Source organism: Talpa occidentalis, unplaced genomic scaffold (assembly GCF_014898055.3).
Source record: "Talpa occidentalis isolate TD23 unplaced genomic scaffold, MPIMG_talOcc4v2.1 talOcc4.11, whole genome shotgun sequence".
Taxonomy (NCBI): Eukaryota; Metazoa; Chordata; class Mammalia; order Eulipotyphla; family Talpidae; genus Talpa; species Talpa occidentalis.
In genome coordinates, this window is record NW_023601104.1 from 30,387,079 (window position 1) to 30,459,167 (window position 72,089).

At 40.5% G+C, this 72,089-nt stretch overlaps 2 protein-coding genes and 1 long non-coding RNA gene across 4 annotated transcripts; 1 reads left to right on the forward strand and 2 right to left on the reverse strand.

Annotated features, from left to right (window-relative positions):
* Positions 1–2,121: 2,121 nt before the first annotated feature.
* Positions 2,122–39,359, reverse strand: CLPX (caseinolytic mitochondrial matrix peptidase chaperone subunit X). Of its 2 annotated transcripts, none has more exons than XM_037502728.1 (14): positions 39,098–39,359; positions 32,362–32,522; positions 30,027–30,144; positions 21,903–22,057; positions 20,155–20,314; positions 18,153–18,194; positions 12,773–12,949; positions 12,225–12,389; positions 11,337–11,425; positions 10,187–10,351; positions 7,303–7,602; positions 5,364–5,456; positions 3,797–3,903; positions 2,122–2,580 (listed from the first exon to the last, which is right to left on the reverse strand). In XM_037502728.1, exons 1-14 carry the CDS (start codon positions 39,174–39,176, stop codon positions 2,490–2,492), a joined length of 1,902 nt encoding a protein of 633 aa, XP_037358625.1. In that variant the 5' UTR covers positions 39,177–39,359; the 3' UTR covers positions 2,122–2,489. The 2 variants fall into 2 exon arrangements, with proteins under 2 accessions (XP_037358625.1, XP_037358624.1); XM_037502727.2 differs by lacking the exon at positions 39,098–39,359 and adding an exon at positions 38,726–39,017 and having other exon boundaries at positions 2,139–2,580.
* A 144-nt stretch (positions 39,360–39,503) lies between these two features.
* Positions 39,504–40,921, forward strand: LOC119238747 (uncharacterized). The gene is made up of 3 exons (XR_005123646.2): positions 39,504–39,706; positions 39,915–40,045; positions 40,466–40,921. It is a non-coding gene; the product is annotated as an uncharacterized LOC119238747 (long non-coding RNA).
* Positions 40,922–52,028: 11,107 nt separating this feature from the next.
* On the reverse strand, positions 52,029–65,645 carry CILP (cartilage intermediate layer protein). The gene is made up of 9 exons (XM_037502729.1): positions 65,366–65,645; positions 63,769–63,936; positions 61,763–61,855; positions 60,822–61,091; positions 59,327–59,506; positions 58,645–58,959; positions 57,770–57,878; positions 56,938–57,095; positions 52,029–54,867 (listed from the first exon to the last, which is right to left on the reverse strand). The coding sequence occupies exons 2-9, from the start codon at positions 63,824–63,826 to the stop codon at positions 52,499–52,501; spliced, it is 3,552 nt and encodes a 1,183-aa protein (XP_037358626.1). The 5' UTR covers positions 63,827–63,936; positions 65,366–65,645; the 3' UTR covers positions 52,029–52,498.
* Between the last annotated feature and the right edge of the window lie 6,444 nt (positions 65,646–72,089).

Sequence of the window (72,089 nt, forward strand, 5' to 3'; positions counted from 1 at the left end):
AACACCAAATATGTAGAGCACTGTAATGAGTGCTAGTTATATGTTATGTGGTCTTTGCCCTTGTAGAACTTATGGTGTAAGTGAAAAATAAGCTTGGGGTAGGTTGCCATAGCACAGGAAATACCAGGCAGTGTTTAAGACACTGCTGGGGATTTGGAAGGCGGGAGGGGACCAAAAATGTGGTAGAGATACTAACAAAATAACTAAAGGTCTTGAGAAATGAAGGGATGATGGATTACCTCATTATAATGTGGAGTGGTTGAGTTTACATGAGAGACACTTCAGCTATAGCTGGAGAGAAAGGTTGGGTGCTGAAGCAGGTAGGTTTATAGATTTGATAGTGGGAAGATGAATTCCATCTTCTGATAGTTTTTCAGTAAGAGGCAAAGTCTTTAGCAGGATGGAGAACAGAGAGACTATCAAAATGGTCATCTTAGAGCAATAACAAAGTCATACTGCCTATTTCTCAACTCCTAAAACCCCCTACTTGTGTCACATCTCTGAGATTTTTTAATCTCATTATTCCTTTCTGGCAAACCCCTACTTTTTCTCCCAGGTCTATTAGGATCACTAACTTTTGAGACCTCACACCAGTTACCTACCTCATTTCCATAATTATAATGCACCAAAGTTTGTGTTTGCTCCCCCTACTAAATAGCAAGTTTCTTGAAAACCTTGATCGGTGTTCCTCTTGTAGGACCCATTCAGGACATTTAAGTAAGGATTTTCAATAAATGTTCAACATAAACTTTAATAACACTTTCTGTCTGTGGAATCTATGACTAGAATTTATTGGAGGTATATAAAAGTGACAGGATTAACCAATCATTAGAATAAAGTAGCTCATGACATTTGTGTCCTTTTAAAAATGGCACTGCATTATGGACACACACCACACTGGTTTTCATTTATTCCTTTTGTTTTATTCAAATGGCAAAACAAGTTTCAAGATACAAATTGTAGTTATACTCAGTTGTGTTTGATTTAAAAACATCAATTATGCTTTGTTAATAACTTCCAAAACCAAATCTAAGTCGTCGTGACTATAATGTCTCCCAGTCCATTTCTGGAAGCTACACCAATTTTAGAAGCCACACCAATTTTCACTCTACAAAAAGGAAAATGATGCAATAAAAGATAATGAACAGTTACAAGTTCTTTCTGAGCAGAACTTTAACCATTATAAGGGAGACTAAGAAGAATACCTGTTTCTGTTCTATACTATTAGCAGCCAGCCTTAAACATTCTGCAAAAGTGCATTTCTGGTCCTACCTCAACCTTACAGAGATAGATATCGCAAGTCTCTTATGACATCATAGAAAGTCCAACTCTTCATTAATAGGATTTAGAATTTGCTAATACCTTCAGGTTCTTTTCCTAAGAACAAGGGAATAATAGGAAAACTCAATTTTGAAAACCAAAAAAGAAAAACAAATATCTGAATGTACTCTGATTTAAATAATTTCAAATAGGTTGAACTAAATAAATAATATAGACTGGTATCAACATTATAGAGGGAAATAAAATAACTTTAAAAGCACCCAAATACTTTAATATTTAAGAATCCAGTAATTTTTATTTTTACGTCCTCCAAATTTCTCCTACTGTTTGTTATATAATGACGGTTAGTAACTTTTAGTGTGAGTATATTAATTTTTGTGACGGCAAACAGATTTTTTTTAATGATCTATGAAGCCAAAGAAATATCCAGCATCAAACAAAACAAAACTAGCTAGGTACTTCAAGTAAGTGCACAGTAATAGGATTTTTATTTAGTTCAGCACATGGCTGTTCCATGACTGAAGGTGCATGCTACTTTTAGATGTATAGACTTTTCCTGAAGATTCAAGGCATACTTCAATTCCATCTGCTCATTTATGGTATAAAGATAGCAAATCAGACAGTCAACAAGATAATGACCTTTTGAACGTACCAATTGGGAAGTTAGTGTCATGCATTAGGCTTAAGAATACAGCTAAACAAATCAAAGTTTTTCCAGGGTACTTTTCCCATCAAAGTTTTAACTACTTGGAAACCACCTGTTCCACTTTTTAAGGTGAACAGAGTTCTCATGTTTTCAGGAAACAAATATGGGTAAAAAAGAGTTAAACTTAAGATTCCCAAACTTCAATTTAAAGAATTTATTTTCCCATTTGTAGAGTAACATTATTGTAAAATCCACAGTTATTGCAATACCTGCATTGCTTAAAAGAACTCCTAAGAATTTTGTTAAAGCATATTTTTTAAAAACAACCAAAATAATGTACATTGTTTTCTCTTAACATTCTGTCATTAAAGTCTACATAATGTCCTCTGTATAAATCAATGTGATGTTACATAATATACATGATCTGTTTTTATCCTAAAGGTTTCTGACCATGTATGATATCCAAAATAGATCCAATGCTTTTAATGTCAGACTGTAGAGACAGTTATGATCCTAAACAAAGGAAGGAAAAGCTTTATATACAGGACAGAAGTCTGACAGTTTAGCTGTTAGCAGCATCCGCTTGGCGAGGCCACCCTTCTTCTTCAACTCCAGAGTCATATTCCTCTTCAGATGATTCTTTCGTTGGAGCTCTATAATGAAAGCCAACCATGTTTATTTTGTTTAATTAGGGATAAGCATGATTTCTAGATGCAAAATAATAAATTAATCCACATAGTTAGAAAAACCACACACTTTTTAATAATTAAGATTGCTTAGGGGTGAAATATGGAAAAATTTTAGACCACACATTCAAGAGTTCCAAGTAATTTCCTTAACATTTTCCCTAACAGATTTACTACTGAAATAAAATGACAAGTCTTCAGTTGTGAAGGCTTAAAAAAATCAGTTTCTAAGGAATCTAATATTTCAACTCAAATGCTTCACATAACGTGTCTATGGTAAAGATGTTGACAGTTTCTGACTAATTCTAACCTGACTCAAATTCATCAAAATTATGATCAGAACCACAATTTCCTTTAAAGTCATATATGAATTTTATTAAACGATAAAAACAAAGTATGTCTTTTTGAATAACTAAAGTTATTCAGAATCAATCACTGCCTTCTAAGTTATATTAGAAGATAAGCAAACATAAAACAACATACTTTGTTATTTAGTTAAAACAGAAAGCTAATTTTTTGTAGGTTAACATTAATGTCAAGTACTGCATAATATTTGTTGAACAGATAAGAGGGCAGTAAACTATAGCCCGCAGACCAAATAAAAACGCAATCACCTATTTGTGAAATAAAGATTTACTGATACACAGACATGTTCATTCGTTAATGAATTGTCTATGGTTGCTTTTATGCTATGAACTCTGTACTGAGTAACCACAATATAGAGTCTATGACCCTAAATTATATATTCAGCCCTTAACAAGAATAAAGTTTGCTTGCCCCTGGAATAAAGCAGCAAAAGATGTGTCAAGTTTGTCAACTGATATGATACAACTGAGAAAAAATTATGTCAACAAAGTTCCAGTCTGGTGAAAGCCATGATTAGAGAATAAGTAGTTCATTTAAATCTTTTCATATGGATTACTTTCATGTCTCCTTTGATACTTCTTCCTTAGGGGAAAAAAGTGGAGGCTAACTCTGAATATCAGTTTTCAAAAAGGCTTATAAAATACGATTATTTTATAGATCAAAATTGGAAAATTTTCCTACAGAAATTAAGAGATTATTGTTTCCTTTATGAATATAAGGTTTTTTATATGTATATTTTATGATAGATTAATAAACCAAAGCAATCAAGAGCTGATCTTTAGTTTCAGACGTGTTCTAGCTTGACAATATACTTTACCGGATATATCCTGGTTCCTTTTTCCCTTCTACCACTTCTTTGTCAACCTCCACACAAACAATATCAGAATTAGGAACTTCAAACATTGGTTCTAATAACAGCTTTTCCTACAGAGATTAAAAGTAATTAGTTATAATGAAAATTGAGGATACATTCAAAATACTTGCATTCTATAGGCTACCAATCAAATTCATTAATTCAACAAATATTATTGAGTCCCTATGATGTAACCAGAACTAAATTTTGAAAAAAGTCAGCGTAAAACCTTTCATATTCTTCATATTAAAATAGCATCTAATTAAATTAAGAGAAAAGTCATTTATAACATTCCTGGCATATTCTATCACCAAGGAGGTAAACTGGTAATCCTTACTTTGAAATTAATGTAATCTTAAATTATCTGTACCAAATTCTTCAAATAAGCATTTCTCTTAAGTGCTACAGTAGATCTAAAGTTGTTCACTGAAGAAAACTAGTTTTGCATACATGCAGAGGCTGGATTATATCCCATCTAAAGGAAAATACTGGCTGAATACATCAAATTTCTTTTAAAATGTCAACTATCACCTATTCTTCTAGTTTGTATGTCTATAAATCTGCCATTAATCAGTAACAGCTGAAGTCAGGTCTTTATTAGAAAGAATATTTTCAAACTATCTGTAACAGATGTGTAGCTCTAATCTACAAGTCCTATTGAGATCAGAAGTAATATTTACCAGTAAAATCCTTAGAATAGAAAAATGTGCTGCTTCTTTTTTTAAGATTTATTTATTTATGCATATAAGAACTGGGGTACAGGCCAGAGGGGGGGTGAGAGGATTCACCAGAGACAGAGTGGGGAGCAGAACAGGCAGATTGACAGAAATACACTGCTGAGGGGAGCAGTGGACAAGTCAGGAGAGGTCTGCTGCGCCATGTGGGTCACCTCCCTGGCAGGGGATTGAACTCATGCTGCAGTGACTGTGGATAGCTTCATAGTGCTATGTCTTAACCCCTTGCGCCACCAGGGAGGCCCAAAAAATGTGCTTCCTTTGGGAACACATAGGAAAACAAAAACCCACTGTGCCGCCAGACCCGGTGGGGTTTGGGAGGAAAGGGGACAGGAAATCTCAGGAAGATAATAGGTAGTAGCTGAAAATAGGTTGAGTCTCTAGGATTTTCATGAAAATAAAAATAGTGAGTTTATACATATTGTAGAATTTAGGAGTAAAATGTCATAGTATCTCTAATTTCAAACAAACAAGCCAGAATGAAGATGTCAATGGTCTGAGAAGAGGCTCTGGGTTACTTAGTCAGATTAAGGCCCTTGTAGAATTTCCTGAAATTTTCCTTCACATGATAATTGATTTTCTCTATTTCATTAATTGTATTATGTACACATCATTTGTTACATCTTAATATTCCTTTTTTCGAAAGAAATAAAACACAATCTACAGTGACATTAAAAACCTATGAAATATTAAGCTCATCTTCTGGATTTATTTCCAAAACAAAAACAGGAAGGCTTGATAGTCTCAAAAGTCAGACACAACAATAATTTAGTTTTTATGTAATAATACCAACTTACCATTATTGACCGAAGGCCTCGTGCACCTGTTTTTCGTTCTAGTGCCAATCTGGCTATAGCTTTCAAAGCATCCTCAGTAACATTCAGTTCACACTACAAATAGATTTAAAAGAAATGAGAATTTAGGGTAATAATTGATGATATTTTCCTAATACAGCATTTGACCTATTAGCAATTACTGCCTAACACCATTAGTGGTCCAATGTCCTGACTTTACAGATAAAGAAATTTGTTCCACCAAAGGGTCAAGTATACTGATTAACTAATACTTAGAAACAGATCCTAACTGGTTAGAATATCACCTCCTTCCTAGAGAAATATCCACTGGGACCTATAATCCCATTTTAAAGAATGTTATTAACCCTCTCATCCTCTAGACCAAAGGCAAAACTTTAAACAAGTCTTTCTAAATTAGCACAAATTTCAAACTAGTGAAATTCAAATTATTGAGAACTTAATATACAAAAAATATCAAAATACTTTGGAACATCAGATTTTACAAGCTCTTGGTATTAACTCTAACGTCTACCTCTAGAAAAAATAAAATTCAAGTGAGGTAATTATTTCTCATGGTGCATTAGAATTTTGCCCTCAAGAAGCACTTCCAATCAACTAACCTATGAGAAACTATCAGTATTAAGAATCACAAATTTGTCCTTAGTCCTCAGAGATTTTCTAGATTAACATGGATTTTATATGTTAACTCAACATTTACTGAACCTTAAGTGTTTACATATTAAAGACTGAATGATGAGTTGATACCACCTTTGCCCTCGAGGGGTGGTGACAAATTAGCAAATCTGCATTTAGCACTGTGTATTCACAGTGCTAAGGGAGCATCAAAATGGGAGCATTTTAATAAGACTTGGGGACCACTGAAGGACTTTATGGAGGGAAGTAATAATTAGCTTTGTGTTTATTCATTCAATTAATACTTATTAAGAACTCAATATTTATTTGCTGGGCACTGTGCTCAGTAATTTATTTATTTATTTATTTATTTATTTTTTAATAGAGGCATGTTTTATTTATTTGTTTGTTTGTTTGTTTATACATGCACTGGGTACAGTCAGAAGCGCGGGAGGGTGAGAGAATTCAGCAGAGCCAGAGCGGGGAGCAGAGCAGGCAGAAGGACTGAAGTACACTGCTGAGGGGAGCAGCGGGCGGCAGGAGAGGTCTGCGCACCATGTGGGACCCTCCTCCGGTGGCCGGGGAGCAGCCGGGGATCGAACCAGCGCAGCAGAGGCCGCGGGCAGCTTCGCAACCCAGCGCTCAACCGCTGCGCCACCGGGGAAGCCCTGTGCTCAGTAATTTAAAAGAGATCCATTCTGGAAATGGAAGATAGATATTTTGGTACTGGTGATCAGAGTCAAACTTGAGACAGTCTGACTGAGAACCAATTCAGGGGTCAAAGTAAAGAATGATAGCAGTTTGACTTGATATAGCGGCAACAGAAATGAGACTATTGACAGAGACATTAAGTTCATATAACCCAAAACATTTGCTATCTGATTAACTGTATGGACTTGGGTGACCTCCAAGTGTCCAGCTGCAGAGCAGATATGGGAGCTAATAAAAGTTAAGCAAAAGTATATAAACATATACACAGTCTGTCACAACAAAGCATTTACAGTATCTTGGCTGAAAAGATAATCCTGTGTGTCTGGCTTGAGGAGCTGGGGACACATTGCTGGCATAATTTCTTTCTCTAGATCCTTGAGCTTTGTTGCTATGATGATCTCAATTAAGAAAAAAAAATAAATCTAAGTTTAAAGCAGGACAATGTTCCTTCCTTGATTCCTAGATCCACATTTAGCAAAGAATAGGCAGGTATTCCAGGTGAGCATTATTGCTTTTTAACTTGTTATGCTAATTTATACAATTACAATCACTAAAAAACCATCATAAATTAACTAAGGATGAAAAATTAAAATCTAACCTTGTCCATGCTGAATAAAGCCTGGTACTGAGGAATAACAGCATTACGTGGCTCAGTTAGTATTTGTACAAGTGTTTTTTCATCGAGGCTATGCAAAGGAACTACCACAGGCAACCGTCCCACAAACTCAGGAATCATGCCAAATTCAATGAGATCTCTAGCTTCCACGTGACGTAATAGTCGATCTTTTTCTTCAATATCTTGGTGAGTATTTGATTCTCCACTTCGATTGGCCAGGTCTGCAGCAGCTGCAGCCCTTCTGCCTTTTCCCAGATTAGATGGTGTTCCAAATCCAAGATACTGCCAAAGAAATGATTGATATTATAAATAATAGAATGAAGTAGCTTTGTACTAAGTACTTTTCATGCATGTCTCATGCGGTATTTGTAACAGAAGTGCTATCATTATTCACATTTTATAAATGAAGACATGGGCTTAGAGATGTTAAGTACCTGAACAAGCGCTCACTGCTGCAAGTGGTAAAGCCAGGATTTGGACTATCTGCTTTCAGAATGGATAACAACCACTATAAAAGGAGATTTTCCACAAGTATCTTAAACCACAGTTAAGCATTCTATTAAAGTATGGGGCTGCATACATCAAACTTTGTTAGAATAATTTAGATTTAATAAAGAATATACTAGTATGACATGAAACAAGAATGCTAACTTTGCTGCACAAGGCTGGGTTTTTAAGATGTATGGATCTTGCTTTAGCTAATATCAAGAAACATTTATTATATATAAGCATACACAGTAATAAATATATATATACACATTACATATATAAACATTCATTAAGCATTATTTCAGACACTGGGATACAAACGCTTATCCTAAAGGTGCTCATTTAGAGATTGAACACATGAAGACATTAAAGTATCAGGCTGTACAGGAAAACTGTGACAGCCAACAGGAAGAAAAAGGCATGTAATAGACAGGGAGGGTAGGAGATAGTCAGGAATGCCTTCACAGAAGAAATGCATGACCATTTGACAGACTGAGGCAACATGAACATGTATTTGCCAATTAGGTTGAGGTAGGAGAGGGCATGAGCAAAGACAAGAGAAATGAAACTGAGGATTGCAAGCAGTATTATACGTTTAGAATAGAGTAATACTATTAAATATCACACCCCTGATTTTCAGAAAGGGTTGACAATAACAATAACTACAAAGATGTGGTTAATCCTCTAGAAATCTCTGCCAATGACTCTCTTTTTATCTATCTTCTTTTCAGAAAGATCATTGTGACACTCTTTTAATCTCTATCTCCCCTGAAACCTTATACATTTCGTCTTTCAAGTAGTAAGAACTTTAACTCATGATTTCTCCCTATTTTTCATTAAGCAGTTCAAAGCTAATGAAGTGACTTAATTTCTAATTAAGAACTATGATGTAAACCTTCTTTCTACATGTTTCTGAGCTCTTTATTTTTAACTGTTCTTCCCTACATGTTTCTAGTTTAAAATTCTTTTTAGGTCTACTAGTTACAAATCAATATCAGATTATGACCTCTGCCTTAGATTACAGAATATGAAATATAAAGTCATATTCCTCTCTCATATACACAAGAAATTATTTCTTCTTTCTAATTTGTTAGGCTAATTATGTAGAATTTATGTAACAAAAACAAATTATAAAAAATAAAATCCTAACCTGACCCATGCTGAATAAGGTCTGGCACTAAGGGATAATAGCATTAAGTGGCTTGGTAGTTGCATAAGTATTTTTTTAATCTAGGCTATGCAAAAGAATTATCACAATCATCTCACTACCAATATCATTCTGTCTCTACTACTAACCTGCTACTTAAACTAGTATAAGACCAAGGAAACTTAAAGCAAAAATTTAGCAGAGGTGATATATGGTAGAGTCAGATAGGTAGGATATTATGTGTTTCATAAAAGTAATTGTTTATGGTTAGCTGTTATGTAAAACACAAACATGGAAAATACAGGTGTATTTTGGGATTCTTACCTCTACGTGACATTACATTTTATTATAATAAATAACAAATAGATAATGGGCAAGTATGTTGAGGCTATGAAGAAATAAGTTCCAATTAAAGTCATTGCTTTTATTTATTTTTTTTTAAGATTTATTTATTTATTGATTGATTGATTGGAGTTTTATCTTTATTTATTTATTTATGCAAGCCCTGGGTACAGTCAGAAGCGCAGGAGGGCGAGAGAATTCACCAGAGCCAGAGCGGGGAGCAGAGCAGGCAGAAGGACCGAAGCACACTGCTGAGGGGAGCAGCGGGCAGCAGGAGAAGTCTGCGCGCCGTGTGGGACCCTCCTCCGGTGGCCGGGGAGCAGCCGGGGATTGAACAGGTGCTGCAGATGCCGCGGGCAGCTTCGCAACCCAGAGCTCAACCGCTGCGCCACTGGGGAGGCCCTAAAGTCATTGCTTTTAAGAATGTTCAAGAAACACCTATAAAACTAGGTGGGATCAACAGCCCTTTTCTCAGTCTACAAACTGCTTCCCTCCATTTGTGAATGTCAGCAGTAATCTTACGAGAGACTCCATAGGCATGGGCCACAGACTTAAGCCTTTTATTTAGCTTCAGTAAACTGGGCAAGAAAAATGAATAGAAATGTTATAGATATAGCAGTTACCTCAAATAATAAAGTAACTTTTATATGAAATATAAAATTTAAATTATCAATTACATCAAAAAAATGCCTATATATAGATGATAATTAGAAATCTTCCAATTCACTACTTGAAATTTAGAAAATATTCAGGAATATATTTCTGGTATGACCTAAGAAAATCTAACTCAAAAATCCACAACTGACAACCAACAGATAATGATAATAAAACAGTCCATCCTCTAATGACAAATGCTCTCTATCCCAGTAACTTCTCAGAAAAACTTACCTTTTCATTTTTTCTCCTGCTGATGATTCTGTCTAAACCATTGAAAGCACCAGACGCAACAAACAGGATGTTTGTTGTATCAACTTGCACTGTTTCTCCACGTAGCTTGCGTGAATTCTTTTCTGGAACGTTGACTATTGTGCCTTCTAATAGTTTTAATAAGCCCTAAAGAATGAATCATTTACAGCATAATTATATAAGTGTATTATTTATTGTACTTTAGATAATGGTGTGGGGAAAATAATATGTGGGATGGTCAATGAGCACAACAAAGAAAAGGTCCACATCTCTACAACTAACAGGACAATGTAATGCACTGTCACATTAGTAGCTCATGAGTTCATGTGAAATTGCTACAGATCACCTAATGCATTCAGGGAACAGTCAACCTGAGGGGTTATTTTCAATGGCAAAAACATAATTCTGACATAAAAACAGAATTATGACTCTATAAGGCAGTACCCAACCATGATTGGAACACTCAAAATTTGAAAATACTTGGAAGATTTGCCTTTCATATAAATTAAAATTCTATTCTATTCCTAGTGTAGGCATTCTCAAAGTTCTCAAAGTTAAACTTTGAGAATACCTATATTTTGAGATGACTTTATAAAAAATTATCCAGCACCTAAGTGTGGATGTACCACTCTTTGTCTTGGTTAAAAAACTTAAGCAATTGTCCTTACCCTGTAGTTTATGTCATAATTAGTTACCAGTAAAATGTCAAGTTGGCCAATAGATCATTATGACTTCAATTATGATTCTACAAGGAATGAAACACTAGCTTATCTTTTTTATCCTATTTTCTTGGTGAAAAGAGTAAGAAACATGTACATTCCTTTATGTCTAGTTAGAAACAGAACTTTGTTTGAGAGTCTTCCAGAAATGCTTAACTGGGCCTTTGAGGAATAAAATAAAAAAATTAAATTTCCTTTTTTCTGTTCTTTAAAAAATATTTTTAATTTCCTAAGAAAGGTAATTTGGTATTTAAAATTACTAACAGCTGATCTACTTTAAAACGGTATGTGGAATTTGGGGTGGGAGAAATAAAACAGAATCTAATTGAATGTGAAACTAAACGTACAATATTTGGGAGGTAGATGTATTCCCTTCCTTTTAGTGGACTTGAACAAAATATTCAACTGCTTACTTGCTGAACGCCTTCTCCACCTACATCCCGTAACTGATGAATGCCTGGCACACTGCCAATCTTATCTACTTCATCCAGAAAGACAATTCCTATAATTTAAGGAGGATTCTATTTATAATATGAAAAAGATATACACAAGATAACCTCAACTTTTAAAGACTAGGTAGTTAGAGCAAGGTTATTCAATCTTTCACACTTAAACATATGCAATGGCTTAATATTATAAAGATATACTGTTAATCTCGCCCATTCATCATTTTGTGCAAATGTTTTATAATTTATTTTATAGGCTATCACTTGGGTATGATAACCAATTCTCTAACAAGAGTTATCTACCCCATTAATGTTTTCAGGTTTTTTAGGAAGCTGAGATAGTGTAGAAGCAGGAGGTATATGTAGTGTTGGTACAAGCAAATGTTAAGCTTCTCCTTTCCTACTTATATTCTTATTTAAAAGAATTTGGATAGGAAGCTATCAAGTTCTTCATGTAAACAAGGACAGATGATAGATGGGGAAAGAAAAATGTAGCATCTTTGACGTCCTATGATCAACATGCTAATTGGTTTCTAGATTCACCCTGCTCTTTCCCACCCTTGTCCTTGCTCCACCCACCACCACAGCTTTAGGAGTCTGCTGGAGAGTCAGAACAGGAAAAACAATTACTGTGTAGAGGATATAATGGGCTTGTAATTTGGTCTTTTTTCACCCTACTGCCCATTTTATGATAATAAGACACAGAAAACTTATGGCCTTTAATCAGTATGCTAGAAAATGTTTAACAGATAAAAATTACTCCTCGACTCAAAGTAAGAATTAAATTACTGCTTAATTTAACTGCTTCCCCAAAAGACTACATCTGGGGACAGAAAAGCAATGCTGAGAACATACCTTGTTGTGCTTTTTCTACATTATAATTGGCATCTTGGAGCAGTTTGGCAATCACAGATTCAATATCTTCACCTACATATCCAGCCTGAGTCAAAGTTGTACAGTCACAGATAGCAAATGGGACATCAAGGCATTTAGCTAGAGTTTGTGCCAGCAGAGTTTTACCTACAAACAGAAACAGTAGTAAAGAGTATACCAGTAATATGTTGGCAGGCCATTTATCTACAAAATGTAAAATAAACTATGAATAGTATATAATAAAAAATTACACTACACCTTTTCTCTACTATCACTCAGGTACTATCACTCAGGTACATTCTTTTTATTATTCCTGTAAAGCTGTTAGGGACTGACTTAAAGGTCAAGGTCAATGCTTCAAATTCACCTTGAAGCCTATGAAGAAACACTGATAATATACCCATAATTTTGACTTTAGATTTTTTTTTCCCTCAAGAGTCAGAATCCTCCAATCATAAGACATTGGTTATATAATCACTTATATTCTATTTTATGAAATACGTGGTAAATTATTCCAGGAAGTTATTTACCTGACCCAGTTGGTCCAAGCAGCAAAATATTACTCTTTTCAAGTTTTATATCATCATGGGAAGAATCCAATACTTCACCTCCTCGTTTTTCCTGAGGTATTTGTTGATTTATTTGTTGCTGCATTGATGCTCCTAAAGCATTACCATGTGGACTGATTCCAGCTATCTGAAGCAATTCTGAAAAATGCCAAAGGAATTATTAGAAGTTCATCTGATTTTACTTGACTAAATACCCAATAAAGCCCTGTATCTAAGATCAACCACGTATTTTTAAAATTTTAAGTAGCTTGACATACTGTCTTAAAGAGGAAGAAAACTTTAAATGTTCTCATGACAAATATACGATAGATAATGATTATTCAGGAAACCTCAAGCAATGGAAATGGACTCTTTTTACCATCCTTATTTATATAAATCTATATGAAGAATGCCCTTTCACCCAAAGGAAGACAATATAATGGAAGGAGAACGTTGTTATAAGACAAATTTTTAGTGTTCATCCATCTCTAAATAGATATATGATCTTGGACAAGTCATAAACTTTGTGTTTAAGTTTACAATAAGACATGTCATCAAAAAATATCGAATGGTTTCATTTATAGGAGGAATACAGGGGAACCAAATAAGGGACCAGGAAAAAAATAATAATAAATAAAAAGACAAAACTAGTAGGCAACTATAAATCAGAGACATTGTGCAGAGAGATTAAAACAGGGTGGGAAGAGCACAAGGGACAATGGTGATGGTTTACGGGTGACCTGGTGGTAGCAATTTTATGGGGACTACACCTGAGAGGAGAAATCAAACATTGTACAAAATGAACAATTATGTAAAAACACACACACACACAAACACACACATTTTTAAAAAAATATTTATATATCAAATTTCAAACACATGGTTGGAAGTTCTAAGAATAAATGAAAAGAAACAGGGCTTTTACCAAATACGGTTAAGACTCACTACCCCAGTGAAGGCAAAGATAAACAGCTGGGACTACATCAAATTAAAGAGCTTCTGCACAGCAAAAGAGACAATAACAAAAACAAAGAGAAACCCCACCAACTGGGAGAACACTTTTGCACACAACACTAATGATAAAGGACTGATCACAAAAATCTGCAAAGAGCTGATGAGACTCAACAGCAACAAAGAAAATAATCCAGTCAAAAAATGGGCAGAAGAGCTAAAAAGAAACTTCTCTGAAGAGGAAATGCAAATGGCCAACAGGCATATGAAAAAATGTTCAACATCACTTGTAATCAGGGAAATGCAAATCACAACTACCATGAGATACCATCTTACACCAGTGAGAATGGCACATATTAAAAAAACTAGCAACAACAAATGTTGGTGAGGGTGTGGAGAAAAAGGAACTCTTCTGCACTGTTGGTGGGAGTGCAAACTGGTCCAAGCACTATGGAGAGCTGTGTGGAGATTTCTGGACCTACTAAACATAGAGCTTCCATATGATCCAGCAATTCCACTCCTAGGTATTTACCCAAAGGACACAGAAACATCAATTCCAAAGAACACCTGCACCCCTATGTTTATAGCAGCACTATTTACAATAGCTAAGCTTTGGAAACAGCCCAAATGCCCAAAAATAGATGACTGGATCAAGAAGATGTGGTACATATATACCATGGAATATTACTCAGCATTCAAAAAAGATAAACACATGCAATTTGCAGCAACATGGATGGCGCTGGAAGGGATCATGCTCAGCGAAATAAGCCAGAAAGAAAAAGAAAAATACCGGATGGTCTCACTCATAGCAGGAATCTAGAAAACTTAAATAAGGGACCAGGAAAATGAATAACTATAAGAAAGTGAAAATCAAAATCAACAAAAATCTATGAACCAGAGACACTTTTGGGGGGGTGAGGGGTGGGAGGGGAGGGACTGGGGTCAAAATGGGGGGGTTGCAATTGTATGGGAAATATAAAAATAAAATTTATTATTTAAAAAAAAAAAAAGACTCACTATCCCTATATGAATCTCTGATTTTATAAGATCTCAACTAAATCTTTCTACTTCCTGTATTGAGGACAACTGGGTCCCTAAACACACACACACACACACACACACACACACACACACACACACATATCTTACATTCTCACTCTTTAGAAGGAAAGAATCCCAACAGGCTTTTCCATTACCCAGATTTGTATATATCCTCCTTTTCAGCAGGTATATGAAAATGGTATCTGTGCTTTTATCATACTAGTTTTTATTTTCTGATTTTAAGCTGTTTTTAATAAATGGATTAAGAATATCAGTACTTTCGATGCATTGTTATTATAAACAAACCAACAGACATAACTTTTTATGTTCCTAATCTATCTGGTGGCACTTTCAAGCTACCTTAGGTTCACACTAAAGGGTTATTATAATTCACCATAACTAACAGGTATTTAATAAACATTTGGATTTAATTAAGTTGTGCTATATTTGAGGGTTAATGACTAGTGAATAATTCACAATATGCTATGATTCATTACAATCCATATCAGGCAAGAAAATGCAATCTTAATACCAGTTCAGTTAGCTAGTTGTCCCTAATGTAATTGTGTTGTGTGTGTTTTTTTTTTTTTTTTAACTTCAGGAAATCTAGTTAGGGATTTTTGACAACATAGGAAGGGAGTTTGGTTCAAGTATAGGTCTGTCCAATGGAGGAAAAATTAATTAGGTTTAAACAAAACGGCAAGTACATAAATTATAGTGGAGTCACAAGGTACATGTATTTAACTTAATGATTTAAGAAAAAAAGGATGAATAACTTAAATAGTACAGAGTAGATGATGCTTGTCATTCCTGAAAATATACCCCATATAAATTGTCCTTTCAATTACTCTGTGTTCCCACATATCTCTCACTGCATAAGGCAGATCTCTATAATGAGAGGGACCATGAGTGTGCAGGTTAGTGCAGTGGTTAGTTGCATGGAGCTCATCAGCTATGCAGCCATGTGAAATGAGAGCAAAAACAGTAGTTTCAGTCTAACTGATTTTGGGAAGATTAAATAAGTTATAATTTATTATATGTTATTTAGAACAGCACTCAGCAAATAATTTTATAAGGCTTACAGAAGAATTTATAATTCTTAATAAATTTATAATTTATTTACTATTTATTTATTATAAATTTATTTATTATAAATAAATTTATAATTTATTTACTGTTGCTGTTTTCCTAGTGTTTAAGTATATATAAAACATAACATAGTCTTAGACGCAAGTCAACTATTTCATTTGGTGCTCAACTTAAGACAAACATTACGTACCAATGAAAGAAAAAAAAAAAACCACCTAAGCCCTATTAAGTATAGTATGTTTGGATTTAATCTTAATATGTGATTTCCAAAGGAACTTTCAAAATATTTTGATTAAATATGATCTTCATCTATTGCCCTAACTTGAATACCTCAAAACATACAGTTTTAGGATAAGATTAAATTGTATATGAAAATAAATTCTATTTACATTTTCAAAATATTAAATTTCCAAATCAATTTATAGAAATATAAATAGCTTTTATCTAAATTTAAAAACACTTGGTAACATTTAAGTTACATTAAATCACTACATATATATTTCTTTCAAAATATTCACTATAGATTTTTCTTTACTAATTCATACTAGTTTCACTAGCCATCTGCCCAAATTTATGAATATAATGTAGGCAGCATATTTGCTTATATTTTTGGATATAAAGTAATAAATTCATATACCTAAAACATATTACTTAGATCTTACATTCTTTTCTCTTTTTTTAAAGATTTATTTATTTATGCATACAAGAGCTGGGGTGTGGGGGGTAAAAGGATTCACCAGAGACAGAGTGGGGAGCAAAATAGGCAGATCTACTGAAATATGCTGCTAAGGGGAACAGTGGGCAAGACAGGTGAGGTCTGCTGCACCATGTGGGTTAGCTCCCTTGCTGGGGATTGAACTCATGCTGCAGTGACTGGCGATAGCCTTGATGGCGCTGAGACTTAACCCCTGCACCACTAGGGAGGCCCTTAGACCTTACATTCTTATATATAGTCTAATTCTATTGCATTTAGTTGTTTCTCAATTTTACCATGCAGAGCAAACCACTCTTTCTAGTTATTTAAAAATAACTAGAAATAATATAATTTTATTACACATCATAAAATACCATGGCAGAGCTGGTAAACTACTTATCTTCCCATGGCTAATCTTGTATATAGAGCACACTTCAAATAGATATGTAATATTGTTTGGCTGAAAAGCAAATGTAAAAGTACCAAACTAATCAGTGAGAAATGTTGATAGTGTTATCTATTGCTTTCTTCCGCTATTTTTTAATTACTGAAACAAAAGGCCACATGAATCTTTTCATGATACCCCTGGAGCCTTTATCCCCTGTGCAATAAGTATATCCGCTTCCAGAAGAATATATATATATATATATTTGTAAGCAAGATCATGAGTGGCCACTATCCTTGATGTATCAGGCCCTTCCATACCCTTCATCACACCATCTGAGATTTACAGGAGAAATCAAGGTTGGAAAAAATGAGTTAGGGCTTATTATAATTATAACCATTATTTGCAAGGCTATGTATGAGTTTTATAAACACCAAAAACAAACAGTGTGGTTTCACAAAGAGTAGCTAAAAGATAATTTGGTTCTGTCAAAGTTATAAGAAGGTCCTTATAAGAAGGTCAACTCTAATTTTATGGCCAAAAAAAGATAAAATACTAAAATACAGACTTTAAAAAATACAACTCATAGGCCTCCTTAGTGGTGCAAGGGGTTAAGACGCAACCTATGAAGATATCCACAGCCACTACAGCAAGAGTTCGATCCCCGGCCAGACAGCTACCCACATGGCGCAGCAGATCTCTCCTCACTTGCCCGCTGCTCACCTCAGCAGTGTATTTCAGTCAATCTGCCTATTCTGTTCTCTACTTTGTCTCTGGTGAATCCTCTCACCCCCAACACCTCTGGCCTGTACCCCAGATCTTGTATGCATAAGTAAATAAATCTTAAAAAATATATAACTCCTGTTAATATGAAGATCTGTATAAAGAATATATATATGTGTATATTCTATAAATAATAATTTTTTATCTCTATATCATGCTTTAAGAAATATCACAACAGAAAAGATAAACACCTGAAATAATTCTACATATATACAAACTACATAAAGTAGCTATGAAAAATTGTTCCAAAATTATATATACCATGTATAATAAATGTTTAGATAATACACAACATCTTTCTTGGTAATATATATACACAAGTATACACATGTTTACACATTTCTATTGCTGACATACTTCACTGAATTAAATCTCAAAAGGAAGAATGATTACAGAAGAAGACCTGAGAAGTCACTTACTTGTAAATCTGTATTCATCCTCCCGTCTTCTTATTTCTAACTCTAAGAAAGAAGATGAAAATATTACATATTTGTTTAGTTTAGGGGAACAAACAAGAAGAATCCTACTTCTTGCCCTTTTCCAAATATATTTAAAGAATATGTACAGTAACATTTTTCATTTTCTCATATTATAAAAGAATCTATATGCTACACCTTTCCTTTAAAAAAAATGCTATGATAGCTGTCCACTTGCTAATATTCATATCTGTCAAATACAAACTTGGTATCTATTTTAAGAAAAGAGTAGTAATAAGTTTTCAATAAGAGTCTTACACCCCTCATACTATCAAGACCATTTATTCATTTGCTTGTCCAGGGTCTAAAACAGCTTCACTATTGACTTGCTGACTGAAGAAACAAGGAAAAGTCATTTTGCTTCATAACTAGACAGTGCTATTTGGACCTTATAAAAATGAAGGTTCCAAGTCTCCCATTAGTTATGACTTACACTTTCTAAAAATAAAGTAACTGATACTACTACATAACTTTTGCAGTATGTTCAACAAGTGAACAAGTCTCTTCATTGAATCAATCACATATTTTGTAGATTACTAACAGTAATCAAAATATATTCTAGTTCTATATTCAGCATAACTCCCTCAAACTGTAAAACAATCATTAAAACAACATAAAATAATAGGTTGTTGGCCTAAGTTAGAAACCAGGGCTCCCTGCTAACAAAATAAAAACTTAAAATATTTATATTTTATAATAACAGTACAAAACACAATAAGCAAAAACAGACAATTATAAATCAGAGACATACTGCAGGGGAGGAGGAGGGAGAGGGATTAGAGGGAGGGAGGGAGGTGCACAGGGGACTGTGGTGATGGTGCATGGGTACCTTGGGGAAGGAAACTCTATGGGGACTCAATCTGAGGGGGTGGAGGGAAGCAAATATTGTATAAATAAATAAATAAAAGAATAAGAAAAAAGAAAATAAAATATTTATATTTTACTCTGTTCATTGTCTTTGTAAAATCTTTCTATCAATATACCGCGCATTATTGTCCACAGTAAGTGGAGATTACATAGCATATATTATGATCTATCACTGACAGGAATTTTATTTTGAATCACAAATTTGCCCTTAACCTTGCACTTGGTAGCTGGAGCCCAAAGAGGTGCTAGATATATTCTGTAAGAGTTATCAACTTTCTTGGGCCTCCCTGGTGGCACAGCAGTTGAGCGTTGGGTTGCGAAGCTGCCCGCAGCCTCCGCAGCACTGGTTCGATCCCTGGCCACCGGGCCAGGGTCCCACATGGCATGCAGACCTCCCCTGCCGGCTGCTGCTCCCCTCAGCAGTGTACTTCGTCCCTCTGCCTGTTCTGCTCCCTGCTCTGGCTCTGGTGAATTCTCTCACCCTCCCGCGCTACTGACTGTACCCAGTGCTTATATAAAAACGGAAGGAAGGAAGGAAGGAAGGAAGAGAGGGAGGGAAGGGGGGGAGGGAGAGGGAGGGAGGGAGGGAGGAAGGGAGGGAGGGAGGGTTATCAACTCTCTATATCTCTGACTTAGCAAATGAAATTCTGTATCCTGAACCCAAAAGAGAAGAACTCAAGAGTGGTAGAGAGTATTACAATGACCCAGTGTTAGCAAACTAGCTGTGCTGAAGTTTACAACTCAAAGATGATGTCTCACCCTCAGTGACTTTCCAACATTTTTCACTGAGACTCTTTGGTTAGAAACACATTTGATTCTCAGAACTCATGTACATATAACTGAAAACAAAAGTTTTAAGAAATTATACTTAACTACAAGCAAATATACATTTATATTTTCTATTCACATCTATTAACTTTTTTTAAAAAATGCTGCAATGAACTGTCAAAACCATTTCTTTGAAAAGTGCTGTATTATACTAAAAACATTTTAAGACAAAAAAAAATCAAGGAGTTAAAAATAACAATTACCTCTAATCATAACAGTATCTATTTTGGTCTATTATCAAAACACTAACCTCTAGGTGTTAATGATGTCTGCTTCTCAACCTCTGCTTGCTGTCTCAGATTAGCCGGGATATTATTATATATTCTCTTATAATGATTGTACACAGCAACCGAAAGCACCTTCTTAGCAAATGACTGGCCAACAACATACTTGTCGAGGTAGTTATAAATCTGAAAGATGATTAGGTATGAATCATTTACTATGAGCTATCATAAAGACACACATTAAAAAGTTATATAGTGAGCCCATTTGCTCATAGTTTTAAATATGAACAAAGATGAGATCAAAAATGTATGTAGCAATGACTTGGAGGTCCCAAACCCTAAATGAACAAAAACACAATTCATTTGTTCTCTAGCTTAGCAAAGTATCACTGTACTCTGCTAGTGCTACGCTAGTATCTAATCTATAAACAATGCTATTGACCCTAATGTTTAAAAGTTAACATTAAAGTTACTTAGAATACTACACATGTCACCATGGGTCTAAAGATACCACCTTTAAGTAAATCATTACAATAAATCCTTTCTACACCTTTGTCTATCAAATGAATAATATTCTTCACAAAGAAAACTTATTATAAAATTACCCTTTTCAAAAATCAGGCATTACAGAATCAAAAGCCATTGTATTAATAGTACCTATGTGTTTTAATATTGGCAAACATTTCATTTTTTTGCAGACATTGGCTTTAATGCTGTTCATTTATCTAAATGGTAATCTAAAAGCTTTATTCTTAGTAGAAACTAAAGTTCTATTGGATACTTAGATATTGCCAACAGCTTGGACCCTGGGATAAATTCCTTCTACTTTCAGTAGATTAAATTAAGTGTTAGTATTCCCTAACTCCTGAAATAGTTACATTGCCTATTTATTTTCTAGAACACTGAGTCAGACATCTAGAGTCTACACAAATTAGTGGCGAATATAAAGCTTAATATACTCTATTTTCCATTACATTATTTATTTTTACATGACAAATTCTTTAGTTGTTGACCATATATATTTTACTGTGGTTTTTAAAAAATATTTATGTTTCACAAATTATACCCATAAATTATTAAATTGGCCACAGATCACTTACAGGTAGAGATAAATGCACTGGTATCTAAAATACAATAGAAGCTACACTGGCATAGTGTGAAAAATAATCTAAGTGAGCAAAAGACTCACCGGACATGGCCAAAACAGAGGGCATCAGCCCAGGGGCAGGGCCTCCCATCTCAGAAAGCACACACCAAGTACCCAGTGTTGTACTCTGTTGTGTTTCATAAAGTTAAAATACAACTGTACTACAAATGCCACAGTGCTATCTATATATGAGGACCCTAACATAGTGGTCATAAAAAAATTATTTGTTTCCACTGTTAGATTTAGGCTGTTTTATCACAAAGTAGACTCATTTAAAGGGGGAAGTTGCACACTAGTCTTATTTAGTGGCCCAAACTAAAAATAAATCTATAGCTGCTCTATTTTAAGGATATCACTTTAGATTAATATTCACACTACTTTAATAATCACTCAGCTATATTTTACTGTTCCTCAATGCAGTAATCATGACATGGGGAAAGAGCAATGGATTCCATACTAAATTCCAAGTATCAAATACCGATGACAATTAAGCCAGATAGAGTCCATACTAAGAATTTAAAGGACTTAACTAGACAGTAGCATTAGGATTCAATATAAAGTGGAGAGAGGGGAGCAATGAAATGTTTTCAAGATAAACTGCTTATAAGACTGAATCAAGACCTATACCTTCTTGGGAGGAGGAGGTGGTTTCTGTTGGAATGCCAATTTTACAGCTTCTGCTGCTGATTCGGGTTCTTTAATTATGCTTTTCTTTGAGTCGGCTTCAGATAGCACAACAAAAAAGTGATGGCATTTTTCACACTTCACAAAACGGGTGGATGCTGTAAAAGAAAAGAAAGATCAGCAGAAAAAAACAAAATAAATAACTGAAATAGTGTTTTACCTTAAAGACTCACTGTAAATGGTAACTATGTACTTGACAAAAAGTAGACTTGTAGTTCACTCCACTAGCCCAACAAACAGCTTAGTTTTCACCTAAGATAGAGATAAAGACAGATGAGTTCAGTAAACTATAGTTCATTTCCACCAGGCACTTTCATTTTGTGTACACTTCATTAAGAGAAAAGATTAGCTGAGATTCTTTCAACTTCTCACTCACTAAAGTCAATTTTCAAAAACATAACTATAAGAACATTAAGTAATGTTATTTCATGAAATGCTGAATAAACTGGGGAAAAGGTAACTTAACCTATTTTTCCAATATTTTATTGTTGCAAGTTTAGTATGTCCTGAGACCAATTCCCAACATGTGTGGAGGTGCTAAGGTTTCCTCACATCAACAAGCAAGTCTCAACTCATTTCACTTCAAACACTATCTACCTGGAGATTGCATCAAGTTCCACTAGTAAAGGGGTCAGTCTCTTGAGACCATCCTCCACCTCAGAGGCCAGTTGAAAGCTGCAGGCAAGCCCCACAGGGATATCTGGGATTCTAATCAACCAGCTACAGACTGGAGAGTCCCATGACCCTCTCAGACTTAAGGTGCCCATTGCACATCCGTATTATTATTTATGCTCCCAACCAATTGGCTAGTCCATCCTCAGGTTCAATTATTTTGCTAGAATGGCACATAGCACTCTGGAAACCCACTTATACTAACTAGATCACCAATTTATTATAAAGGATACTAATCAACAGCCAGATGGGAGAGATGCACAAGATATGAAAAGGTGAGGACCTTGCATGCCCTCTCCAGGCATGACATTCTCCCCCAAATCTTCACGTTAACCAACGTGGAAGCTCTCTGAAGCTCCCTCCTCTTGAGTTATTATGGAGCCTTCATGATACAGGCATGGCTAAAGAATTCATTGGCCATTGGTGATTGAACTCCAGCTCTAGCCCCATTACCTCACTGGAGATCTGGGAGTATGGGACTGGATCTTACAACTTGTTCTCACATTAGTTTCCCTGGCAACCAACCCCCTTCTTTAGAAGGAGTCACTTTATTAACATAGCAAAAGATACCTCTAACACCCTCAACATTTGGGAAAGTCCAAGGTTTTATAGGAAGCTCTAAAACAGAAATTGTAGAAGACCAAATATGCTTGAGAAATATATTTTGGTCATTTGAATTACCAAATACACACACAGACACAAACATACATTTTCTTTCCTGTAAAACACAATTATCATAATTATGAAAAATTTCAAACATATACAAATGTTGTAAGAAATAAATCAATTTTAATCCATGAAAATATGAAAATGTATATCCCTAGGTACTTTTCAAACCTGTGAGCATTTTTAAAATCTTGAGTTGGTAAATATATAAAATTATTTCATCCTTCTTTAGATTCCTCTTTACTCCACTAATTCCTATTTCTTAACCCTAAAAGTCAGTAAGAAACTAACAAAATAACAACTTTCTCGACCATACTGACTTAATTCAAAGATAATCATACAGCTTTTGAAAACAACACAATGGCATTTAAATGTAAGAATAAAAAGAGTTTGTTAATTACAAAGCCTCATGTGAGGTGATTTTGTAAATGCCAAGTTGGGTGTTTCGCTCATGCCCAAAAAGTCAAACTGAAGCACAAGAAATGTCTTTACAAGGAAGAGTTTATTTGAAATGCCCATCAAAAGAGTCATGGGGATAGTCACCCCAAAAACCCCAGTTCTCCCAATGGAGAGAATGCTGGGATTATATAAGGCGGAAGGAATGTGAGAAGTACAGGGGTCCACATTTCCAGATCCATGGAGGTGCTGGGCCGTCTAAGTGACACGAGTCAAGGTGTTTGACTTTCCCAGCTTAGTGTTTTCTCAGCGATCAACACGTTTGTTTCTGATGCCACTATCAACCCCAGAGGGACACAGAGAACTTTGTTAGAGATGTAACACACTCAGTGTCCCAAGTTCCAAGGAACACAGGCTGAAGCCAGTTAATCACAAATAGAGGGAAGAGAGAACAAATAGGGATTAGAGTTTAATTCCACTTATTCCTCATTTTTAATCTAGAGGAGCTTTTTTTGTTGTTGCAAAATGGATGGGATATAGCTGCAATTTCTTCTTTTCTCTCTGTGAAACATATCTCTAACAGACTTATACTTTTAACCTTCTCTTAAGTACTAGCCTTATTCAAGGTACACAGGGATTTCAGAAAGCAGCATAGTAGACAATTCCATATATACTCTGAATAGATAACAGAGCAAAAGATACAAAAGAATCAGTTACATGTTGGTAGGTCTAGGTAATACATTCTTGTGTTATTTTTGTGTAATCTAACCAGACAGATAAAGCTGAAAAGAAAAATAAAGTTTTAAACTATGGTAATATCTCTTTTATTAGAATATAAAACTACCTATGCATGGATTACATAAATGGTTTTGATATCTAAATCTTCACAGAATAATCTATACATTAAAAAAATACCACCAGACAATTCCACATTCAAAAAATAAATCTAATCATTAATTCAGTCAATTTAATTCTCATGTGTTGATTCTTAAACACAAGACAAACCAAAAATACATTCTGGAGAGCAAATTTTTTTAAACTAGGAGAGATTTTAAACTAGGAGAGATCACCCATGTTTCCATTCATTGATCTATGTTTACCTAAAGAAAAAGATAAAGCTATTCCAAGTACCTTTGATTAACACAAACCCAAATACATTATCAACACCATTGACCATCAGTGGGAAAGATAGTTGATTTCTTTATTTTCTATTTCAGCATCAGCATACAAGTGTTACTGATGGTGAACAAGGAAAGGATTATAGGGCAGAGAGGCCTCTGATCTAATTTGGGCATTGTGACAGGAAAATCTGGCCTGAGAACTCAAGGACAAAATATTTCTCTAAAGAAATTAGGTCAAAGGGAAAGAAATCAAACACCATCAAATCACATCCCTCTCTGGTTACTGTTGAAGGAATGCTTAAATTCCACTTGAATATTGCAATGCAATTTTATACTGAAACATGTTCAATATATATCTAAGGTCAAAGATTCAATTTTATTTATCAAAATGCTTTTCCAGAAAAAAAATACAAATGCTACAATGCATATATTTGACCCTAGATATAAAGCAAAAATCTAATTGTATTAAATTATTAGGGATTAGATCTTTCCCTTAAATGATTACTACAAGGATTGTATGTTCACATGCAGAATACTGCTTTCAGTAAACATGCTCATATAGTATGATTAACAAACACTATGTGGAATTAATAATCATAATGAAAAGATTGTATGTTAAATCTTTTTCAGATTTGTTTAAATGCAAGCTTTTCATGTCAACTATTGCAGAAATGCTTAATTCCCACCCCAAGAGACACACAGGTACAACAAATCTTCAAAAAGTAGTATATACATAAAAATAAAAACGACTCTATCTTAAATACAAGTGGGGAGACTATTCATGTTTGACAAGTTATTTTTTAAATGGGTAAAAGAAAAATAAAGAATAGTATATATTAGTTCTTTTAATAAGATTCTAAGATACTAATCTTTCAATTCCTGATGATTTTCTTTATGAACATGATGGTATCTATAGATAAAGTATTTTACTTCCATAAACTCAAGTAACAAAACCTATTTTAATATCACAATTAACAAGATAAAAAAATCCCTACAAATATGCTTGCAAGATAGTATATATATATACAGCAAGGTCTATGACTAAGAATAGCTTTCACATTTTTAAATAGTTGGGGGGAAAATGACCATTAAAAGTTATATGAAATTCAAATGTCAGTGCCCACATACACAAATTTATTTGAATGTAGTCATCCTCCTATATTTATATTGTCTATGGCTGCTTTCCCACTATAACCACAAAGGAGAATATAGTAGTTCCCTCTTAATCTATGGAGAGTAAGTTCCAAGACCCGCAGAGAATGTCTGAAACTTCAAATAGCACCTATGTATACTATGTTTTTTCCCATATATACATACCTATGATAAAGTTTAATTCATAAATTAGGCATAGTAATAAACAAGTTTTGAACTTTTAAAATGTAACAATTATATTTTATTTTTTTATTTTATTTTATATATTCTTTTTTTTTTTTTTTTTTTTTTTTTATTTTTTTTTTAAATTTTTTTTTAAGATTTATTTATTTATTTATACAAGCACTGGGTACAGTCAGAAGCGCGGGAGGGTGAGAGAATTCACCAGAGCCAGAGCGGGGAGCAGAGCAGGCAGAAGGACCGAAGGACACTGCTGAGGGGAGCAGCGGGCGGCAGGAGAGGTCTGCACGCCATGTGGGATCCTCCGCCGGTGGCCGGGGAGCAGCCGGGGATCGAACCGGCGCTGCAGAGGCTGCGGGCAGCTTCGCAACCCAGCGCTCAACCACTGCGCCACCGGGGAGGCCCTATTTTATATAATTCTTACATCATTTTTCATCTTTGCATAATGTATGCATTTTCATTTTGGTTATATTCCCCATACAATTGCACCCCCCCCTTATTTTGACTCTAGTCCTTCCTCTCCCCGCCCCCCCCCCATAGTGTGTCTCTGGTTTATAGTTGCTTGTTGATTTTGATTTTTGCTTTGTATTGATTAGTCTTTTTCCTGGTCTCTTATTTAGGTTTTCTAAATTCCTGCTATGAGTGAGACCATTCGGTATTTTTCTTTTTCTTTCTGACTTACTTCGCTAAGCATGATCCCTTCTAGCTCCATTCATGTTGCTGCAAACTGCATGTGTTTATCTATTTTGATTGCTGAGTAATATTCCATGGTGTATATGTACCACATATTCTTGATCCAGTCATCTATTTTTGGGCATTTGGGTTGTTTCCATAGCTTAGCTATTGTAAATAGTGCTCCTATAAACACAGGCGAGCAGGTGCCCTTTGGAATTAATATTTCTGTGTCCTTTGGGTAAATACCTAGGAGTGGAATTGCTGGATCATATGGAAGCTCTATGTTTAGTAGGTCAAGAAATCTCTATGCAGCTCTCCATCATGTTTGGACCAGTTTGCACTCCCACCAGCAGTGCAAGAGAGTTCCTTTTTCTCCACAACCTTGCCAACATTTGTTGTTGCTAGTTTTTTTAATATGTGCCATTCTCACTGGTGTAAGATGGTATCTCTTTGTAGTTTTGATTTGCATTTCCCTGGTTACAAGTGATGTTGAACATTTTTTCATATGCCTGTTGGCCATTTGCATATAATAATATATTTTAATAAAAGTTTTGTGAATGTGACCTCTCTCAAAATATCATTATTGTATATAACAATTTTGGACTGTGTTTGACCACAGGTAACTGAAATCACAGATAAAGGGAGACTACTATAGTTGTAATAAAGAGACCACAAGGTCCACAGGCTAAAATACTTACTATTTGATACTTTGATATAAAATACTTACTATTTTACTTTTATAGTAAAAATTTGCTGAATCTTGCTATCTAGCATTAAAAGGAAAGAACACAGAATGAGAAAATATTTGCAAATCATTTGTCTGGATAAAGGTCTAGTATTCAGAATATATAAAGAACTGTTAGGATGATAGAAAAAAAATAACTCAACAAAGGACAAAGTAGTGTTTTCTTCAAAGGATCTATATAAATGACCAATAAGCACATGAAAGGATATTTCATATCTTTAATCTTTAGGGAAAGGTAAGACAAAAATCACAATGAGACATCTCTATGATGGCTACAATAAAAAAAGGTAAATTTTGAAGAGGATGTGGATAAATTGGAATCCTTATACATTGCTACTTGGGTTGTAATATGGTATAGGCTCTGTGGGTAAGTTTGGCAGTTCCTTAAAGAGATAAACAGTATCCTTTTCCCCAGCAATTCCATTCCTGAACATAAATCCAAGAGAAGTAAAAAAAACACAACTACATAAAAACTTAGACACAAATGTTCAATAGCAGAATTCAAAATAGTCAACAAACAGAAACAACTCAAATAACCTCCAACTGATGAATAAACAATGGAAAACTACTCAGTCAGTTTTATTATACTGATATATAATAAAACACCACATGAACCCTGAAAACATGCAAAGTGAAAGAAGGCACACACAAAAATGCTTCATATTGTATAACTATTTTTATATGAAATATCCAACATAGACAAATCTATAAAGAGTGAGTAGGCTGTTGCCCAGGCCAAGAGGGAAAGGGTAAACAGTGTCTGTTAAGGAAAGTGAGTTTCTTTTGGCGGTAACAGAAGTTCTTCTAGAATTAGATAGTGGTGATAACTGTACAATTTGGTGAATATACTAAAAACCAAAGAAATGTACACTTTAGGTGGGTGATTGTATGGTATGTGAATATCTCTTTAATGAAAAAACTTGTAAATGAAAAAAAAATAAGGGGACTCGCTGGTGGCACAAGGGGTTAAGTCTCAGCACTATGAAGCTATGGGCAGCCACTGAAGCATGAGTTCAATCCCTGGCCAGGGAGCTGACGCACATGGCGCAGCAGACCTCTTCTGTCTCACCTGTTGCTCCCCTCAGCAATGTATTTCAGTCAGTCCACCTATTCTGCTTCCCATATTGTCTCTGGTGAATCTTCTCACCCCCTTCCCTGCACCTCTGGCCTACACCCCAGCACTTGCATGCATAAATATTTTTTTAAAAAATGAAAGGACTAGACATGTATGTATTTACATAACTCTCAAAACATTGTTGAATGAGGAAAAAAAGCAATTTGCAAAAACACAAATATACCATTTATGCTTTTTGAGAATAGTATGGTTGATGAAGATTTATTATAGAAAAATATCTTTTATCTGTAATGTTGAACTTTTTTAATAAAGGGGGATGGAGAGATATATATAACCTAAACAGGCCATTCATGAAAGAACTACAAATGACCAAAATATAGATCAAAAGGGGCCTCCCTGATGGTGCAAGGTGTTAAGTCTCAGAACTATGAAGCTACAGGCAGCCACTGCAGTACAAATTCAATCCCCGGCCAAGGAGCTGACCCACATGGCGCAGCAGACCTCTCCTGTCTCATCTGCTGCTCCCCTAGCAGTGTGTTTCAGTCAATCTGACTGTACTGCTCCCTACTCAGTCTCTGGTGAATCCTCTCACCCTCCACCCCCTGCACCTCTGGCCTAAACCCCAGTTCTTGTATGCATAAATAAATCTTAAAAAAAAAAAAAAGTTATATCATCCAGATCTAACACTTTCAACTTATGTTGAGATCCATCTTAATATTCATTCAAACTGATTCCTCTATTTGATTAAGTGCTAGGCAAAACCACAGAGAGAACCTCTAACATTGCAGTTACAGAAAGGAGTTACTTTAAAAATCTTTCCGAAACTGTGAAAACATACCAGATGTATTATTTTTTCATATAGTGGCCAATTAATAGCAATGATAAATGTAAAACTGTAAGTCAAGTCTCAGTATTTGGGTTAGAATATAGAAAATCCTCTCCACCTCATAATCAGAAACTGAAAGAGGACTTAACTCCTCTGGAAATTACTTAGGGAAAAACTTTAATATTTGAATGACTCATCTCCATAACTGTATGAAGTGCTCAAATATCTGAAGAATGGAATAATAAATACAGAATGAGCCTGGTTCTTCTCCAGCTTAATGGCCACATACAAAAAAACTTCTAACATCCAAATTTGAAACAAACACACACAAAAGCAAAAGAAAGAAGCAAACAGTTTTCTTAAATTATCTTTTTTTTTAACCACAGTACAAAGTATTAACCATTCCTGAGGACTTTTAGTATTTGATGAACATAAGAAAGAATCCTGTAAGCTAAGGGAAAAAAATAACTCTAGTTACAAAGTTTATATATTTCTATATAGTTAATGATTTACAGATAAGGGAGGGAAAAAGAAGAACCATAGAAGAAGTAAAACTTACACACAAAAGTCTCTACATGGGTGCACAAGTCGCCACATTTAGGACAGCGCAGCTGGTTTCCACCTTTCCCAGAATTCCCAGAGCCAGATTTCTTACTGCTTCCCTCACTCACTGATTTCTGATATATATGAAGGAGAAAAAGAATGTGAATTATTACTTCCAGGCAACCTTTTCAAATGTAACTTAAATATGAACAATATAGTTTATAATTAATCTATAACTTTTACAATTTCTAGAGTGTAATTATTAGTATAATTTATATCTCTACTGTCACTGGTGTCCAAAGATACATTTACCACTAAGATAAAATCAATTTCCATAAACACATTTATCTGCATTCCTTCTTCACATAGTATGTGTAATAAATATCTTTCTTTCAATGACTCAATAAGCACTAGGAAAAAATGACATAAGTAAAGCCATTTTCAAATGGGACCAGGGTGGACAATGCAGACAAACCATTTCACTGCTACTTTAAACTGCCAGACCCTTGGACTGGGTCAAACCACCGACATTCCAAGAGACAACATGAGGGAAAATACCTTATTTGAAAGGACTGATAAAAGTAAACTTTTACCTACTTTTACTTTGTCCTTTCTACCTGACAATTTTTACCTATAACTCCTCCATCTGACCATTACCTCATCCTTTTTCTCTCTTAAAAAAAAAAAAAGAAACTTTGTCCTTCCTTCAGACATGTTTTAATTTTTGCCTAAATCTGTGTGCCTTGAATTGTAATTCTCTGCTTTTGCCAAATACAGTCAACCCTCAGAGATATTCGGGGTTCAGTTTTAGAAAACTGCAACAACAGGTATATCAGAATAAAACAAGTCACACAAATTTTTAGCTTCCTAATATATGTGCAAGTTATGTTTACACTATAGTCTATTAAGTATGCAATAGTATTATGTCAAAAAGAAAACCTAAATGCATGTACCTTTAAAAAATACTTATTTGCTAAAAAATGCTAACCACCACCTGAGCATTCAGAAAGTCAAAATAATTTTTTTGCCAGTGGAAGGTATTGTAATAACTGGCAATATCTGGGAGGTGCAATAAAGCAATTTGCAATAAAACAAGGTATACATGTGTATCGATTTTTGCTTGCCACTAATTGCTGTTCTCTTATTGAAGGTTAACAGATACTAGAAGTGAAAAATTAGATTTCAATGAAACTGAATCAGGAATTATCATGACTAGCAGTCACCTATCTTTTTTGATATAATTTTTCTCATCTCTAAAATGGGGATAATTTCACTTACGTCAGAAAGTCATTGTTAGGATTAACTATGAATATAAAAACACCTAGCACTTTGTTTTGCACATAATATTAATATAAATGTTAGTTAAATTCACACTAAAAAAAATGTTAATTATCTTTTTTTTTTAAAGATTTATTTATTTACACAAGCACTGGAGGATGAGAGAATTCACCAGAGCCAGAGCGAGGAACGGAACAGGCAGACCAATGAAATACACTGCTGAGGGGAGCAGCGGGTGGCAGGAGAGATCTGCGCACCATGAGGGACCCTCGCCCCGCGGGGATCGAACCAGCGCTGCAGAGGCTGCGGGCAGCCTCGCAACCCAGCGCTCAACCGCTGCACCACCGGGGAGGCCCAAAAAATGTTATAATTATCTTACTGACCCAACACAACACCAATCATTTACTTGCTAGCCACAGAGTAGCCCAATGTTAGGTCATACAGATATCCAAGATTTTTAGAGTATAAGTAAGGTTTATACTATCATGAATTGTTAAGAGTTGTGTGAAAGTAAGAAATGATGGCTATTCCTAATTTAACTCTAAGCAATGACTACATAGATTATTTAGTGATGCTTCTTTATTACTTTGGGGACTTACTGCTTACTGAGTATAATTTTTTGGGGCCTCCCTGGTGGCGCACGGGTTAAACACAGCGCTATCAAGTTATTGCCAGCAACTATAGCAGGAGTTCGATCATGGTAGCCAGGGAGCTAACCCATATGGCACAGCAGACCTCTCCGGTCTCACCAGCTGCTCCCCTCACCAGTGTATTTCAGTGCAGCTGCCTGTTGTACTCCCCACTCTCTCTGGTGAATCCTCTCACCCCTGCACCTCTGGCTTACACCCCAGTTCTTGTATGCATAAATAAACCTTTAAAAATAAATAAATATTTTATGGTTCAAACTGAAACACAAAATAAAATTACCTAAAATTCTTTGTATCATTTTACATATTTCATATTTCCTACAGTGTAAAACATATAAATCAATGGAATACACAGAACGATTTCACATTTGTTTAAAGGAAGAAACTCAAATAGTGCAGAGATGCCAATAAAGATAAAATTATTACCTTATTTCCATCTCCAGAGCCATCTTTACTTATCCCATCTTTTGAGGCAAAATATGCTGGTGTTTCTGTAAAAGTTCTAAAAGGAGCTCTTCGTAGGATCTGAGTTTCAAAGGTCCCAAGTCTTCCTAAAACTGGTATTTGAATGCGACCACAAGAAATACCTGAAAATTTAATTAAATTTATTGAAAGTTAACACTTAAATAAACAAAAGAAACTTGATTTTTGCCTCCCACATTTTATTCCCTCCAAAATTCTCAACTCAGGCTTTTATTCTATACCTGTTCAGCACTTTTAAGAGATCATACATGCAATATACAAATACAACACTAAAAACTCAAATGCAATAACTAATTTATAATAGTGTCCTTCAAATAATTTTTAAAATATCTTTTAAATAATATAAATGACTGGTTTTTTTATTAACTCCAATTTTCCAACACACTTGTGTGCACTGTTAGAACGGCTAGTCTCTGTAGTTATTTATCATCCTAAGTTATCTTGAGTTCCACTAAATACAAAAATGAATCCACCCAACTTCTCAGGAAAGATACAAATAAAAACTTTCTCATCTCTATATAAAATTTATAAATTCCAAAAAAAGAATTAAGATTCATGACATCTCAGGCCCTAATCCAATTTTGTTTAAAAGTTTTGGTTTTTTTTTAAGACTTATTTATCTATGCATACAAGAACTGGGGTGTACAGCAGAGGTGCGGGGGATGAGAGGATTCACCAGAGAGAGTGGGGAGCAGAACAGGCAGATCTACTGGAATACACTGCTGAGAGGAGCAGCGGGTGAGACAGGAGAGGTTTGCTGCACCATGTGGGTTGCTCCCTGGCCAGCAGGGATTGAACTCTGCAGTGGCTAGCAATAGCTTGACAGTGCTGTCTTTAACCCCTGTACCACCAGGGAGGCCCAAGTTTTTTTTAAAATCTAAAATTTTATGGCCTACAAAATTTTCCAACACTATTAAACTTGAATAGGAAAAAAATAAAGTACACATTTGATGTTAGTTCTAAGCAATGTTTTCAAAAGACATTTCAAAATTTTAAAAGTAACTTTTCCAGTTTTTGCAGTAACTGATAGCCATTACTCTCATTTGCATGAGATTTAAGGTAGTTATTGATTTTAAGCTAAATATTAATGCTGTTCCAAAAACATAATATGATTTAAAGACTGTCAACCTAAAAAGCAAGCCTAGAAAAAGTTAATGGGGGAAGGGGATAAATGAAATCAAGAATGGAAAATGTCAGTGTACACTGAGGCTGGTGTGATAGGTATTTTGGGGGTTCAGTGTTCTACTTCATTGTGTTTGAAAAAGGTTCATAACAATACATTAAAAATGTATTGTTATAATAAAATAATCTATTATTTAATCTATGTAACAAATATAACTTTTTCATTGAACCATTAAGATGTATTCAGAGAGAAAACTACAATTATAACAAGATTTATGATGTGAAGCTATCATATCTTGATGCTTAGCATAAAATTTAACCCTGAAATATACAGTATATAATGTCTATTTACAATTAAATACATCTTTCAAACAGTGTTTTAACAATTTACAATATCTGGGCCTCCCCGGTGGCGCAGCGGTTGAGCGCTGGGTTGCGAAGCTGCCCGCGGCCTCTGCGGCGCCGGTTCGATCCCCGGCTGCTCCCCGGCCACCGGAGGAGGGTCCCACATGGCGTGCAGACTTCTCCTGCCGCCCGCTGCTCCCCTCAGCAGTGTACTTCGGTCCTTCTGCCTGCTCTGCTCCCCGCTCTGGCTCTGGTGAATTCTCTCACCCTCCCGCGCTTCTGACTGTACCCAGTGCATGTATAAACAAAACAAACAAACCAGCAAACAAATAAATAAAGCATGCCTCTAAAAAAAAAAAAAAAAAAAAAAAAACCAATTTACAATATCTAATGCTAGAGCCTCCCTGGTGGCGCAAGCGGTTAAGACGCAACCTATGACTTACAGCCGCCACTGCAGCACAAGTTCGATCCCCGGCCAGGAAGCAACCCACATTGCACAGCAGACCTCTCCTGACTTGCCCACTGCTCCCCTCAACAATGTATTTCAGTCAATATGCCTGTATTGTTCCCCTCTGTCTCTGGTGAATCCTCTCACCCCTCACACCTCTGGCCTATACCCCAGTTCTTGTATGCATAAATAAATCTTTTTAAAAAAATCTAATGCTATTAAAAAATATGCTAAAAGGGAATTATCTGAATTTAAGGAAAATTAAAATTATGAACATACATAATCCTTTTAAAGTCTTCTTGAATAGAAAAATAAATCCCTCATCTTATCAAGTAAGATAAGAAACCAATCATACAATCACCACAGAGAATATTATCTGAAAGACTAGGTATGGTATTGTATTTCTATTTTGACATTCTGTAATCTATGGGCTATAATCTATAGGCTATTATACCAAAAAGATATCTTAAATGCTAAACCTATTGCTTAAACTTGAGCATGTATCAGAAAGCTCATTAGAAACGAAATGCAGGGCTCTTCCCTGGTTCTGATTTAGGTAGGATGCAGGACCCAAGAAAGCGTTTTGAAGAAGTTCCCAGCTGATGGTGATGTTGCCAGTCTGAAGACCACATATCTTAAATCACTGTACTAAAGAATTCCAATGACCACTCACTCAATAACAATATAAAATCCACACTGAAATAACTGCAGCAAACTAATCAGGAGTTTTTCATTGTTTTTGTGCCATGAACCCTTCTGGCACCCTTCTGGCATTCTGGTAGAGCCTATGGATAGATCCTTCCTCAGAATGCCGTTTAAAGTATAGAATAAAATACATAACAAAGGAAACAAATTTACTTAAGTAGTTATCAAAATTTTTTTAAATATGCTTCTTTACCAACAAACAAAACTAAGTAAGATTTAGTAACTCTAAAAAATATCATGACTTCAAAATAATGAAAAGTATAAACAATATTTTGAGGTATCAGCAACTGAACTGTGATATAAAAATATATGCGCCTTTGGTAACAAACTCATAGATACTCTAATACTACTGAAACTTGTTGCCTACATTCAAACTTAAAGGAAATCTTTTATTTCACCTAGAGATTATGAAAATAAAGTTCACACAGAACTTATGAATTCCATTCCTTGACCCTTTAGAGGCCTGTGAACTCTAGGTGAAAAACTGCCAACAGTCAAAATAAGAAGTATTTCTGTAAAGTGTATTTCGAAAGACTACTTGGCAGCAACAAATGAAGACAGTTAAAAGTTAAACCATTTATAAAACTTGTCACATACAGAAAAAGCTTCCTGAGTTTCAGAGCCATTTCTAAAAAGAAATATGAAAATAAGTACATGTCCACAAATAACGTCAATTTTTTTCATACTAGCTAGGATTTTCTTCTCATCAACATCAATGAAATGATGTAAAATAAAATATTATCGGAGGACCTGTTTTCATTGTCCTTTGGCTTAAAATTAATTTGCTAGAATTTAATGACAACAGTAAGTGACTGCTCATTGTACATCAATTTTAGGGCTATTAATATGTAGAAGAGTAGTTTATTCAATTTTTAAATATTTGACAGCCTATATTCAATCTTGAATCAAGCATTCTCCAAAAATATACAAATGACTCAGCTTAAATTGATTTTTTATAGTTTAGATCGTGAAAAATACTAAAGAAAAATTAATATCTTTATGTAGTACAAAATATAAGTAACAACTGATGAAGAGGCAAGTGCCTAAATACTTGGTCACTATGCTCTAATACAAATTGGAAACAAAATTTCAATTAAAAAATCACAAATAATGCCAGCAACTTATCAAATGCTCACTGCTTTTATTAATCTCAACTTTTCATTTTATGACCAAGTTATTGTTTCATGATTCTGAATATTTCTTAATAAAGAAATATTAACATTATAATCATAAAGAAGTAAATAACATCACTTCTGATAGCTTTCCTCAAGTTTAAAAATGTTTTCACTAGGGTTGGTCTGCTGGTCTAAAGATGACTATGCCAAGAAAAATGTTAATTAAGAAATAATCTGTAATTCCAGAAAAAACAATGCTTTTATCATTTTACTTTGCCTAATTTAATCCATATTGTAATTTAACTGGCAAAGAGAGAGAATTAAAATCTAGTTAAAACCATAAAAGCAAGCACACATTATATAACATGAAAATTATGGACAACAAAATGTTTGAGCATTCTCATATCTCCATTTACACCCTGAAGAGGTGACATCCTTTCTTCAGTGGACAAGGACAGAAAGCAGTCAGAAAGAGAATTATTTGAATCAAATATTTCTGAATGCACATATTTAGGATGCAACTTGACTGTTATATGTGCAAAGTACATTAAGGTTATTAAAAATGGAAAAATACTAGCAGTTTGGGTCAAAAAATTTTTTAATTTCTACTTTACTTTAGGTTTCAGTAAAATAGTGGGAAAAACACATTAAACTGGATGCACAGAGCCTCTCAGGAAAAGAAAATAGATCCAGTATCTAGTATGACAATTTACCAAATAATTTTTTAAACTACCACTTACAATTTTAAGGTCCGACATGACAGACAGACCAATGGAAATAGAGAACAGCGCTGTACTTCAAAAGAGCTCTGAACTGTCCCTTTATTTATTTATTTATTTATTTTAAATAGACACATGTTTTTATTTATTTATTTGTTTGTTTGTTTGTTTGCTTGCTCATACATGCACTGGGTACAGTGAGAAGCGCGGGAGGGTGAGAGAACTCACCAGAGCCAGAGCGGGGAGCAGAGCAGGCAGAAGGACCGAAGTACACTGCTGAGGGGAGCAGCGGGGCCGCAGGAAAGGTCTGCGCGCCATGTGGGACCCTCCTCCGGTGGCCGGGGAGCAGCCGGGGATCGAACCGGCACAGCAGAGGCCACAGGCAGCTTCGCAACCCAGCGCTCAACCGCTGCGCCACCGGGGAGGCCCCTGTCCCTTTATTTTTAATTCATTTTACAATTTCTTATTAGAAGACTATTATTGATGAAATTTTTTACTGTTTATAATAATAAACTAGCCAAATTTAATTATAATTTTTCTATTTTTGTGTGTCTTTCTCTTTCCAGGAATCCTAAGTAAAAATAACTCTTCTGGAGTTTAATTCCTTAAAAGAAACTATCTCTATGTTCATGTAAATTTATGTATACTCTGAGTATCTACTATGAAAAATAAACATTTTATGTAATTAAGCCTTGTGTGGAAAGTTTTAAATCAATGGGAAAACCACTGCTGTTTCCCAGTCATGTAAAACTGTTAAATTCTATAATGATATGGGCGCTCTCATATTAAGCTTCATTTTCTCCTCTACAGTAAAAACAATGGTTTGCTATTTCTGAAAAACACTGGCAAACTTTTATTATGATACACATACAATATTCCTAGTAAGTCATTAACTTGTGTTGATTTACATAATATTTAATTTTCAAAACAAGATTGTTTTAAAAAGGAAAAAACCAACCACATATCTCTTATGACATACTGTATTCAGGGAAATTGGAACAGATCAAGAACTTTGTCAAAGTCTTCCCTGCCCCAAGACAACACACTCTATATTCACTCCTAGACACAAAATTGTCTACTCCACTCTATTTAAACTTGGGGTTGTGAATTTGTTCACTGTATCTAAAGCACCAAAAGGGGTCCTCAACGAATATATGTTAAATACGCTCATTAAAATTCCTGTCATTTATAAATGTCTGCAACTCAAATTCCTGCAACAGACAGCTCGTGTCTTGGGACTTGATTCCTTTACATTTATGTATCACTTTACAAAACGATCTGTCCATATTATCTCACCGAATCCCTCTCTGCGAAATGAACTGCCTAGAAATACACATTGAATAAACAGCAAGACTTTTACAATTAATCTAAAAACTAGGGAAAGTGTTTGTTGTTTGTTTGTGCAGGGGTCATAAGCGGACAAGTCAAAACAAAACAAACTTGTCTCGAAGTGATTACAACAGGCTCTATCCTCGCAGTCTGGCACTCATAGATTTGGGGAAGAGGAAAATGGTGTCTTTCCCGGGGTATCCTGGCTGGGGTGCCACCTTTTCACAGCTCCTGATAAACAGCAAGGAAAGGTAAACAAGAGCCGCTCTTGAGAAACTATCTCGGGCTGTCAAGTTGGGAAAGCTGGCAGCCGAGGGCAGAGACACCCAAGTACTCCAAGCAGAATTTCTTCAGGAACGTCCCTCATCTCCGCGACCCTCTCCAGCCGGCCCGGCGCCGGGAAGTGCGGGGCGGAGCGACGGCCGGGGCCGGCGGCCGCACAATGACAGCGCCACGGCGGGTCGCGCGGCCTGCGCCCCGGCCCCTCGCCCGGCCCCTCGCCCGGCCCGCCCGGAGCCACCTACCGGCCCGAGGGGAAACCCGGCCCGGCGCCGGAAGAACCGCCGAGGCAGGGGGCAGGCCCCGGAGAAGGTCCAGGGAGGGTCTGGGGGCACTTTTCAACGACAGGAGCATTTCTGCGCCTCTTTCGGGGTTTCTGCTTAGTGGCCACAGTCCGACCCCAACATCAGGAGCCCTGAAGGCGCTCGGGCCGGGGAGCACCGGGGTTCACTTCAAATGTGAGAAGCAGCTGCTCCAGAGGCCGGCAAAGGCCCATCCCACAGGAAAGTGAGGGGTGCCAGGCGAAGCTCCGCGCACCCCCTCACCACCTCTCGGTGGGGTGGGCCTTTGGCCCTCCCCGGGGTCGCAATGGCTCAGGTGAGGAACTACTTCGTTACCTCTATGCGCGGAGGCGAGCGAGGAGGTGATGAGCCGCGCGGCAACCGAGCCGCAAGTACAAGCGCCGCAGCCGGACATCTCCGCGGGACTAGGCCGGGGCTTCGCCTCCTGCTGCCCTCCGGGCCTCAGCCGCCCGACTCCTACTCTGTAGGGCGCGCAGACTTGGTTCCGGACCCTCCCGCCGGCCCCAGGCCCAGTGCAGAGTTCACCCGCCTGGCAGCCAGGCCTTCGCGCTGTCCGTGCCCCACTGCCGTCTACTCAAGAGATACCTAACCCCCCTCCCTCCCCCTCCTCTACCTCCTCCCCCTACACCCCCGCCTACCGGGCCCGGGGAGCGTGCGCGCGCTTGCGTCCTAGGCTTAGGGAGGGGGCGTGGGCACGCGCAGCGTGTGCGTGCGTGAGACACTGACGTGCGGCGAGGAAAAAGGGGGCGGTGACCTGGAAGCCAATGAGCACGCTCGGGCAGGCGGCCCGTCGCCACTGGAGGAAGTACCAGTCCTGAAATGAAGGGCTTCCGGAAGTTGGTTTAGCCTAACGTAGAAAAGTTTGAGACGGAACTGAAGAGATGCAAGCCGGGAGTTGTAGTCCCAACCCTTCGCTGTACACTGGTAATTTTCGGTTGGTAGCGGGCAAGGTCACAGTGACTTAACCAGCCCTGAGAGTTTTTAAAACTTCATCGGGTACCTTGCGCCAGGCGCTTCAGTCAATAAGTTCCTTCCCCTAGGTTTCCACAGCCTGTATTCTTCATCGTGTCTTCATCCTTAGTTTCTTCATTTGTAATATACTAGTGGTATTTTTTTTTTTTTTTTTACCTAGTTCCACAAGCAACAACTGTTGATCGATGACAGCTCTCTCTTCTTTCAAGCCTACTGGTGATAACTCTTCCAGCTGTTGAAGTCCCTGTGTGCTTTACAATCCTTTGTTCCCTTAAACCTGACCACACCCTGGTAAAAAAAAAAAAAAAAAAGCCTCGCCATTAAAATCCCTTGTGTTACCCTTTGAGCCCTCTGCCTGCACGGTTGGTTCCTCTCTAGACAGCTAAACCAGATCGACCAGCTGTACGAAGTGGAGGGTGATGACATATGAATCAGAGTCATTTCCCATCTGGGTTGACTCCAGTCTGTTTACTTTGTGTGTAAGATTCTAATGAACTCTGAAACCCAGAGAAATTGCTTATGAGTTTGGGTGCCTTTAGTTGGGGGGTGGGGCGTGGAGCGAGGCCAAGCCAGAGTGGAGACCAGGTCACCCAACTTACTTAGCTCTCTTCAGTTTTGGATCAGAGAAATGTGACTTCTCGTTCCCCAGGACTAGCCTTGACAAGAGACATTGGCCTTGGCCCAGACCTCACGTGTTTTTTCTCTCTGAAGAAGCAGATGCCTGGTGCTCCCTCAGCTTAAAGTGGCAGAGACCAGAATGGAATCCAGGTCTTCCTCAGCTGCCTCCAGTGTTTTCAGACATTTCCTAGAATCTGTCAGAAACCACAGCCTTGTGGTGGAAGTGAAGGAACTGACCTTTGCTACACCAGAACCAACCAGAGCAGCTCAGCTTTTATCTGCTTCCTTTATTGGGGTTTGTTGGAAAAGCAGAGCTTTTTGCTTTATAACTTTGGGTGAAACGCATTGATTCTAAGAAAAAATCTCTCTTTTTAGAAATCAACTTAGTGGGTCACATGGACCCCAACACTGTAATTAAATTTCTTCCATCCCGCCTCTGCTTCTCATTTTCATTAAATACACATTTCTCTCTCTTAGACGAATAAACAAGATGTGCTGAAATCTATAGATTGCTATAAAGCCAACTAATTAAAAGCACAGTTAAGTCAAGACTGAGCTGGGGGCATTTCTCCATGAGACATTCCTTTTCTCTTTCCTAGGGACTTCTCTTTCATTCATTCAACAAATAATGAGCACCAGTTACATGCCAGGCACTGGTGAAATAGCATTGAACCAAAATATCCTTTCTCCACTCATGGAACTTCCATTCTAAGTGGGGAAAGACAATACAATAAGTAAAACAAAAATATATGCCACTGATATGATGACACAGGAATATTGTCTAGTATATCATCAAATTCCCGGGACAATTGACCTTTTAATGTTATTTATGGGCCGATATTTTGTGTGTTTAGACTTGTATTCCCAACTGGACTATGAGTTTTTTGAATGCAGGTCTTTCATTATATACTTGGGCTGAATACACAGTAGAAAATTGGTAAATACTTGACTATCTTACAATAATACTTTTGCTTGGCAGAAACTCCTATATACAATCAGGGCAAATTATAATTCAAAACAAGTTTCCTGTTAATAGGCACAAATTCTGCAAACGCATACAATGGTTAGCCCAACTGAATGTCCCAGAAGGGATCCCCAGGAGATGCCTAATCAACAGAGGGTAGACTTTGCCCTGGAAGGTACAAAATAAAGGGAGCTGTACACAGCCTGGTTTAACTTTTTCTCAGCAATGTGAACAAGGGTCATGTGGCTTTGGCACCAGACTGGTGATGGTTTCAACACACAAGCAACATGTATTTGGCATTTTGAATACATCATCCCCAAGCTGTGCTGTGGGTCAAAATGTATCAGTACCCAACAAATATCAATTGGGACACTAACTTCGTACTAGGCTTTTTTTTTTAAGATTTATTTATTTATTTATACAAGAACCGGGGTACAGGCCAGATTCCTGGGAGGGTGAGAGGATTCACCAGAGACAGAGCAGGGAATAGAACAGGCAGACTGACGAAATACACTGCTGAGGGGAGAAGCAGGCACAACAGGAGAGGTCTGCCGCACCATGTGGGACCCTCAACAGCCGGCTGGGATCAAACTGGCGCTGCAGAGGCAGCGGACCGCTTCACAGCGCTGCACTCAACCGCCTGCTCCACCAGGGGAGGCCCTGTATTAGGCTTTTTGATGTTATAAGTAAGCCTTATAGTGATGCTCACATTGGGGAATTTGTACCATGGGGGTATAATGAGACTTCCCAATTTGTATTTGAGCACAGTTTAAATAAAGTTTAAATAAAATAATGTCTATGTTCATATATATATATAGGGTAACTATAAAGGGTTCAAATGTATAGGATCGTTCATTGGGAACCACTTGGCTATTTGACAAAGGAACAGCTTCCATTTTATAAGGGTACATTCCCTGACCTGAAATGCACAGGTCGAGACAATTCCCTTGCTCCAAAGTGTGACCACGTAGCTGTGAGATGGAGCAGAGCTTGGTATCTGGGCAGAGAGCAATAGGGCTCCAGAGGCACAGTAAGACCCTTCTTTCTCACTTGGCACCATTTGCGTAAGCTCTGGCCAACTTCCTATAAGGACATGCCCTCAAGTTCGAAATTTGAAGACATAAAGCCAATTCTTTGCAATAAAATGGATCTTCTATGAGGAAAGTGATGGCAAATACCTGTGGTCACATCTTATCAGCTCTTTGGAAAAATATTTCTACAGTATACCTTTTCTGGCTGGTTAATGATGCTTAAGAAAGGAAGTCAAGTCCAATTTTCCCACTCAATAGTTCTACTCAAAGAGCTGATTCCTTGAGTTATTTGCCTTTTAAGAATTACATAGCTGAAGGCACATAGGTTTTATGTCTCCTTTTTACCTATGGCTCTTCTTTTGTACTTGATTCTACCACCCAGTATTTTGAGTTGCTAAGTGAAAAATAGTTTTATAGGTTGTGTCAGTGAGACATCTAATTTAGCACTGGATTTTTCAGATAAGGAAACAAGCTTATAAAAAGACAGGTGTTTGACCAAAGTCACATGAGTCAGAAACAGAAATAGAGCTCCAGTCTACTGCTTTTAAAACTGCTTTTCTTTTTTTTTCTTTTTAAACCCAAGACTCTGTTTGATAAACATGAAAATCTCACCTCCTACCACTTCTTAGAAAACCATCATTTTGTTGGGAATCACTATCTTCTGAATAAATTCATTTTTTTCTTCTGGTCAAACACTGATTCTTCAGATCAATAGCTGTTGATCCTACCAGGCACATATGGGAACTCTATATTTTAAAAGATAAAGATTTATTTTAAAAGATACAGATTTATTCTTACATCTGTAGGTAGTGTGAGACTCAATATAACAGCCAACATGACATAGAACTTTAAAAAATGCTTTTATATCCACCTTCTCATCTGATTCTCACAGCATGTATTATTGAGGTATTACTATTTGCCTTCTGGTTCTGCAGCTGGGAAGATCAGATACAAAAGGTTTAAGTGACTTGTCCAAGGTCATAGCAGAACTCAAACCCAGATCTCCACTACTGCTTCCATTACTTCCCTACATGCTCCTCCAAAAGCTGTGAGATTTTAAATGTCTGCACAATCTCCATTCCTTACCAAGAAATAATCTCCCATTAAGGATTAAAGAGCCACCATACCATTAACACAGTGGTTCCCCATCTTGCCTTCTCTAAGAAATGACCAGGGGTTTAAAGTATACCCAGCATCCTCCTCTGAAGTTTTCATGAACAATGTGCAGCGGGACTCAAGAATCTGTTTTTATTGCTAGAATACTAGAATCAGGAGAGGCTAAGGTCTACCTGAATGAACAAGGTGTTTCCATAGTGGTGAGAAAAGCCTCGCCCTTTATTTCTCAAGGTCTCTTTTGTAGGTTCCCTTTAATTGCTACCACTGAGTCACTGCCCAATCTTGATATTGTGGGGAGACTAAGAGGTTCACAGGAGAGGACTTACCACCCTCCTGGATTTGTCCTTGGGGGCTGGTGATGACTTCAGAGAGGACAAGTACCTACTTCCACCCTTTGTCCTAAATTAGAGGACAGTTCTCCATTCTGATGTTCAGGGAGATGGTCACCAGATGGCACTAACTCACCGTGGCATCCCTCTTTGAGGCCATTTGGTCGAGACACGGTGTGCTTTAAACTAGTCCTTTGGAGGTGGTTTGGTTTTGTTTGGGCATACCACGCCTTGAAGATAGTGCTAGGAAATGTTTGTTCTGTGTTTTATAAAGGGCACAGATGTCAGAAGGATGGGTGTGTGGATTCCTGCTGGGTCACTTACCAGCTGTGTGACTTCTGACAAGTGAGTTAACTTCATAAGCCTGTTTTTTCACCTATAAAGTGGGGTAGGCTCGTATTAACTTCTTATTACACATTAACTACTCACATTAACTTCTACAGAAATAAATTATTCTTTGGCGCATAGTACACACTAGGTGCTTCATAAATAATAAAGACTTTTTTTTTCCTGTGTAATGCTATGATTTTAAAGATGCTTGTAAAAGATTCCTTTTCAGTTGTGCTTTCTACCCAGGATGTTCATGACCTCACCCTACCTTAGCATTATAAGGAGTTCGTGTGATTTCAGATGAGAAACTGAATGAGAGTATGGACCCTTAGTTTATAAGTTCTTTTCACTTTGTAGTTTACTTGCATTAGCCATAAAATTAGATAATAAAGGTGATATTTCAGTAAAATTATAGTCATTTATTACTTTATAAGCAACATTTATTGAATCACAAGCATCCAATGGGCTGTACCCACTGGTAAGTCAGCCAATAAGTAAGAAATAAGGAAAAAAGTCTTCTGAGTCACTCACATAGGTGTTACAAGGTTGGCATGTCAAAATTCATATACTTTGCTAGGTCTTCACAGTCTCACAAACTCAGTTGGCTTTTTTCTTTTTTAAAGATTGATTTATTCATACGTATAAGAGCTGGGGTACAGGCCAGAGATGTGGGGGATGAGAGGATCCACCAGAGACAGAACAGGGAACAGAACAGGCAGGCTGACTGAAATATACTACTGAGGGGAGCAGCAGGCAAGACAGGAGAGGTCTGCTGCATCATGTGGGTTTCTCGCTGGCCAGCCAGGGATCAAACTCAGGCAGCAGGGGCTGCAGATTGCTTCATGATGCGGTGCTTAACCCCTTGCGCCACCAGGGAGGCCCTCAAGTGGCCTTTTAATCACAAATTCAGGAAGCATTTTTTAATGAGCAAGTAGTTAGAGGCTATCAAAGTGACCAGATAATTCTGAAAAGGAATAACAACCAAAAACCTTCCTTGAAGATGAAAAGTATAATTGTTAAAATTACATGGATAAATTTCATTAATATTTTTGACGAGCCAAAAAGAAAAGAGATGCTAAAAGCAGACATTTTAAACAGAGCCAGAGGGTTCTCTAGGATCCTCACAAAAAGGGGGTAAACAGAAAGATGGATGCAAGAACTCAACAGAAGAGTATATAGTCTGAAGTCATCTGGTTGAAATTTTGATATAAAATTTCTTAAATATGTCAGTACTGGTTGCCATTTCATTATACTACAGAAATAATTGGTATTCATTATCAGAATTCCTAATGCATCAGGAAAAGATTGGATTATGCTTTTTTCTTTTTTTTTTTTAAAGATAGAACATATACAGGCCTCCCTAGTGGTGCAAGTTGTTAAGGCTCAGCATTATGAAGCTATTGGCATCCACTGCAGCATGAGTTCGATCCCTGGCCAGGGAGCTAACCCACATGGTGCAGCAGACCTCTCCTGTCTTGTCCTCTGCTCCCCACAGCAGTAGTGTATTTCAATCATTCAGCCTGTTCTTCTCCCCACTCTGTCTCTGGTGAATCCTCTCACACACACCCTCCACACACACACCTCTGGCCTATACCCCAGCTCTTGAATGCATAAATAAATGTTTCTCTAAAAAAAAAATACACTTTTTTTAAAAAGCTAGAGGGCCTCCCTGGTGGCGCAAGGAGATAAGACGCAACCTATGAAGTTGTCCGCAGCCACTGTAGCATGGGTTCCATACCTGGCCAGGGAGCTACCCACATGGCACAGCAGACCTCTCCTGACTCTCCCACTGTTCCCCTCAGCAGTGTATTTCAGTCAATCTGCCTGATCTGTTCCCCACTCTGTCTCTGGTGAATCCTCTCATCCCCAACACCTCTGGCCTGTACCCCAGTTCTTGTATGCATAAATAAATAAATCTTTTTTTAAAAAAAAAGTACAACATATACTTTATTATAAAGATTTCTGCCCAAAACATCAAACGAAAGCTTAAAAGTTTTGGAGCTTAAATAAAAGAAATAAACTTGAACTTTCTGAAAACCTAGTACTGTAGAATACCCAATTAGCTATGATACCAAAAAAAGTAAATGTTACCACAGTAAATCTGTACAAATTTCCATTCTTTTCTATTTCCAGCACTGTGTTAACAACCACAAATACATAATGGTTATTATATACCAGTAACTAATATATACTGTGTTCATATATAAAATATATTTTCAGCTGATCCTCTTAAGAACCCTATGAGATATCTATTATTTTTCTCATGTCTATATTTAAGTAAACTGAAGCGGGCCTCCCCGGTGGCGCAGCGGTTGAGCGCTGGGTTGCGAAGCTGCCCGCAGCCTCTACAGCGCCGGTTCGATCCCCGGCTGCTCCCCGGCCACGGGAGGAGGGTCCCACATGGCACGCGGACCTCTCCTGCCACCCGCTGCTCCCCTCAGCAGTGTACTTCGGTCCTTCTGCCTGCTCTGCTCCCTGCTCTGGCTCTGGTGAATTCTCTCACCCTCCCACGCCTCTGACTGTACCCAGTGCTTGTATAAATAAATAAATAAATCTTAAAAAAAAAAAAAAAAAAAAAAAGTAAACTGAAGCACGCAATGGTTAAATATCTGGCTAAGATTACACTGATAACAAGTAAACAAATCAAAATTTGGCCCAAGTAGTCTGGTTCTAGTCATACATTTAACCACTGCACTACCTACTCTGTAGGATTCACTATTAGATCCTCTTGGATGAAACACATTTTATTTTGCATTGTTGGGCTCACAAAAAGCAAGAAACTTCTCCAAGAGCATGCAAGCAAACTCTTATGTTACTGTAGAGAATGAAAATTTATCATGTGTTTTATAAAATAATCACAAACTCAGGAATCTTTTTTTAAATGAGCAAGCAGTTGGAGGCTATCAAAAGTGACCAGATAATTCTGAAAAGGAATAACAACCAAAAAACCTTTCTTGAAGATGAAAAGTATAATTGTTAAAATTACATGGATAAATTTCATTAATATTTTAGACTAGCCAAAAGGAAAGTAGATGAAATGACAGATCTAAATATCAGGCCAAAATACAGCAGAGACAAGATTATATGAAATGTGAAGAAAAGTAGAATGGAAAGAAAATATTAGGTATATATATTGATAATTTTAGTTCTAAAGGAGCGAGGAGAGAAAATGGAGAATAGGCATTATTTGAAGTGATAATGACAAGAATTTTTCAGAACTGGTGAAAGACATATCTTTTTATACAGTTTTTTAATACAGAAATCACTGTTCACCAAGCAAGATAACTAAAAAGAAATAAACACCTAAGTTAATTGTAGTTAAATTTCCTAATACCAAAGATAAGAAGTTTTAAAAACTGTCAAAGAAAAAAAATGATCACTTACAAGGACAAGATAAATTGAGAACAAGTTTCCAACAGTAACAATGGAAGCTGAAAGGTATCAACATAAAGCTATGTAGTGGCAAAACTGTCTTCAAGCACGAAGATGAAAGACATTTTCAGAGAAGTAAAAACTTATAGAACAAAGCTGGAGGACTAATATTTCCTGGATTCAAAACTCACTACAAAAACTTACCCCAAGCTATACTAATCAAGACTGTCATAAGAATAGACACAGAGCAATAGAATCGAGAGTCCAGAAATGAACCCTTATACTTACAGTCAGTTGATTTTCAACAAGAATGCCAAGACCATTCACTGGGAAAGAAAAATTTCCACTATGTGGTGTAGCGTCAACTGGATATCCATATGCATATAAAGTTAGACTCCTAACTATATACATATACATGAATGAAGTCAAAAGGAGTCAAAGAACTAAATGTAAATACTAAAGCTGTAAAACTCAAAATAAAATGCAGGTGTAAGTCTTCATAACTTTGGGTTAGGCAAGTGTCTTAGATATGATACCAAAAGCATAAGCAACGAAAAATAGATAGATGATAGATTTCAAGAAAGGGAAAAGGTAGATTACTTTTTATTTTTTAAAAAATATTTTATTTATTTATTTGTTTGTTTATTTATTATTTATACAAGCACTGGGTACAGTCAGAAGCGCGGGAGGGTGAGAGAATTCACCAGAGCCAGGGCGAGGGGCAGAGCAGGCAGAAGGACCGAAGTACACTGCTGAGGGGAGCAGCGGGCGGCAGGAGAGGTCTGCGCGCCATGTGGGACCCTCCTCTGGTGGCCGGGGAGCAGCCGGGGATCGAACCGGCGCCGCAGAGGCTGCGGGCAGCTTCGCAACCCAGCGCTTAACCGCTGCGCCACCGCGGAGGCCCTAGATTACTTTTTAGAAAAGGATTACTATTCAACTATTTTAAAAAGATGAAATCTTGCCATTTATACAACATGGGTGGACCACGAAGGGATTATGCTGAGTTAAGTAAGTCTGAAGGCGACAGACAAGTATCATGATTTCACTCATGAAGAATATAAACCATGACTATTAATTAGGCTGCCTTTTATGCCCACCCTCCACCATGCCACAGTTGACTGAACTAGAGGTGGAGCCCTGATTCAAACTGGGCCAGTCAGATTCTTTCTCCAAGGACTCTTACCCTAGGACAGAACTTTTCATTGTTTTTGAAGAGATGGCCACCTCTCTTATGAATCCAGAGAAGCAGAGGAAACTGATCTGCAAAGAAAAGCTAAAGATTCCTGCAGAGAAAAGAAACTGTAGAGGGAGAGGGAGAGAGAGACTGAGAAAAAAACCAACCAGAGGCAGGAACCAGAAAGAGGAGAGAAACTGAGATAGAGAGATAGTCTGAGTAATAGAACATGTAGATCAAGATTGAGAGATTGAGAACAAAAATCATGTAGTGTAAGAGAATAAGAGAATCAAAAGTAGAGCGGGATGGCCTAGGTTCTGATGGCTTTGCAGTTCCTGGTCCCAGTCCTTCCTGATGTCTACCAGCACCCCTGTTACTTGGATCCAGCCAAAAACCTTCCAGAGTGCAATCCACCGCTTCCCCTTGGCTCAACCAATCTCTTTGCCTAAATCTCCACCTCTCCCTGCACTGTCCCCAACTTGGCTTGTATAAATCCTTTCAATCTTTTTTTTTTTTTTTTAAAGATTTATTTTTGTTTATTTATACAAGCACTGGGTACAGTCAGAAACGCGGGAGGGTGAGAGAATTCACCAGAGCCAGAGTGGGGAGCAGAGCAGGCAGAAGGACCGAAGTACACTGCTGAGGGGAGCAGCGGGCGGCAGGAGAGGTCTGCGCGCCATGTGGGACCCTCCTCCGGTGGGCGGGGAGCAGCTGGGATCGAACCGGCGCTGCAGAGGCTGTGGGCAGCTTCGGAACCCAGCGCTCAACCGCTGCGCCACTGGGGAGGCCCCTAAATCCTTTCAATCTTTTAAGATTGTTCTTGTCCTGACATTTTAGTGACATATTCCTTTTCACCCAAGCTGCGAGAGCTCTCTAAACTCTAGAAAACTTGGAAAACTTCCTTGCTTGGCCCAGAAGCATCCAGGATAGGGCCTCCTTATCTTCCTGCCTGCGCCCTTCCTCCCGGCCATCTAGTGTTTCGTTGTCATACCGTCCTCTCCCAGTAATTGGGTCATCAGCCAAGGGTATAGCAGGCTGAGACTGAAACCCTAGGGCTTTTCGTAATGAATGTTTTGTCCATCCACTGCACAGAGACTCCACAGGGGAAGGGAACACCCAGTGAATCATCAGCAATTCGGTAAAGCAAAAGCAGCCTGGGAACTATGCTCTTAACCTTGCTGAAAAATCATGAAAAAGACTGTAGAGATGGTTTAGATTCTAATCTAGACCAATGTCTTCATTTATAGATGAGGAAGATGAGGTTCAGAGGAAATTTACTTGAGCAAAATCACACAGCAGGGAACACATCTGTCTTGGGAAGCAAAATACTTGAAAATTAGGTGTCATGAGCTCAACTCATGTCTGAATTGGTTTTCCACAAGCAATTTTTTTTTTTTTCAGTTTCAGGGCACAATTGTGTGATTTTCATTTATTTATTTTTATTTTTTACATTATTTTTCATTTTTGTACAATGTATGCATTTTCATTTTGATTATTGTCCCCATATAATTCCCACCACCCTTGTTTTGATCCTACTCCCTTCTCCCCCACCCCCTGGTACTTGACTTTTTTCTCCACTCATAGTGTGGAGAGTAGTGTGTCTGTGGCTTATAGTTGCTTGTTGATTTTGATTTTTACTTTATTATAATGAGTCTTTTTCCCGGTCCACAAGTAACTTTTAGTTGTACCTCTTGCCCATGATAGCCACATCTTCCACAAGCAGCCCATTCAGACCTCACTTTCATTCAGACTTCACTTCAGATGTCACCTCCTCCAAGAAGCCTCCTCTGACACCACACTCTCCAAGTCTGGTGTCACTATGTGAAGTATATTTTATATACTCTTGTTTACTTGTATACATGGTTTGGCATAGACTGGACACTCAATAGATGTTATGTGAGTGGAGAAAAAAGTCAAGTACCAGTTACCACCCACTGGAATCCATTTATCCAGGCCTTTAGTGAAAGAAGGAAAAGGGAAGGGCATGGGGTAGGAGCCCAGTCTGCCCACCTTCCCCAGCAACAATCTCTGAGTTTAAAAGAAACTGGTAGTCAGGTTGAAGCAGGAGACACTCACTGCTGAAGCAGTGAGGCATCTGTGCTGAGATAACTGAACATTGACCCCAAGCAGTCAGGGAAAGCCCGTTCCTAGCAGCAATGGGACAGAACCACAGTCTAGAAGTGGGTCAAGGGACAATTACAAGGCCACTAGGCCCCAGCTCTGGATAGGCTCACTTTCTCAGAGGTCATGGGGATGGAGTCTGCAGCCAGAGAAACTTCTAACTGATTATGAACCAAACCCCTGGGAGCTGGGCAGATGTTCATCCAAGAGTACAAATCCAGCCGAGACCAGAGGTGGCCAAAAGGAGCTGCACTTGGGTAGTCAGGGGATCAAGGAAAGCTTTTTGTCCTGATTGTAAATGATGCCCTCGCCTCCCCCCAGTTCTTTTGACTTCTTTTCTGACAGATTCTGGAGGAGTTGGGAGAGGTATTAATATTGCTTCTTACCCAACCCACCGCCCTGACTAGATGCCTCCAAGATCACTCTGGCATCAGCCACTGGCCTCTGATTTACTATTTTAAACCAAACCTTTTCCAAAAACAAAACCCTGTCCATTTGGACCAGTTGTCTCACTCAAGGGAGTTGGTGGGTGTTGTTACACACAACAGAGATCTGGTGTCTGGAAAAGTTGGGCTTCTTAAGAAGAGCTTGGAATAAAAAGAAAAGCCCACCATTTCTGAGTGAGGTCAGCCAGCCCAGCTGGACAAGGCAGCAGCCTGGGGGGTTGGGGGGGGAGGGCTGTAGAAGGTCCACTTGGCGAACTTGCTGGACCCTGGGCCAAGCCATTGTATAAGTGCCCCAGTATTGCAAAGAGAGGGGAAAAAAGAAAATCAAGACATGTTTTCAGTTTTGCTCAGGCGCCCAGAACATGCTCATAACTCCAGGAATCTCTGCTCTTCTCTGTGAATGGAAAATATGATCCATGAGAACAAACTTGACCTATTGAGTGTGTGCCTAGTTAGCCAGCCCTGCAACTTCGGGCAGCTGGTTCACTTCTATGGTTAATAGATAGGATAGCCACTTCAAATGTGCATTGGTTGACATCTGCTATGGGCCTCTTGCAAAAGAACAAAAGCAACTGTAAAGGGAAACACACTAACATACTTAACAGCCTAGTGCAACCATGGATATGTTTGTCTATGTTTCCAGACAAGATGTCTGGAAAGTCTTTTAAGGCTTGATGGAGGAACTGTAATTGCCCTAGATTCGGCAATTTGATACTGAATGTGCGCTATAATTCTAAATTCAGCAAAGAAATAAATAAGCTATTTACATTTCAAGTAAAAATAGTATAGTTTATTTCTTTATTTCACCACCATTGGTATGTGTGAGCTGTGATGGAGGCCTTGCTTACATCCTGTGGAACAAGGCTAAGAAATATGCTTTATGTAATTATTTTATCTTCAACATCAGATTATCATGATTGTGGAGGTGGGCCAAACTGTGCAAACAAAAAAGGAAGTACATTTCCACTGAGAAATGTACTAAATGAAGATCAGTCAAGGCCACAGAGTTTACTAGTAGCCTATTTCTCGTGTTTCTTTTAAAGAACAGGACAAAGGGACTTTATTTTGCCATTTTGGGTGCTATGGCCAATTGGTATCATGGAACAGAGACAGTAAGTAAAGGCATGAAGAAACAAACAAGCAAATTGCACCAGAGCAGATGTGCTTAAATTAACCGAGTGACAGTTTGTGCGTCAGTCTCACAATGGCTGTCATGTGAGGTGGAAGGAGAAGTGCCACAGACTTAGTTGCGCAGAGGCTGCTGACCAACCCCTGGAAACCTCCGGGAGGTCACCCTGCTGCGCAAGCGCTGGCCAGCCCTACTTGCCCGCTGTTGCCTCCCGGAGATCATGCTTCCTCTGACAGGGCTCTGGGAGGAGGGGCGGGAAGGTGTGTTTTGGAGGTACTGGAAGGCACTCTGGCGACCCACCTGCCTCTCTACACAGTTAAAGGTGAGGGCCACTCCCACGTTGCTCTTCATGACTCTGGAGGAGCCATCAGATGTGCCATCAAAGCATCGGCCAAGTGCAATCTCCTTGGCCACTCGAGGGTCCTGGTCAGTCACGGTGTAGATGCCATAGTTGTGGCCCAGTGGGTCCAGGGGAGCCAGCATGGTGTACTCACTGGTGTCATTGTTGACTGCCAGTGGTAGGTGATTCACCAGGTACTCATGCAGCATGGGGTTTACACTGGCTCGATGGCAGCTTCCCTGGGGAATGACCTTCACCATTGTGCGATCTACGCGATCCTGATCGTAGAGCATCCCACTGCACTTGAACTCCACACAGGCAGATGAGACATTAGGCTGGTCCCTGTCCCGTGTGCTCCTCACATCCCGGATTCCGTACAGCTTCCCCACTGTCTGCCGGTGGGTGCCCCCCATATTGCGGGATCGAACATTCACCTCCAGTGATCCCACAATCTTCACCTTGATGTAGCAGGCCCGGAACTCCATTGGCTTGGGCCACCACGCCAGGTAGTCTTCAGTCCAGCTCATGGGGTCATCCTCGTTGAAGGTGACTGTGTTGTAGTCATACCTATCCCCCTCAATCTGGTAGAACCGGAAGTGGGCTGCACTGGGTGGTGCCTCCTCACATTCCCGAAGGTTCTCAAAGGCATAGATGGGCCCATTGCTCTCCTCTGCTGAATTGGGTCTTGGCTTGGCCATGCTGATCTGGAAAGCTGTCTTCTTAACTCGTGGGTCCTCATGGTCTGTCCGACGGTACTTGAGCTTGTTGAGGTAGGGCTGAGGGACACCAATCGCATTTGGGTTGAATTTAGGAGAAGACTCTACCGCGTCCAGCTCTTCCCCAGCCAGGCTTGCCAAGACATAGGCAGAATAGGCATCCGGGGACTGGTCATCACAGAAAGCAGGCAGACAGGCTCCATTGGGGCCTGTGATAACACTGTCAAAGCGACCCCAGGCCCTGGGGTTAGATGAGTAGCCAGTCCTAGGCTCCAGGTTGATCACAGAAACAACAACACCCTGGATCTGCTCACTGGGCAAGAACCTCTCACTGCGGTAGGCCCTCACCTTGATAAAGCACCTCCTGCTTTCAGGGACATCCAGGTTAAAGAGTCTCCTCTCTCGGATCTCCATGTTGCCCACCAGGAAGGTTCTCTCTTCCCTTTTTTTCCGACGTTGCCTTTCAAATTTGAAGTCACCTTCCTCCTCCCATAGTCCTGTGTCTGGGTTAAGTGACCAGAGTTTCATTGTGGGCAAGTGCTCTGGCATCTTGACCTGAGCTGAGTCAAGGTGGACTTTCACCTTGCCAACATTAAGTGGCTCTGAGGTGGCCTCATCTCTGAAATCCACAGAGAACATGCCGTATGTCCGGAGGGGGAAGGTATCTCCTTCGTCAGTGATGAAATTCAGGTCACTCTGGGTGGCTGTGGCTGTGGAAATATTCCGGGGATCCAGGAAGGTCACACTGGCCTTCACTTTCCCTGTGTAGGGCACCCCATTCTGCCTATAGAAACTGTTGGTGGGGATCTCCAGCTCAGCCATAGGGTCTTCACCAAGCATCTCCCCAAGGGGGATAATGTTGGTCTCCATGGCCTCCAGGGTGATGGGCTCTTTCCGTCGAAGCATCTTGATCTCATGGAACACCGCACTTCCCTTCTTGTTGAAGGGCAGCACTTTGGTGGTGTTGACAAACTTCTGTAGTCTGTCCACAAAAGTGAGCACCAGTCTCTCGGTGTCTTGGGGGACATGGAGGGTGAAAGTGCCCTTATAGCCAGTCATGCTCACCCGGTTGCCCCCCATGTACACATGGCCAAAGCGCATGGGTTCCCCATTGTCAGCTGCGCTGACACGACCCCGCACGATTATCCGGGTCTCTGTACACCGCTGACAGCTGCACTCTATGGCCACCTTGGTGGGTAGCGTATACCCATTGCACTGGATCTCCCTCTCCTGTGTTTTGGAGATGCCACAGCAGTGCTCCACAGCATCCCGACACCTGATCCCATTATCCTGCTGCCCTGCACAGGTCTTAACAGGGCATCGGCCCACATCATAGTAAAAGGAGTTAGTAGCATTCTGGAAGCAATCATGAGGCAGTCGGATAAGGTAGTGTTCAGGAATTGGGTTGCAGGGGGCCTCATCACGGTCTGTGGAGGGAAAGGGTATGGATATCGAATGTAAGTTCATATCCTACACAAAGCATACCTCAATCTCATCTCTCTGTAGTGCTTTCTGGTTTTCAAAGTACTCATATATGTGATCCTGATTCTTATAGAACTCCTCTGAGGGAAATAAGACAGCTATTACTGGGGCCTCCCTGGTGGCACAAGTGGTTAAGATGCAACCTATGAAGCGATTTGCAGCCACTGCAGCTCAAGTTCGATCCCCTGCCAGGGAGCTAGCCATATGGTGCAGCAGTCCTCTCCTGACTTGCCTGCTGCTCTCCTCAGCAGTGTATTTCAGTCAGTCTGCCTGTCCTGTTCCCCACTCTGTCTCTGGTGAATCCTCTCACCCCCACACCTCTGGCCTGTACCCCAGTTCTTGTATGCATAAATAAATAAATCTTTTAAAAAAAGACAGCTATTACTAATCCTATTTTATACATGGTAAACAGAGACTACTAGGGTGGTAGCTCTCATTAGAGAGGTCTTGAAAATGTGTGAAGGTATTATGGGTTACCACCAAAATTGGGTTATAATGACATACACCAGCATCTAGTGGGCAGGGGGCATTGCTGCCCTGTGTCCTGCAAGACCTGACACTGTTCTGCATCAAGAATTCTTCTGCATCCTGCATGAGTGTCACATATCCCAGCAGACCTTCATGTAAGTCATACACCTTTCTAAAATGATCAGAGGCTCATATTTTTTTTACATGACTTTACCATACACTGGATTTTTCAAGAATGCAACTGTTATACAAATCAAGTTTAGATTGTATTTTATTTAGCTTGGCACATTACTAAGTTTGTTCCTCGTCTCAAAAAAAATCACATACCTTCAACATTACCCGAGGAACCAAGATGATACTCCTATATCCATCAGCATTGGTAGCTGCAGCATTCACATTGTCCAGATTTAAGTGCAAGTGTCTCACCTCATGCTTGGTTTTCTCATATCATTATGTCAAATTTACATATTGAAATACATATTATTTTTTATTAAAATGATTTTCTTTTTGTTTCTCCTTTTTGTTATTGTAGGGCCATACAAGTATACATTTGGAAATTATATGGCGCTATTATCAATATATTTAACTTCAGAATAGTAAAATGACTTATAATAGTTAAAGTATCAAAACTTTAGAGTATTAAAAATAACTGTGACAAACAGGGACTGTTGGTATTAAGGGTTGGGAACAGCTGCTGAGGGGGTTCCACATCTGAGTGCCCCGTGTCCCGTCTGTCCTGAGCGCTATTGCTCAACTTTCTTGGAGTCTGTGAGATAGTCCAGGATCCTTCCAATAAATTTCTCTTCCTCTGCTTTTTGTTTGGTTTTGTTTAGGCCAATTACTAAGATATCTGCCTTCCCCCTCATTTCCAAGTACAGGTTCCTGATTGGTCTTAAGTCTCTCTACCTCCAGATCACTTCTTGAAGCCAGCTCTGTTCAGATCACCGTTTCTGATAAAGTCCCCCAGTTTTCCACTTTTATGCCTCTGCTCAGCCTGGCCCCTCCTCTGAAATGCCTCCCCACCTCCCTCCATACACAAAGACTCTGCACATTCTTTCAGATCAGGGGCTCACAATTTTGGCTGCAAATTAGAATCTCCTCAGGGAACTTTGAAACTATGCATGCCCCGGCCATATTCCAAATCAATGAAATCAGAATTTCTGGGGGTAAAACTTAAGCATCATTTTTTTTTCTTCAATTCAACAGGTGATCCCAATGGGCAGCCAAGGCTGAGAACTGTTATTTAGGCCCTAGCTGAAAAGCCATCCATGATCACTGGAAGGTCTCTGTCTCTCATCTAGAGAATCCACCATCCCTTAACTACTGTGAGTCTCATTTTTCTATCTTTACTTATTGTCTCGTATTTGCATTTTCTCCCCCCTCCTGAGGTGGCTTCTCTGTGAGGTAGGATTTGGATCTTGCACCCTTTTTGTGTTACAGGGGGTATAATACTATGTGCAACACAGAAATGCCTGAGCTTTCACTTCCCAGTTATGTCCACTGCCCTTTGGCACACTCGGGATCCCTCAGGGACCTGACAGGCTTACCTATGACAGTCAGCTGTGCAACCTGGGACTTCACAGCCCCTGCATCACTCTGGGCCTTGCAAAAGTACTCCCCAGCCTGGTCCCGGTGCAAGTTCCTCAGCACCAGCTTGCTCTCATGCTTGTAGAGGGAGGGGTCCAGCAATGTGCCGTTGTGATACCTGCAAGTGATGGAGAGGTGGAAGCTGAAGAGGCAGTGGGAGCACATGTATCCGAAAGGACAACGCCAGGAGCAACAGCCAGGGAGATGATGGTGGGTGGGTCCTACAGATGCCAACACCACCTCTGACTCTGCTCTTCAAGACCACTGACTGGCCTGGGCTTGCTTCTGAGTCCCACCCCCACTACTAAGGGGCTTCGGATCCTTGGGCAAATCCTTTCACCTCTCTGAGCTTCAGCTCCCTGGTTTTCAAAATGGGAGTAGTGCTCCCTAGCTCACTTAACGGAATTGTTGAGTGGGCCAAACAAGATCATGATTATGAAGTGTTTGTAAAGGGGGAAGCACCTGTAGTCACTGGGGACTCTGACCTTATTTGTCTTTGTCAGGGCAAGGAGGGCTGAGGAACCTTGTTCTGTGTCCCAGTTAAGTCAGGACCCCAAGACCAAACTGCTCTAGGGGGCCCCCAGTTTCAAGAGGACAGAGCTTGCTGGTTGACTGGGCAACCTTCACCCTGCTGGCTCCCAGCTGTAAATGCCAACTTCCAGGCTCTGCATAAGTGCCTTACTTATAACTTTATTCTGTTGGTCATTGTTATATTTAATAAGTCCAGATCAATGTAAGAAAGCTCTGGTTTCTAAGAGGAGAATTGGGTGAGGTGGGGGGCAGAATACTCACCAGAAATACTTGTCTGGACCGGGCTTCCCCGTTGCCTTACAGCACAGGGACACGCTCTGCCCAGCTCGCCTTGCTTTTGTCTCAGGGTTCATCACAATGTATGGAGTCACTGGGACAGAAGGTGAGAAATGGTGTTTTGGGTTTTTCCCATGTGACAGATCCTCCAGAGTCTCACTACCTTGAGTTCTTTGATGAATGTTAGAATTGTATGACCTAACCCCCACCTCCAGAAAGCCCCTTTCCAAGGGAACTGGTCCAAATGGAGGCTACTTCCTCCTACACCCTCAGCCTGGGACCTGCCCCAGGCTGGGGCCTCTCAAGCAGCATCTGGGTGGGGTAGTGAAGAACCAACTGGGCCTTGTGTCAGCAAGATTCCCAAGCACAGTCACTGGGACAGAGCTAGCTGTTCTGAATAGTGCAATACTACTGTTTTGCTTTCTCCAGCAGAATTTTCTGGTGTTCTGCACATTTCTGAATGCTCCCAGGCCCTTTCTCTCTGACCTCCACCTCACACTGTATTGTAATTGATTATTTTAGACAAGGTAGCCAGAGAGGAACTCTTACATTTGAAAGATCAAGGCAGGCCAGTATCAGGGGAAAGAACACTCCAGAGTATATGGCAAAGGCAAAGGCAAAGACCCTGAGGCAGGCATATACCTGAGAAACAAGTAGCTGGCCACTCAGACTGCAGTGGAGTGGCTCAAGTGGAAAAAAAAGAAATAAGATAGGACAGCAGAGAAGTAACGGGAGGCCAGATGATAAAGGGCCTGCGGGCCATGGTAAAGATTAAACTGGGAAGTCGGCTCTTAGCACTGTATCCCTTTGTTTAAAAATTCAGCCTACCTGCCCTTCCCTTCCTCAGAGAACTTAAGTACCTGCCCTCATGAACTCGGCATTGATGGTGGCTGACTTCATACTAGTCTTGGGCATTGTAACCAGAATGGGGGCAAACTTGGTCTTTGTGATCTTCAGTTTGTTTTTGCCATCAGGGCACAAGCCAGGGATCCGGAACCTCCCACTGCTGTCTGTCTGGGTGAGTAGCTTAGGCGTCTTTGTCAGCAGGTAGACAGTGGCCTTTGAGGCTGGGGCACCCCCCGGAAGGGAGACAGCCCCATGCAGCGTGAAGTCCTGGCACATGCAGGCATCACAGTCAGCATTCACGTGGCCCATGGAGCAGGTCAGGTCACAGGCTGTGGAAGAAGGGGCTGCATCAGCATGGCTTATATGGATTCTGACCCTTCCTCAGCCACATCCTAGCCCACAGACTCCCACACACTCCACCAGTCTCTTCCCCTTAGGCTTATTACCTTTCCTTGTCAGCCCGCATGACCAGTCTTCAAGATTTAACTTAGGATACCCACTCTAGGAAGCCCTCTAAGCTGTAATTGACACTGCACTGTGCTCCCATATTGTCTTGTACTTTTCCCATCAGAGCACATAACAGATGCTCACTTGATACTTGTTGAATGAAGGAATCTGTCTGACCCACTAACCTATCTCAGGCTGCTTTGGCCTTAGCCCCATGCCCTGCTTCAGTACGGGTAGCAAGGATAATACCTGTACAGGCCTGGCCCACGCAGAGCCGGCCCTCTTCAGTGGCCTCACTGCACAGTGATACCATCTCCGCTAAGCACGTTCGTTTTCGGGTCTGGACCCCAGTGTGACCACAGGCTGCAGAACACTTGCTCCAGGGAGACCATGAGCTCCAGGTGCGCTCGTTGTCTCGGCGCAGGGACCCTACAAGGCAGAATCAGTAGAGAGCGTAGGTTACCCTTCAGGAAATATGCCCCAAAGCTGTTTTTTCCTCAGATAGACAGGGCCTCTGTTTATATCATAGATGTCACTGATATTTATATTTACTGCAATGATTTTTCCTATAGATGGAAGTCCAGAGTCTTGAAGTGGTGACTATAAATTGCACAAAGATACCATATGGACTAAGGGTGGCCCAGAGAGGGGCTAGCTGGTCATGCCCTAGGACTCTGATATGTTGTCCTGAGATGTGAAGGAATAGCAGCTCCTCCCTTTCCACCAGTACAGAGACAGTCTCGTGCTCCTGCAGAAGGGCTCTCTGTGAGGTCGGGGTCTGAGACCTCAGTGACACAGACATCAAGTCCCCTCAATCTACTCTCCTCACCTCCCAGCTGAGGCCAATATGCAAGAACGGGGGCCTCAGGCCTGCCCAGGAGACCTTGCCCAGCCTGAACTCCCACTCCAGATGACCCCCACTGCCACCATGACCTACAGGGTCAGACCATGTATACTGGCAGGATCCCCAGAGGGTAGGGTGTCCATTCAAGAAGTGGGCAGACTATAGCTGGCTCTCTATCATCCAGCAAGGGGAGGGAGGCTGTAAAGAGAAAGAGCTCTTGAAACTGCAATCACAGACATAGGTTCAAACCCCAGCACTCCACTTCAGCCATGTAATCATAGAAGTTATCTAACCTCTCCAAACCTGGAGCAACTTGTCAAAATAGAGATTCCTCACAGGTCAGTAGTACAGGTTGAGTCATGCAGATAACTAGTACAGGGTCTGGCGCATCGAACAATAATAGAACCTGCCACTTAGTGAATATTCACTCAAGTTAAGCCCTTGCATGCATGATCTTATAACCCCCTCCTCTAAAGATTTACTAATATGACTCCAGTTCATGTGAGAAACCTGAGACTCAGAGAACCTCAGAACATTTACCTAAGTGACACAGTTCTGATAGTTGACCTGGGCTTCAAACCTAAGCAGCCCGTGGTCTTCACCACCGTGCCACACGTACTCAATAGAGTAAATGGAATGAAGGGCTCCTGTAAACATACAACACTGCCAGGAAGAAAGGTTTCCGTGACACTAATGGGTTGTTATTATGGAGTCAAAGAGTGTGTGTGTGTGTGTGTGTGTGTGTGTGTGTGTGTGTGTGTGTGTATGAGAGAGAGAGAGAGAGAGAGAGAGAGAGAGAGAAATCCAGAGTTATAGAGGCCAGAGCCATCTTAGATCCTGGCCTCTCCTTGTGCCGAGTCTGGGGGGAAGAGGGGTTGGGGTAGGGATGTTCAGACTTACCAGGGGGGCAGAGGAAACGAACAGTGTAATTGGAGCAGTTCTGGCCCGACCGCTGCTCCCTGTTGAGGCACCAGAAGCCCTCTCGAGGATTGCCATGGACTACCTGGCCCGTGCTGCTGGCAGGGATCCAGTCAGTGGTCCGAGCCTCTAGCTTCAGGGGCTGAGCACATACACGGTCCCCATAGTAGAAGCGAATGGCATCCAGTCGCTCATAGTCACCTTTCCCGCCTGGGTGGTCAATGTTGAACCAGGTTGTCCACTCGCCAGGACCTAAGAGATACAGCCAGGTCGGGGACAAGCCAGGATCTGGGTCCTCAGGGTAGTTCCAGCTCCTATCTCCTGCTCAACCCCTAGGAGTCATTCCTCTACCTCTCATCTTCCCCACATCAACTTCAGGCCCTGTTACCTCTCTCTCTCCAGTCTCTTACCCCTTGTCTCTTACCCATTGCCAAGGGCTCCATTAAAGCTCTCAGCAACCTGGCTGCACGGTGTCAGTAACTTCTTGCCTGGTTTTTCTACCTCTAAGTTTCCCCTCTGGCCTATCCCCACATTTCCCCCACACTGCAGTCAGGGTAAACTTCCTCCATGTGGTTTGGGCCATACCACCCCCTAGATTTAAATATCTTAGCCAGGCATTCAGGGTGCTGGTGAGCTGACCCCTGTTATCTCTTCATCCTCATCTCCCCCTTCTCCTGCCAGCCTGTGCTTTGGCCCCAGCAAGCTCTTCAGCATTCCTGGAATAATTCAGGCAGCTTCAATGGTTCTGGGTCATCCTGTATACTAGGTCCCTGTGCTTGGACAGAGATATAGGCCAAATCCTTTGTAAAAGGGGGTTTCCATGGAAGCTTGAGCTCATGCCCTTGATCCAAAGATTTTCTGAGCAAGCTCAGAGAAGACCCACTAGTGTCACCCCTCCCCCCACCACTTCAGCCACAACTCACTCTCCAGGGAGTCAGCAGGCTGGACAAAGTTGCTGGGGGCCCTTCTACCAGGCCGGACTCTTCTCATTGACGGGGTGAGCATGGTCTGCCTCCCTGAGGGCCAGGAGGATAAAAGAGGCAGGAACTGTTAGTCACAGGAGCCCAGCAAGTTCCCGCTACCAGCCCTCGAAGACACAGGGAAACGGTGTGATGTGGTGGATAGAGCATGTGTTCAAATCCCCCATGTGCCACTTACTGGTGGTGTGATCTCACAAAAGCTTTGTTTCTCTAAATCAGTTCCCCCTTAAATTGTGCTGCCACACTATTAGGCCCTGGTGTGTATTCAGAGTGATAATGAGCATAAATGACCTGGCTCCTAGTGCATGCTCAATGATTAGTTCTCTTTTCGCTTTTGTTGTAGAAATGGATCACTGGATGCAGCTGAGCAGCCAGTTGCCTGGGACTCCTACGTTAGTGTTCAGGCCTGTCCTTGGCAAAACTCTTATTTTCCTCATTTGTAAAACAGAGATATTAATTCTACCTCACCAGATGGTGGTCCAGTTGGCATGAGGATTCCATGAAGTGACACAAGTAAACATCACTGGCATATACAGACAAACCATGAGACCGCGCACCGCAGAGGCTCCTCTACTTCCCAACTGTTGACCTTGGACCAGATACTTAACTCTGACCCCTGTTCCTTCATCATAAAATGAGGATAATAATAACTCATGCCCCAGATAGTATTGTGGGGATTAAATAAGCTCATTCATAATCCACTTAGTATAAAGCATATAGTGTTTGATGAATAAGCATTAGTAACTCCTCAGTGCTCAGTGCCTGGCAATGGACATCAGTCTCCCTTCCCTTGACAAAGTTTGGCTTTGGGAATCCACCCTCCCCTAAATGGCTCATATGGTCTAAGTGGGGCTGTGATCCTCAATTTTCTGACTCCAGGCTGGAGATGTCTCTCTCAGGATGGGTTAGGGAACTCAGGTCACAAGCAGCTTCCAGACCTACCCCTGGAAGCTTGAGATAGGGTTGGGGCCTCCAGAATGGGAAAGAGAAAGGAAAGCAGAGGGCTGAAAAAGCTCTGAAAGGCAATTAACTCTCACATGAGAAGCCAAATCAGAATTCTCTGTGCTGCTTAATTGGGGTGAGAGAAGCTCTTTTAATCAAACTAATCTGATTTCCCTTCAGATGGATGAATGTTAATCATCTTCCCAAATAGCATCTGCTGGGGTGGAAGGAGCAAGGCAGGAGGTAGATACACACAGGATTTGGTAAAATGCTGCAAGAGCCTTTGTTCCTGCATCTGTGGTCACAAAGCCTTCAGGGCGTGAGCCATAAAATAGGGTTTTGAGCATCGTTTACTTTACCTGGGTATGTAGTTAAAAATCAGGAAAGGAAGGGGACATGGGAGAGAGAATATAGGAGTGTGGTGCTGGGAACTCTGATGCCTAGATCATAGTCCACCAGACAAATTCTCTCTACCTGTTCCTTTGAGAACTGTGTCACAAGGGGATGGGTCAGAGGACAAGGAGACCAGGAGTTCTGGTGTCTGTGAAATTTGACCCAATCTCTGTTCTGGTATCTATGAATTTAGAGTCTAAGTGAAATTGAGCTTTAGGCCAGGAGAATTTTCATGAAACTAAATCCAGAGCAAACCCCAAACCTGCTTCTGAGAACCCCAAACCTGCTTCTGCGATCTCCACCCCTCTTTTGCTTTGGCTGCCAGGAAGTTCAGAGCTAAACTTAGCACTCAGGGGACAGTAACCTTTATTCCCCCTCACTCCAAATGTCTGCTCATCTCTGTCCACATTTAAAAGTTCCTGTGCTGTGAGTTTCAATATTTTGAACAATCTTAAATCCTATGGGAAAATAAGCACGGTATAAATTACAAATAAATCTATAAACCAGCAGGTGTTAAGGCCATTGCTGTGACTTAAGGCAGATGCATAACCAGATCCCAGACCAGACATGACTTCACTATGGCAAGTAGGGGATAGTAGATACTTAGCCTGTACCCAACACAGAGGTGACCTCCAGGACCAGGAAGAACACCCAGGCCCTGATCCCCACCATCTTTTCCCCAGACCCTATGAGGAATGTGGCAGGAGATGGATGAGGGTGTGTCACAGAGTCAAGTTGTCCCTGGATCGTGGTCCCCCAGGAAGTTTCTCAAAGCCAATGATCTGCAAAGAAACAAAACTTGTCAGGTTCTACATTTCTGAATCACCTCTTATGGCAGGAGTAGAACTGTTTCTTGACTTATCAAAGATAGAGAAGGGTAAACAGAATGAAGTCTTGTGTGCCCAAATCTAGACAGCTTGGAGGTACAGACACTCAGAATCTGAGATTAAATGAGGCAGAACTGGATTCAAACCAGAGCCCCACATCAAGATGGGCCACAAGGGAAAGCAGGGGTGAGGAGGTTCCTTGCCAAAGAGGAGGGGCCTGGGCTCACTCCCAGTAGCCACTGGGTAACACATTAATCATAGCCAAGATCCAGACTTGGGGGCACATTTTGTTACCCTTTGGTGGGGATCACACTCTTGCACAAAAGTGTTACATATTAAGGCTATGAAACCCCAGTCCTGACTACAGTGGCTCCTCATGGGGCAGGTAAGCTGGAGGGTACAGAGGCCTCAGATACACCACCTCCATGAACACATTCCCAGATGTGCACGAGCTGCAGCTGGAACACATTTCTGGCCTGTTTGTTTGGGGCCTGACTTGGAATAACACAGTCAGGAGACTGCTGAGGATGAACAGAGGGTACACACTGAGAGGCCAGAGCTGCTCAATAACTGCGAAGTGTGAGGTAGGGGCTGTGGGGGCTGGGAGACCAAGGCATGCCTGGTGATAAGGACAATGGTCTGTGGGCCACGGCCCAGGTTCCTGCTAATTTTCCTCTCTCCCAAGAAATCTGGCCAATCCAGAATCTGACCAATTCCTGGAGATTCAAAAGTGATTCCCTTCAACCTCCAAAACCCAGGGTGTGGTGGGAAAGTGATTCTCTTTTCTGGAAAAAGAAGATTCAAAATCACTTGGCTGTCACAGAAGAAGAACTACTCAATTTCATGCTGCAAGCCCTCTAGCTCTGAGTCCACCAATCCCACCACCAGTTGTTTCTCAGAGGTGTGGGAGTCCCCAGCTTCTCCAGCTATTGCGTGTCTCAGCAGGGGAGCTGAGAGCTCTGTGGTGCTGCACAGTATTAGCCTGAGATTACTCCAGGGGACCATCTGGAGGACCAAGGCTGCCTGAGGCACCTTGTGGAAAAACCATTTCGCATCTGGCCACCCATAGAAGTTCCATCAGCCTATGCTGGGCTATGCGGGCTCCCCAATTCAAGCTCCTCAGATCTCCCGGACAAAGCAGCTTGCCTAACAGCCGGAAAGAAGCAGGCACCCAAGGTAGAGACCCTGACTGGGACATTTTGAGGACCCCTGATCCCAGGAAGAGGAGAGAGAGAGCTTTGGGCCAATAGGGGAAAAGAGAGAATTTCAAAGCAGAAAGGGGAGTCTTCTCTGAGGTAGATGAGGGGTGGTCAGGGAGGGCAGGAGTAGTCAAGCCTGGCTGTGGGGTGCAGGGGTGGGTGAGGAGAATGGCAGTGTTGCTCACCATGTCCTGAGCGAGACTCCTCAGCTGGGGGTCCAGGTCTTCGTCTCTCCAGCGGTACAGCCGCTGGGCCTTATATAGCACAGCTGGTGGCTCAGCCTGTGGCAGTGAGCCACGGGAAGCCGCAGCGAAACCAGATCTGAGCATGAGGAAGCTCAGCCTCCCCCACTCCTCCCCACATCCCCGGCAGCTCGCGGAGGCCAGGATTTCACTTCCAGATTCTTAGGGGGAGATGCCACAGGACCTGGTGATGAGCCAGGTAGGCAGTTGCCTGGGATCCTCAGGCCAGAATAGAGATGGGTGGGGAGGTGGGGTGGGCACTGGGTGCAGCCCTGGGAAGGGGCCAAGGGGACCGCTATATCTGGGCAGCATTTCATGGCTCAGGGGGTGGTGTGCTCTTGCCTAAGCTTTGCTTGCTGATCCCCCACATTCCCCTGGCTCTGGCCATGCCAAGAAAGGATTATTTTGCTGGTCTTAGCACACACTCCAGACTCTCAGGCACACAGGCCACCTGGCCTCTCAGCTGGGGGTGCCTGGTCTGAGCTAGACAACAGCTCAGCCTCTCTGGCCTCTGAGGGAACATTCAAGGAATGTCAGAAGGAAGAGGGACAAGGGAATGTGGGGCACAGGATGTTATGTGGGGAGAGCAGTTTTCCCCTGTCCTACCCTACTTTCATCTGGGTGCTTTTCTGTGCCCATTGGAGCCCAGAACCCCATGCATGTGGACCCTCTGGGATCTGTCAGATGCTCATATATGTGCATGTGTTTGAGACTCGGGATGCAGGCATCCACCCGTGTATGATCTGTCAGCTTTACCCATAGATGGCGTAAGCAGCTGTCTGTGCTTCAGGCTTCTCTTTGCTTCCTCCACAGCATGAGTGTGCCTGTTCTCACAGGCAGCATTCTATAAGCATGAAGAAGACCCTCCCTGGAGGGCTTACTAAAACAGATTGCTGGGCCCCACACCAAGTTTCTAGTTCAGTAGGTCTGAGGTGAGACCTGAGACTTTGCATTTCTAAAAGCTCCCAGATGATATTGATGCTGCCAAGTCACACAAGATAAAGTCCCAGTTGGAGGTAGAAATGGTGAGAGGCTATTCTAGAATTCACAGCAAGAACTTCTGGGGTCTACCTCATGTGCCTAGCTCATCTCAGGTCACGCCAGGGTCCTGAGATGCAGACCTAACCCCTAAGGTCCCCCACACCAGTGTCAGCTCAGTCTTTCCACATATCCTCCTTGAACTCCTATTTGGGGCAGGCTCTCGGCTGGGCATTGGGAGGCCACAGGAAGGAGACATGACCTTGTACTCAGAGGAAAGAAACTCACTTGGAAGTAATCCCACAGTGTAGCAGGGGAGAGCTACACTGTGGGATTGCTCCTGTCATCTGGAGAGCTATGATTCCTGTGTCTATGTCTTTCTCTGGATGTTTGTACCTATTTATATGCTATATGTCTGTATGTGTGCATCTGTGTAAGCAGAGGTTTATGAGCTTTGTCTCTCTGAGCATTGTCCTGGCCATGAGCTTTTGGGAGAGCAATTAGGGGTGCAGAAAGAATATGGAGCAGCAGCAACTCCTGAGCAGACCTGGAGGAAAGATCTGACTGCTTTCTCTCCTAAAACCTAGTCTCCCTCCACACCCCCAGTCCTTGGCCCAGAAAACCTGTAACCAACCCCAGTCTGGTCCAGTTTGATGTTAGAGCCAAGTCATACAGCTGCTTCAATCATGGCTTTGAAGGCAAAGTCTAAAATGAGTGAAGCCTTAAGAACTCTGCTGGTCTGAGGACAGACAGACAGACAGAGCCTGAGCCACAATAATCAGATCAAAGGACAAGAGAAATACAGGAACTTGGGAGTGAAAACATAATCCTGGCTCTGATGCTTATTCTGATGGAAAGCAATGGCCTGGGGGCCTCAGTGATCCCCATCCGTACAACAGGAATTTGAATTGAGTGAGGTCTTGCAAGATTTGATAAAATGCTGACAACAAACATTGCAAAGAGAGAAAGGAAGGGATGACAGCTCCAAGATTTTGGCCAGGGGTCAGAAAGGAGGCCAGAGAAGCAACGTGACTACTAAGGCTGGATAAGGAGAGCAAGGTAGACAGGAGAGGAATTGAGGGGAAGATAAGCCAGAGAACCAGAGGTCAAGGTCAGTGTAATCAACTGCTCCCCAAGTCCTTCACCTTATGGAACTCAGATGTGTAAAAGAAGCTGCCCTGCCTCCCAAATGCACCCTTCTCAGCTCTTTCTGTAATGGGAAGCCCGGTGCTCTGTGGGAAAAGGTTTTGGCAAAGTGGAGTCCTTTAGGCCGCAATTCCTGCCTGGGTCGGGCCCAAGGATGCTTGGCTCAGCATTCACACTGAGGCCTCCACTTACCCAGCCCCAAGGTGGTGTCATCATGATTGGTACAGAGCTGAGGGACTGGGAGCTAGAAGCCCTGGGTTCTGATTCCAGCTATGCCATCTGTGTCCCTCTAACTCATCTTATCTTTTCTCCCTCCCCGTCACAGAATCCTTTCCTGTCCCCAAGTAAGATTGAGCTATGAGCCACACAAGGCTAGATGGGGGGAATCTGACTTTATCCCAGCCTTTTCTCCCAGGAATCCTTTGAAGGAAAGGTTGCTGCTCTCCTCAGCCAGACCCTTAGATAACAGGGCTTGGGAGGCCGCCATGGATCTGGACTCTCCCAGGCCTGGCGTGGATGGGTCAGCTGGATGAGTGACCATCTGGGGCTTCTGCAGGCCAGGCTAGTCTGCAGCAGCTCCAAGCCCCTGCCTGGAACACAATGGAAGCCCATCAATCACCCCCATCCCAGTCCAGAGGAATGAGGGGCTTGGAGCATAGTTTAGCCAGGCCACCTGTGACCTAAGCCTATGGCCAGGGGTCCCCACTCTGATAGGGGAAAGGAGCTCCTCGGGAATTCTGGGAGAGATCAGACCTGAGTCTGGTGGCTCCAGAACAAGAGGCTCTTTCTCTAACCCTGTCTGACCACCTCCCTGGACCCATCACTGCCCCCTGTGGCTGGGGGAGGTTTTGCAGGCTTGAGTAGGGATAAACCACTGACAAGCCCTGGGAACTGGAGGCCTTGACTGTAGTTCCCAGTGACTATCAGGCGCTGTTGATCCAAGACCTGGGAGCCCAGAGAGCCCTGGGAGCCCAGAGAGTCCAGGGTAGTACAAGAGCTCTCTCTTTTATTGTGTTGTTCTTCCTGTCCTGGGTACAGTTCGTCCACCTCTGTGCCGTTATAGCTTCATTCCCCAGAGCCCCATGTAGAAATAAAGTCCTTCCTCCCCATCAGTGTGAATATCTCCATCTTTCTTTTTTTCAATAGACCAGAGGTCTTCCCCTCCTCTCCACCCACCCCAACACACACACCGACCATGCCATGAATTCCTAGGGAATGGGCTCCAGCAGCTCCTTTCCAGTGGTTCTCACAAAGTGGGCTTCTCTGGGTGGAGTAGGTTGGCGCTTCAGTTGATCCCAAATACTGTTCTCTTTGGTTTCCTTTTTTTTCCAGATCATTTTCTCTCACCTGTTTCAGGGAGCTATCTCAGTTCTTAAGAGTGCTCAATATGCTCAATACAAACATTAATTCTCTGGCAAGAATCTTGCTGTTTACTTGTCTGTTTACAATAATGTCAGCTGCATGCTGGGTAATACTGTAGACTCTTCCAGTTTTGCCATGGTAATGTGTGGGGCACTCCTATTTGAATAGCGCCTATCCCCTTGATGTTTACACTATCTCCTTTCTTGTAGATTCACATATATGTGGCCAAAGGAACAACTCCATGTTTTCTTTTTTTTTTAAGATTTATTTATTTATGCATACTAGAGCTGGGGTACAGGCCAGAGGTGTGGGGCTGGGGGGCAGTGGTGAGAGGATTCATCAGAGACTGAGTGGGGAACAGAACAGTCAGACTGACTGAAACACACTGCTGAGGAGAGCAGTGGGCGAGACAGGAGAGGTCTGTTGTGCCATGTGGGTAGCTCTCTGGCCGGCCTGGGATCAAACTTGTGCTGCAGAGACTGTGGATAGCTTCATAGTGCTGTGCTTAACCCCTTGCACCACCAGGGAGGCCCAACAACTCCATGTCTTCTAAAAAGCCTAGAGAATGTTCTCTAAGAGGCTTAGGCAGATGCCTCTCCTCTTCCCTTTGTGTTGGACACTTTGGTGACTTCTTGGAAGATGGTGGTTCCCACTGAAAGGAACATATCTCCATCTTTCAAAGCCTCATCTCAGACTCTTCCCTCCTTTACTCTCTGACCACCTAGATCCTCCTTGATTGTTCCTTTTCCAATAGTAATGTTCAGTGACATGTGGGTGGTACTCTGTCATTTACAAAAGACATTCATGGTCATTGTCTTGTCTTCAGCCTCACAGTTATCTGTGGGAAAACTGTGAGGCTCAAAGAGGTGATGTCACTCAGACATAACACATCTTCAACTCAAAGTGACTAGGATATACTTTTTCATGGGGTCGTGGACTCAGAGGTACTACCATGGAAATCACACATCTTCTGTATGTTCCTCAGGGAGATCATTTCTAGAAGAGTCTGACTCTACCTGCCAGGTACACACACCCTGCTTCTTATACATATACTAATTCTCATGATGTTCCATCTAACACCATGCAACCATCATACTGTGGATTAACTACAGCCACAAATTCTTTGCAACTCTCTCATTATGAGGTGGAATCTATTTACTCACTCTTTTTATTGGGTTGGCCTTGAACAAAGGAATATGACATGGCGATGCTGCACAAACCCTATAATTTAGGCCTCAAGATACCTAGCTGCTTTCACTCTCCTGAGACACTGTCCTGAGACCACCAGATAAAGAAACTAACTTTTCCTACTGGAGAATGAGCAACCACATAGAGGAGTTACCACACATAGGCCCTCGTCAACAGCAGACAGGTGAATAAAGCTGTTTTGAACTTTCCACCCCTGTACTCGCATGAGTGAGTACAGGTAAGACCAGCAAAGAAATGGCACAGCCAATCCCCAGGATCATGAGAAATAACAAATCATCATTTTAAGCCAATGAGTTTTGGGTCATGTGCTATGCAGCAATAGATAACTGGTACACACACTAAGGAAAAGCTCTTTCATTTGCAAATGGCAAAATCACAACTCTGGTTTAAGCAGAAAAAGAGTCTGAGGGTTCTCATTACTAAAGTTCTGGGAAATATTGGATCCAGGTACAAAGACAAGATCAATGGGATTCTTGCATTTCCATGTCTCCACTGCTGCCCTGAAGACAACTTGATTCTCATGGAGACTGTAGCAGTCTGTATTTTCCAAAGACAGCTGTCGCTATAGTTCCCATTTCCTGCATTCTTTTATGACTGTGCTCCTCTGCCATCAAGAGGTAGACTATAATGTCCCTCCCCTTGACTCTGAGCTGACATAGGACTTACTTATAACTATGAATGCAATGCACTTCTAAGGCTATGTCAGAAAAGGTCATGCCCCTTCCATTTAGATTTCTTGGGACTTTAACTCTGGAGAATGACAGCTGCCATGTAAGACATCTAGCTACGCACTCCCAAGATGGCAGCCACCATAAAGAAGGCGGCTGCAGACGATGGCAATATTACCTTTGAAGACCAATAGATGATAAACAAATACAAGTAGAATCACAGAGCTAATGGAAGAAATAGATGTAGAAAAGAAACAACTGCAAAATTCAGATGTTCGTGAGGACAACATGTGGACGATGATAGTTCAATGATACTTTATCAAATTGGCCATATTTTCATGCTTTATTCTCAAGAAGAAACACAAGATATGTTGGAAGAAGCAAAGAAAAATTTGCAGGGAGAAAAAATTTGCAGGGAGAAAAAATTTGCAGAGAGAAATTAATGTCTAAGACTCCAGACTAGAATCAATTCAGCAGGTATTAGCAGATTTGAAAGCTCAATTATATGCAAAATTTGGGAGCAATATACACCTTGAAGCTGATGAAAATTATACATTTTTATACTTTTTAAATGTTTTTAATAAACTGGAATATGGTTTAAAATGGTAATTTCCCATCTTCAAATTGCAACAGGGTGGTCCCCAGGAAAGGGGGAGGTTCCCTGCCCCACCCAAGGGAGGGTGGAGCTGAGCAGGGAGAGAAGAAGCTGCAGAAGAGACTGAGGAAGGAAGCAGGATGGAGCCAGGAGACCTGGAGGAGGCGCATGGAGCCTAGAGACACGTGAAGAAACTGTGCTTGTCTTTTGGTCGTGGACTGGGTGACACAGATGTGGGTGAGACCCGTGGGGAGGTGACAATGGCAGCTTTTATCTTGATGTTGATTTTGCTCTTTTCCTTCCGGGCTTGTCTGGTAGTTTTTGACCCTTTTCTGTGGGTCCCCACTGGAAGATGCTTTAGACTTGCAGCAGGCTTTGGGGCCTTGTTCTGGGCCGATCCCATTTGGATGGAGTTTTACCCACGAGGGGATGGGTAACTTTGGGTGCTTCATTTAGAAACTAGACTCTTTGCCTGACCTGTATTGTTTCCTAGTTTTATTAAAGTTTCTTCCCATTAAAGTCTCATATGTTTTGTGTTGATGCGGCGGATGGCAGAACCCATTTAGAATAGGCAGGTTTGCAGGGCTTGGGCTACCCCTCTTCCTGTCCTATAACAAAATGATATGGAAAGTAAACTTTCTTTTTTAAAAAACTTTCATTTTATTGAATAGAAACTTGCTTATTTTCTCTCCTGCTTATTTTTTTTATA

Excerpts from the sequence above, each read along its gene's own strand:
- CILP (XM_037502729.1), bottom strand. The coding sequence starts at position 63,826 with ATGGTGGGGATCAGGGCCTGGGTGTTCTTCCTGGTCCTGGAGGTCACC. Across the intron at positions 58,960-59,326 it reads CGTGGGCCAGGCCTGTACAG|CCTGTGACCTGACCTGCTCC; the intron begins GTATTATCCTTG and ends CTTCTTCCACAG. Across the intron at positions 57,879-58,644 it reads TGCCGAGTTCATGAGGGCAG|TGACTCCATACATTGTGATG; the intron begins GTACTTAAGTTC and ends CTTCTGTCCCAG.
- CLPX (XM_037502727.2), bottom strand. The coding sequence starts at position 38,834 with ATGCTCCTGTCGTTGAAAAGTGCCCCCAGACCCTCCCTGGACCTTCTC. Across the intron at positions 22,058-30,026 it reads CCATGTAGAGACTTTTGTGT|CATCCACCCGTTTTGTGAAG; the intron begins GTAAGTTTTACT and ends TTTCTTTTACAG. Across the intron at positions 12,390-12,772 it reads GCTTGGACCAACTGGGTCAG|GTAAAACTCTGCTGGCACAA; the intron begins GTAAATAACTTC and ends TTCTGTTTGTAG.